We start from the raw sequence: 61,171 nt of genomic DNA, 5'->3' as shown, positions 1-61,171 counted from the left end.
ATTTAATAATAAATATGATATAAAGAAAATAGGCCAGTTTTGTTTTCCATGAATCACTCAGAAAGACTCACAAATTCAGGTGCAAAACTGCAAGTGATTTTTAAAAATAAATTAACTAAATGATCATTTCGGATTAAAAATTAATCAAATAATGACCTGCATGTTAGCGTTACTTGATATCAGTCTCGAAATGAAATGAAATGAAATATACAAAACTGCAGGTGATTTTTAAAAATAAATCATATTGAGAACATGAGCTAGTTCATGAATCACTCAAAGACTCAGGCATTATTGGTTTGAATCAGCCTGTTGAATCTTCAAATAAATAAATTCTGAGCGAACATTTCTGAATAATCATAACTCACTTAACAAACTGCATGTTATCATTCCTTCAAGTGATCTCCATCTTGAAATGAATCAAGTGTAGTTAAATATAGAAATATGCAGCAGCAATTTATAAACAAAAAAAATCTTTTTTAAAAAGAAACATTAAACAAACATAAATACATGTTCATATCATTACTTTCAGTGATGTCTGTCTCAAAATGTTTAGAGAAGATATTCATAAAAAATCTTTTTTTTGTGCATAATATTGTCTGGGAATTAGGGCTGTCACTAACGATTATTTTCGTAATCAGACGATTATTATGACAATTAATCGAGTAATCAGATCATTTATTGGCGGTAATAAAAACCTTAGCGAACCATAGACTTTAAAACATCTTACAATACATATATAATAGCAATGAGTTGATAATCAAATAAAATATCTAAAGGAAGTAATCATATGGTTTTATTGAACAAAACAGTTTAAATACATGATGAAATAAAACAAATCTAATCATAAATTATGAACATTATGTACTATATCAAATGCCTGCAGAGGCACCAACAGCCTGATTTTACACTTTACAGCACAATCTAATACTGGTTTAATATTGACTTAACTTTTAATTCAAATGTCCCCAATCTTTAATATTTGGCCACTTCTTTATGACAGAAACACTACAGCCGCTGTAATTTCTTGAACAAGGATGTGTGGTCATCAAACTCGGAGCGAGGGTTTAAACTTTCATTTTGAAGTCGCAATGAACAGTTCGCATATTTAGAAAGATAACGATGTATTCTCCTGTGTTTATAAATGATTTAACTTATAAATCTGACAGAATGGTGCACATTGTTCCCAGATGAACATATCACAGCATATGCAGAGATTGTGCATATAAATGATAACTGTTTGTGCGGAGCAGCGTTTACTGTGAACATACCTTCACGCATCAAAATAAAGCATTTTAAACCTCTGAAGTCGATTAACGCGTATACGCGTTTTGGGGTATTTTCTCCTGATAACCCCGAAAAGAACTTAAATTAAACAATCGTACAGATAAGAGCAATACATCAATCGAATCTGTAAAGGGTCTACTTTTTTTTGTATACAGATAATAACAACAAAACTTTGTGCACTTAATAAAATAAAGATAACAAACCAGGAAGTGCTGTCTGCAGCCTTTGTCTGCGCTGATCTTATTTACAAAAACGCGTCGTTAAAATGACTGTAACCCTACTCAACACAGAGACACGAGAGAGATATCTATAGAAAGCCTGACATGTCTACTTTTAAACTAAACAAGTGCTGCCGAAAACAAATATTCTGTGATAAAGTAATCCATATGAAAACAACGCGATGTCCGTTTTTCACGTCTCCCTTTGACCACGCCCCCGCGCCGAGCGCGCTTTGAGATTCAAATGTTTCACTGAAGCGCGCGGCTTTGAATACGCCCACACAACAGAAGACAGACGCAGCATGCGACTGTTCTTCAAGTTTTTATTATTTTTACTGTTTGCTTCGCGATGAGAGGAATAAGACATCATTCACCCCAAAAAGATGGGATGTGGTGAGGATTTGAGATTTGGATTTCCTCAGAAAAAAGAATGAAGCACTTTATTCAGCAGAGATCTAATACTGAGTAAGTCTCTTTTTATTTATTATATACTGTACTAGTTTCACATAACGTGTAAACATTTTACTAGTTAGACTTTTTCCAAATATAATTCCTGACTAAATGTACAATCAGTGAAATATTTGAAGTTTCAATAACAATACACACTATATATACATTCAACAGCTTGATGTAAAATAATATGTACCAAATAAATGTAACTGTAACAAATGGATAAAAACAATGCTGTGACACATTACAGGAGATTTTTAGGGGAAAATGTTTAACTGTCATTAAAATAATGTTCAGACACATTACAGGAGATTTTTAGGGGAAAATGTTTAACTGTCATTAAAATATTGTTTTTTTGTAGAAAATAAGTTGTTAAAAGGATTCTGATTGACTGGAGTAATGATGCAAAAAATTCAGTTTGAAAGTCAGCTTGATTGTTCCTAATAAGCTGTTTAACTGCACTCAAAGTGAATATTAAATTATGTTGTGGGATAATTAAATATATTCTAAATAAACTACAAACATAAAATTATATAGATTTATTTTGTCCTCACATTCTTTCTTGTAACTCATCCCTCTCAGTGACACAGCTGACTGAATGGCATCATTATGCAGCTCATTATGCAGGTCTTGTCTTCTCAGGTGTGAATTCATGATAGTTGACGCCTACTCGCATATGACTTTTACCAACAAAAAAGTGTCTTAGAAAATTAAATCAATATATTGTTTTCTGTAAGTGAGTAAACAAGATGATTTTCACATCATTTAGAAAAATTCTAGGCTACAAGCGTCCAGTTCTCCAAAATTCCTGGGAACCAATGTTCTGTATGTGTTTTATTGCCTTATTTAAAGTGATTTAACATTTTTAGTTTTTCACTAACCACGCATAACATTTTTTTTTTCTCAAAAACCACAATCATGTACATCCATGCTGCTCACATATTATTATAGCCTAGTTTGTGCTGATTACAGTGGAGATTAGACTTTAGCCATTTAGATATTTATAAGAAACTGAAAAAAGCACAAATGTCAGGGCATGACAAAACTTCTCCAGGCCCCAAAAATACCCTTAGACTCCAGAGGGTTAAATCCGCAGCACATATATTTAGACTATTTAACTGAATCGCAGCCTTCATAAATTCACAATAGTACTATGCTTTATTATGATTTTTTTTTTTTTTCATGCAGCCTCAGAAAATGGTCTAATAATGCTTTTCATGGATTCTCATCCATGGAATGTGCCACTTCCAATATTTTGCATACTGCAATCGAGGATTATTTATAATCAAGTGTTCGTATTTAATCAAGGAATCATGACAGCCCCACTGGGAATATTTTAGCCGCATCGGAATTGGTGTGAACAGGTTTTAGGAACAATGTAAATTAATCCAAATAAATGTGCTGTGGAACGATGCAGTGGAATATGAGGTAATCCGGCGTAACTCACCATGCTCCATTATGCAGCTGGCTGGTTTGGGTCCCTTGGGTTCGAGCAGGTGAAAGGCAAATTCTGGCTTCAGCCCGTTGGGCAGCCCTGTGCCCTTGCTCCCAGCAGCATGACCTTCGTCAGGAGATCCCGCTCCAGCACGGCAGCCTTCCTCCTCATCGAGGGCTCCGTGACCTGCCGTGACCTCCAGTGAAGGCTGCAGCTGAGCGGCCGGTTGCTGCTGTTTCTCTCCGTTACCACCTGGATGACCTTCCTGGAGCTGTTCCGGACATGGGCTTAGCGTCTCATCCTGGGATTGTCCTGTTTGGATGGGACTGGACTCGGTGTGAGAACAGAACGTCTGGTCCTTCTCGCTTACATTTAGCGTCTCTTGCGCTCGGTTTGTGTTTGTATTTACAGTCAACTGTTGCTTTAAGTGAGTCTGATTTATGTGGACAGCGTCCTTCTGGTTTTCAAATGGCGTCGCAGGTTCCTGTGAAGTTTGAGACTCCTTCAGGTTCTCCTGCTTATCCGCAAGTGACGATACGGACGTGTTGAGCGGTTCAACAGGTGCTGGTGTTGTTTCTGCACGTGATGTTAACGTGCTGAGCTCAGATGCTGTCGGTTTCTGCTCAGGCAGTTGTGAAGGTGCTTTTATATTAGTCTGTGTGCATGTTTGGCTCTCTGCCGCCCATTCGCTGACGCCTTTCGCCAATACAGTCGTCTGCTGCTGCTCCGGAGGGCTTTCCACACGTGTTACCATAAAGATTTTGTGTCCTCTGCCGGGACTAGACACTGAAAAGCAGCGGCTAGGAGATGGTGGGGGTCTTGGGACAGTGCTAGCGTCGGTCACTGGAGATCCTGGTAGAGGAGACATCGAGGGCACGGCCTTACAGGCGTTTATTGCAGGAATCTCTATGGGAGATGTGGTGTTCGCAGTAGCTTTCGGCTCCTCTGCTGCCTCCTCATCCTCTGTGTCCGAGTCCGAGTCGTCTTGTAGTGTCGGTTTCTGTTCGTTGACCTCTTGGCTCTCAGATGCACTGCCCTCATCGGTTGCGTCTCCCTGACCGGCGGAGTTTTCTTCCTCGCTTCTCTCAGCAGATGCATCTTCATCCTCTTGAGTTTGGTCCTCCATGGCGATTTCGGCTATTGAAACCGACTGCCTCATCTTCTGCTCCGTCTCTTCCTTCTCCTTGGCCAGGATGAAGTTCCTCTTGCAGCCGTTCTGAATGTCTGCCAGCAGGGCGCGCTGTGTCTCAATGAAACACTTCAGCTGTGAGAGCAGCGAGAGAAAAAGGATGCAGAATAGTTATGCAATAAAAAGGTCATTGATGCATCTGTGGTATATAATTAAGTGAAATTCAAAGCTGTATTTTCAGCATCATTACTCCAGTCTTCAGTGTCACATGATCTTCAGAAATCATAATAATATGATGATTTGATGCTCAAAAAACATTTCTGATTATTATCAATGTTGAACACAGTTGTGCTGCTTCATATTTTTGTGGAAACCGTGATAAACATAGAACATTTAATTTGAATATATTTGCACTGATATAACAAACAGCAATATATACCTGTATATCTGTATATGAAGAATGCAATATAGTTTTAGAGAACTCTAATAAATGAACAGAACTTACTACCTACAATCTAACACTGTTTTAGCTTTAAACACAGGAAGATCTACTTCTATTAAGTTAAATCTTTTCTCCTTCCCATTGAACGAACACTCACCGTCTCTTTCTTGGGCTCTCGGTCCAGGTCGAGTCGGAGCAGCGATGTGTTGACTTTAAAGGCGAGCGAGAGAGCCATGAGGCCTCCGGTCTTGATTTCATTCTCCCGCATGTCCAGCCGGAGGAGCCTCGGACTCTCAGCGATGAATTCAGCGATAGCCACCGCTCCTATCACACGAACAAACACACCGACACGCTTAACATAAGCCCAGCCCAACATTCAACATCAAATTCATCATGTTTACATGTACAGTAACTTCACGTTTCGTTCCAGATCTCACCTTCGCAGGAGAGTTTGGTGGAGACCAGACCCAGCCTGAGGATGGACCGGTTTGCTATGAGTCCGTCTTTCAGTTTGTGCACTCCTTCGTTCCCCACTGCGTTATGGCCCAGGTTCAGAGTTTCCAAGCTCTGCGTGTACGGCTACAGAAACAGAGCAAAAGAGAGGGATCAGAAAAAGCAGAGAGAGGCGGAAGAAGAAACTGAAAGTGCATTAATTAAAAGACAAGCAGTGTGTTTATGATTATTCTGCAAAGAGATCTGACCGTCTTTTTCTGTAAATACAAGCGCAGACAATGCTTTAAAACCACAGCAGCACAGACTAAACTACTAAACTAAGCCTGAAACAATTATATGCATAAAAAGTCAATTATTTTCTGTCAAAAATTGGTTGTAAATGGACAATATGGAAAATTACCAGAATAGTTAAACAATGCTCCAAATAATCATCAGATTAGTCTTTTGTTAAAAAAAAAATATTGTTAGATACAGCCCTATTATGACCTAGATTTTTATAGTTAACTGTCATTAAAATGTAATTATCAATTAATTGATTACAACAACATTACTTTAATACGACGTATAGTTAATACAAATTTTTTTGTCTTTAATAAATGATCAGTTTATTTTCAAGCATTTAGCATCCTTGTTACATGTTGCATAATTACTTTAGTAATAACAGTAAATTATGCATAATTGCGTGCAACTAACCCTAATGTCATTAATTAATATTACTTAGTACTTAATCGCATAATTACACTGTAACAGCGACACCTTAAAATTAAGTGTATCCCCTGTTTCTTTCAGGTTTACACACTTGTTACAAACAAAATGCATTGCTCTTGGTTTGTAAAAGCCCTTGTGTGTGTGTGTGTGTACCAAAGCGGCGGCCAGGTATCCCATGCCATTGTGTGTGAGCTGGTTGTTCCAGAGCACCAGCGTCACCAAACCCTTCCTCTGCTCCTTCAGACCCTCACATATATACGCCAACCCTGAGGGAACGAGCAAACACAGCGGGTTGAACGACGAGTTCAAACACTACTGAAGCAGGAGACCAATAACAGCAAGAGCTCTCACCGGAGTCCAGTATGTGATTGTGTCTCAGGTCCAGATTCTGGATGTTGTAGTTGAACTTCAGCAGATTCCCCAACTGGGCCGAGTCCTGCAGACCGTTGAGCTTGTTTTCGGCCAAATACAGCTCTCTGAGGTTCATGTTCATCTTTAGTGCTGTGGCTGAACACAAACAAACAGCCTTTTAATCGCTGCATTCACATTTCATTTTAGAAAATTGATAACTTTACTTTGAGTCGCCCATTATAATGAACAACACTAACATCAGCATGTGGCGTGTTAATGACTTTACTCGAGGCGCCCACTCGTAATTAATTCACTCCGAACTACTTAATAAATTCCGCTCTGGATATAGTTTACACTTAACATCAGACACACATGTACTAACCCAACGAGTATTGAGCCCGATTAAGGGATGCTTTTGGAGAAGTCAGAGAGCGGAGGTACAGTATCATCACGATCTGTGTCTGGATGGAGAGAGATTTGTACTGATACCCAGCAAACGTTCTGACCTTACCTGCAGTATGCTTCTAGTTTGAGCATTTCTTTAGGAATTGTTCTACGAGTGCTCTTTGTGGGTTTTGAGTGTTTATTTGTTTCTTTAGTTGTGTAGGGAAAGAGAACAACACAAAACAGAAAAAATAACAAATTATTGTATTTAGTATTTTCAAAGCAAAACTACAAATATCAAAAAATAATTTGCCCCCCAGCGATGTTTATAACAAAGCTGCAGATGTCAAAAACTCTATGTCTAAATGGTAAGACTTTATTTTAAGGTGTCCTTGTTACACGTTACATGTACCTACAGTCGTAGCCAAAAATATTGGACCCCTTGGTAAATATGATCAAAAAAAGGCTATGAAAATTCATCTGCATTGATAATCCTTTTGGTATTTTATTTTAAAAATTCACAAAAATATATCCTTTCATTGGATAATAAGAATTTAAAACGGAGGGGAAATATCATTATGAAATGAATGTTTTTCTCAAATACTCGTTGGTCACAATTATTGGCACCCCTATAAATTCTTATGAGTACAATATCTCTGAAGTATATTCCAATTCATATTCCACAATTTTGAGCACTCCCAGCATGATTATAAACATGAAATCATCCAGCTCTGGCTTCCTGTTTCACAGAAATATAAAGAGGAGGGGAAACAAAGCCCAAATTCCCTTAATCATTCATCACAATGAGAAAAACCAAAGAATATATTTCTGATGTGCAGCAAAAGATAAATTGAGCTTCACAAATTGGTGAAGTGGCTTTAAGAAAAAAGAGCTAGAGCAGTGTGAAAACTCCCATTTCCACACCATCAGGGCAATAATTAAGAGTTTCCAACCAACAGAAAATGTTACAAAACTGCCTGGAAGAGGACGTGTGTCTGTCCTAATGTGCGGTGAGAAGGAGAGTTTGAGTAGCTAAAGACTATCCAAGGGTCACAGCTGGAGAACTGCAGAAAATAGTTGAGTCTCTGGTTCAGAAAACCTTTAAAAAATAGTCAAACAGAACCTACATCAACACATGATGTTTGGGAGGGTTACAAGAAAAACTCCAGCATATTCAGTTATCAGCCATGACTGGAACTTTAAATGGGAATGGCTTCTATGATCAGATGAAACTAAAAAATGAGCTTTTTAGCAGCAAACACTCAAGATGGGTACCCCATGTGTACAATGAAATATACTGCTGTATTTTTGATGTTGTGGGTCTATATTTCTGCTGGAGGTCCTGGACATCTTGTTTAGACACATGGCATCATGGATTCTATCAAACACCAACAGATAAAAAAATCAGTAAGTGACTGACTCTGTTAGAAATCGTATAATGGACCATGTTTGGATCTTCCAACCGTACATTAACCCAAACACAAACCTCAGAAACAACACAGAAATGGGTCACTGAGCTCAAAACCAAGCTTCTGCTATAGCCATTCCAGTCCTCTGACCTGAACCCTACAGAAACTGAGAGGAGTGAACTGAAGAGGAGAAGCATACCAAGGATACCAACTGGAGTGATTCTGGATATGAAGGAATGGTCTCTGATCTCTTGTCAGGTGTTCTCTAACCTCATCAGGCATTATAGGAGAACATTTAGACCTGTTAAACTGGCAAATAAAGGTTTCAAAAAGTATTGAATAAAAGGGGGCTATTAATTGTGGCCAATGTGTATTAGAGAAAAACATTTATTTCATAATGATATTTCCCCTCATTTTAAATTCTTATTATCCAATGAAAGGATACATTTTTGTGAATTTTTAAATAAAAGACCGAAAGGATTAACAATGCAGGTGAATTTTCACAGCCTTTTTTGATCATATTTACCAAGGGGGCCAATATTTTTGGTCACGACTGTACTATTATGATAACAATAAATTATGTATAATTACATGCAAGTAACTCTAACTATATAGTAAGTACGTATGTGACCCTGGACCACAAAACCAGTCATAAGGGTCAATTTTTTTAAACATACATCATCAGAAAGCTGTAAAAATAGGCTTTGCATTGATGTATGGTTTGTTAGGAGGACAATATTGGTCCGAGATACAACTATTTGAAAATCTGGAATCATCTTTAAAGTTGTCCAAATGAAGTTCTTAGCAATGCATATTACTAAATCAAAAATTTAAGTTTTGATATATTTACAGTAGGAAATATACAAAATATCTCCATGGAACATGATCTTTACTTAATATCCTAATGATTTTTGGTATAAAAGAAAAATCAATAATTTTGACCCATACAATGTATTTTTGGCTATTGCTACAAATATCCCCCAGCGACTTAAGACTGCTTTTGTGCTCCAGGGTCACATATAGAAGTTAATTAATATCACTCAGTACTTAAATGTATTACACCGTAACAAGGACACCTTAAAATAAAGGGTAAGCGTTTAAATTTATTTCAAAGTCAGAGTACGTCTTATTCCTTCTTAAAGAGGCTGTTTGGTGCAGTTTACCCATAAATGTTAATTAATGCATTAACTCTCAAACATGTACTAACATGTAGTTAAAGCTGCCGTCATTCATGCCTGACTCCAGTCGTAGTTAAGAATAGCTCTTCATTAGTTAACACCATTAATAATCATTAGTATATGACGAATTAAGCATTACTTTAGCTATTAGTGCATGATTATTCAAGTACCCTTATAGTAAAGCGTTACCCAAATATGCCACAGTCTAGTGTCATTTGAAGCATAAAAATCACAGCGAAAATGTGGACATTTGTACAATTATATTAAAAACTTTACAATGCCAATCAGAAGACAGAAGGCATGGAGCAGATAAACACGTTTATCAGCAAAATTGATAATGCTGATCATTTAAAGCCCTTAGAAATTTGTGGATTAAATATGATACAGCAGGTTTCAAAGGTTTAATGTCCAGAGTTTTTTTGTATTTTTTTCTTTCATTACCCAGCAGCATCAGCGGTCTTGCCTTATACATTTGCATTCACCATCTACACTACCGTCAGGCTGCCGCTAATGCGCAGCGCTCTGGCCACGAACGGAGCCGAATGGTCCAGCAGCGGAGAGTTACGGGCGTCCAGGTACTGCAGAGAGCTCGTCTGGAGCCACACAGACGCACGAGGAGTCAAGATGAGGAGATCAACTCTTCATTAAAGTGTGAACCGAGCGTAACTCAAGCCTCACCTTCCTCATCATGTGTGCGGCGGCCTGCCAGCCGCGTGTGCCGATGTGCCTGTTGCTGGAGATGTTGAGATGAGTGGCGGATTCATAGTACTCTATCATATCGAACAAAGCTGATGCTCCCTGAGAAGCAGAAAGAAACATGCTCTTTATTCTGCACAGCATTTCAGAATTAATAGCAGTCTGTTGTGTGCGAAAGAGATGCACAACACAAACAAAATTCAAACAACACCAGTTAAAAACACAAAACCCTACAAAAACTATACAAACACTGAACATATGTAAAATATATATTTTAAAAAATAAAACTTTACAAATATTATATAATCATGGTACATATGTAAAATATATATTTTATAAATCAATTAATTATGATAAAATATAATTCTTTTTTTTTTTCAAGGTAACATGTCTATATGGTAATATTCAAATACATGTGAGAGAATGATGAGTTTCATCCTGGATGACGCTCCAGACTGTCCCATGTGATGTGAGAATTAGTCTGCATGTCTATACATGAGCACACGTCTACGTATATACTGTATGTGTCTCAAGAGAAAACATGGTTTTGTTTCCAGCATCTGTACACTAGAGATTAACACTATCCTTTAACATCCTTAAGCCTTCTGATAAGGAGCAGCATGAGTCAGAGAAGAGAGAGACAAGATCGATCTCAGAGAGAGACGAGACGAGACTGACATCCGAGAGGATGAGCGGAGAGCGAGGTGGAGAGAGAGAGAGAGGAGACAGAGAGCAGATGACCAGAGAGGAGAGAGACGAGAGAGGAGAGAGGGAGAAGAGAGAAGAGAGAGAGAGAGAGATGACGAGAGAGAGAGAGCAGAGAGACAGAGACCGAGACAGGAGAGAGAGAGAGAGAGAGATCAACAGAGAGAGAGAGAGAGAGAGAGAGAGACGACAGAAGAGAGAGTTCAGGAGAGACGAGTGAGAGAGAGGAGAGAGGCAGAGTAGAGAGAGAGAGAGAGGAGAGAGGGAGAGAGAGAGCAGAGACACAGAGGGGAGAGAGGGAGAGGAGAGAGAGGAGACAGAGAGCTGAGAGAGGAGAGAGAGACACAGAGGGTCGGAGAGAGACCAGAGAGAGAGAGCAAAGAGGAGAAAAAGAGAGAGAGAGAGAGAGAGGGAGGGGAGGATAGTAGGTGAGAGCGAGATCGTAGAGCGGGAAGGGGGAGGCAGAGAGAGGAGACGAGAGAGGAGGGGAGAAGGAGAGAGCTGAGAGAAAAAGGAGAGAAGAAAGGCTGAGAGAGAGAGAGAGAGAGAGCGATAAGAGAGAGAGAGAGAGGAGACGAGAGAGAGAGAGTGAGAGAGAGAGCAGTCTAATGCTGTGATGGTGAAAGTGAGTTGAGCGCGAGAGAGAGAGAAATGGAAGAAAATACTACACAATCTGTGATTTTGTACTACAATCAAACAAACAGAAAAATGACAAACTTAAACATCACACAGATATTTTATATAACTTGATAGAGCATGTGGAAACAAAAACCTACTAAAATATTAAATATTTTACATGAAAAATACATAACTGTTTACCTTAAAACAAATTCAATAATAAATGAACAATTTTCAGCAACATGAATGTGTGCATGTAAAAATAATATATGTATGTATATATATATATTAGGGCTGTCAATTGATTAAATTTTTTTAACCTAATTAACGGCACATCAGATTTGGCTGAGAAATTACCCACAAAAGATCAATTAAAAACGATAATTGTGTTACAAGAGAAAAGCATGAAATAGATATTACATAAAGTACCTTTAAAAAAAAAATTGTTTCTTTTTTATTTTCTTTTTTCATTTTTGGGTGAACTATCCCTTCAATTAGTTTTTTTTTTTTTTTTACACAAAGTAATTATAATTATATTTATTTTAATTAATGTTAGATCTTTTTTTTTGCAAAAACAGACAATATTGTGTATAAAATATAACAATGTTAACTTCTTATTTACTGAACTGTTGTGTAAAATCACATTTGTACACGTGCTATTCGGGACAAAAACAACAATCATGTGATATTGCTCTCGTTGCTCGTGTGATCTCGCTTATCATATGATATAAACATGAGACAAAATTCATACAGCAGCATTTTTTGGCCCAACATCTTGAATTTTAGGGGCACATAATAACTGCATTTATGGACTACATAGTTGTTGCCCTGCATCATGTTTGTCAACTATATGAAATATAAGATGACGTACAGGTGTGGGACGAAACGAATGCGTTAACTGCGTTAAAATACTGCAATCATGTTATTTTTCCATAACTAATTAATTAAGTTAATACGTTAAACTGACTGCCCTAATATATCTGTATCTTGATAGGGCTGTCACGATTATGAAATTTGGCTGACGATTAATTGTCTAAAAATAGTCACCGTTATTGTGATCAATTGTCTGTTTTAGGGCTTTGGTGGTTATCACGATTAATTGTCTGTCATACACAGAAGCTGTATATCGAAATCCTCCGACGGTTTTCTTTGCAAATTCTCAGTTTGTACTTCTAATTCGTGAACGCCGTTTTGTTTTGTTCCCTCTCCGCATTCGTCAGTAATCTACGTACTACAACATCCGCCGGAAAAGGCTTCCACGTATGACAGATAACGGAAGTGAGAGAAAAGTGTTTATTACATTTAAAATATGGATATTTTTCTTAAAAAAAAAACACATGCATTCACTACAGAAGGCCTTTATTCACCCCCCGGAGCCGTGTGAGGCACGTTTATTATGAATGCACGCGCTTTATTTGACGACTTGTGGACTGTTCAGCTGTGTTACACTGACTGCAATGATAGAGCTCGGACTAGCCAGGACAATTTTTAATATTACTCTGACTGGATTCGTCTGAAAGAAGAAAGTCATATACACCTAGGATGCTTCGAAGGTAAGTTAAAAACAGTCTAATTTTCATTTTTGGGTGAACTAACCCTTTAAATAATGCTAAACATTTTGTACTATTCTGCACGCTTTTGTGCTTGTGACAGACTGACCCACATTCACACTCTGAGTGAGGACAGAAGTGAAACTCAGCTGTGTTTGATTGGACAGAGCTCTGCTGAGGAGCAGCGTATGGTGTAGAGCTCCAACACACACACACACAGACACACACACACACACACAAGCTCTCACAGAGGAGGGGGAACTGCCCCAATGTTTCTGGAGGAGCCAAAAACAAGAACAAATACAATGCAGTTCATAAAGAGGGTTTAAATGTAAAGAAGATTAGGAGCAGCAGGAGTGCAACAAATACTTATAGACACAGAAAAACAACTAAGATGCTGATTTCAGCACTGCGGCTGGGGGACACAAACCTGCCGTGGCCAGTAACACTGAAAGGAGTAACTGATCCCAGCACAGTAGTTATGTGCATTAAAAATAAAATAAATCGAAAATAAAATACAATAAATTTAAAAATAAATATAAATAAATGAAATAAACAAAAAGAAATATAATAGCATAACATAAATAACAAATAGTGATGGTAAGAATGTTTACATCTTTTATAAAAAAAAAAAACAAATACAAAATTAATTACATTAAAATAAATGCAACATGAATGTGTGCATGTAAAAATTATATATGTATATATAAATTAGGGCTGTCAATTGATATATATATTTTTTAATCTAATTAATTACATAACGTGGTGATTAACCTAATTATCTGCACATCAGATTTGGCTGAGAAATTACCCACAAAAGATCATTTAAAAACGATAATTGTGTGAAAAGCATGAAATAGATATTACATAAAGTACCTTTAGAAAGAATTTGTTTCTTTTTTATTTTCTTTTTTTTATTTTTGGGTGAACAATCCCTTTAATTAGATTTTTTTTTTTTACCAAGTAATTATTATGATTATATTTGTTTTAATTAATATTAGATCAGACAATAAAAACAGACAATATTGTGCTTAAAATATAACACTATTAACTTTTTATTTACTGAACTTTTGTGTAAAATCACATTTGTTAATGAAAATAAATTGAAATAAATATAAATAAATTAAACATATATACATAAACAACGATGGTTAGAATATATGTATACTGGGGCTGGAAAAAAAAAATTGATTAATCTTTTTTTTTTTTAATGACATCGATGCGATATTGATTCTCAAAAGCCGCGAATCGATCTTTTCCGGTATTTATTTCAGCAAACATTTAAAAGAACTTCTGATTAATGTGAATCTTATCATTAGTCTTCTCCACTAGATGTCACCCTCTTATTTACCTTGCACAACGTTACAACAGAAAGATACTGTTGACAAGAACCAAGAACAAAGCAATATGCGTGATCTGCAATGCTCAGGTAAAATTCTATAGTAACACTAAAAATCTGCGGAAACATTTGACATCACGCGTAAAAATGTATCAGCGCCCTGCGTGAGGGGATATGTTGAACAGTGATATAAACTTCCTTCCTTGATTTGCGTTGTTCACTAGCTTGTAGAGGTGAAACTGTTCGTAGTGGATCATTTGCACTTGTTTCTAAGTCTTGCTGATTTAAACATTCAAGGGTTTTAAACCAGTCACGTGCATTCGGAGCTGCGCGCACTCATTCAAAGCGCACACAGAGAGCTGTGTTTCAGACAATGCGCGTACACAGAATTGATTCATCTTTCGCATATACTTGCATCTGAATGAAAACGTGCATACAAATTTATCTAAAAATAACTATCTCGGCACGTATTCTCATAAATACAGTCGGTTATGTCTTATTGTAGTGAAAAAGTAAAGCCAAAAGCCTTAATTTGTTTTAAAAGAAATCATTTTTATTTGATTTGTTTGGGTATTTTTAAGTCTAATTGTATTGACATCTGTGCATTCGGTCAAAGAAGGGGTAGCAGCCTGGATAAATAATCAAAGGACCTGCTCATTTATCAATTTGTGGCATTAATTTGTTCAAAAGAAAAATTTGAAATCAGCACCGTGAGAAGTATCGCATCGTATCGTGAGTTGATGAATCGTTACAATCCCTGTGGTATCAAAGAAGTATGTGTTAAATAATAAAGCATTTTTTTGGATCTGAAAATTATCTGATCTGTTACTCAAGGACATGATAATGCATTATCATTTGAGCTTGGGTTTTGTCCCATTAACCCTATCTCATGACTTGTCAAAAAAAAAAGCAAAATGATGTTTTTTAACCGCTGATTTGTTCTGCAGTGAAGCTCAGCCAGTCTTTTTATTTATATTTTTCTTTGGCTACCAAAATCTGAAGAATGTCTGCTCGAATTTTAAAATGCGATTGGTTTCCTTGGTTATTGTTTGTATTTTATTAAATTATTTCCCTAAATTTCAATCAAGAAAATGCCATTTCTGAAAACAGTGAGTTCCGTTCCCCTCGGAAACACATTCATATAAAATTAATTGTTTGGATTTTCTTCCTATATTTCGCTCATCTTGAACAGTGCTCTTGTTCTGCCTGCTATTTTTTCCTCTTTGTGTCCGTCTTCAGCATCTCTGGCCGTTTACAGACTAATTATAATAATAACAACGTAATATTTCCACACAAATGGCCATTGTGTGCAAGCACGGAACAGAAGATAGTCTGAAAAAAAAAAAAAAAAAGCCCAGTCGATTGGTGCATCTGTACTCCATTAATTAAAAAAACAACACATAAAAACAAATGCAAAAGATAAAATGTCACTTGCCAGGACGGGTATTTTGACATACTTTTGTTTTGTATGCATTTGCCCGTTCAGGTGGTCCGCGCATGTCAGAGACAATCGTGACGACGCTGCAGTGTCCAGATCGGGCAAGTGACAAATCCGTCTACGGTCCCGAACGAACCAAAATCACAAAATAAAATGACGACACTACACTGCACCGACCCGATCCAGCAAGTGACAAATCCGTCTACGGTCCCGAACGACCTTCACGCTGGCCCCGGGCCATTGGGCAGTCCTTATTGTTGAGCCCTGGTATATCATTTATTTATTTCAAAAGAGAGAAAAAAATCCAGTTTTTCATGACACTCCCTTAAGTTGTGTGTTTATGCATATGGAAGATGCTGAGATCCGCCCAATTTATGACTTATGGCAAGATTATTGCATTAAATCAATCAGAGCTAGCACAGGCCAGGAGTGACCTTAACTAACCCATTAGAAACAGACTGAATGAATATCTCCAGAGCTCCTGGTGTCTGTGTTTACAGCACACATGTAGTCCACACACAGAGACACATGCCTCCACCAAACACACTAAACACATGACGAGTATTTGCATTGAGTCACAAAATCAGAGCGCAGCACTCGCCATAACACAAGCTCAGGCGGTCTTAAAGATGGAAAGTGAAAGACCAAGAATGATGAACGAGGTAAAAAAGAGCAGCACTCACATCCTCGTCTAAGTTTGTCTGCTCCAGATCCACCACTTTAAACTGCACCCTCTTAAAGATCTCCTCCAGAGACTCACATGATCTATAGTCAAGCTTCTCTCCTAAAGACGGAAACACAGAGAGATAAACACAGAGATATTAGATTTAACGTTTGCACTGATACAGCTCTTTATTTGGTAAACGCACAGATCAAAGTCAAACACATAGTGATGATTTTCCTGCTGCTTTCTAATTTACAGTTAACTTGAATCCTCTGAAGGAGAGATCAGCTCGTCTGTGGACACACACCCATTAACTACACAAACCAAACAAGAACACAAACCGGTTTTAACAGGCTGAACTGAACCTGCGTGTGGGTGTGTGCGCATGAGAGTGAATGAAACGGTGAAACTCAATGCATTCCCATGACTTAACTGTCCAGAACTCATTAAATGTATATAATACACATAAAACTAAAAATGTTGTGGTTGGTACAATTTAAAACATACTTTTATTTTGAAAAACATTATTACAATTTAAAACAGCAGTTTACTATGTGAATATATAGTGAAATGTAATTTATTTCTGTGATGTGCAGCTGTATTTTCAGCATCATTACTCCAGTCTTCAGTGTCACATGATCTTCAGAAATCATTCTAATATGCTGCTCAAGAAACATTTCTGATTATTATCAATGTTGAAAACAGTTGTGCTGCTTCATATTTTGTGGAAACTGTGATACAGTTTATTTTTCAGCATTCTTTGATGAATAGAGAGTTCAAAAGAACAGCATCTGTTAGAAAAATAAATCTCTTGTAACATTATTAAAAGCTTTTCTGACGCTTTTGATTAATTACATGCATCCTTACTGAATAATAAAAATTAGTTTTTGAATGCTGGATCATAAAAAATATTTTAAGGAATATTTTTATGATTTCATTAAATGTCTATGACCATTCCAAGACTGGAAATATACAGTTTTGAAACCCCCTGAGCTTTCAATGGCCGTGCAAACACTGAACTTTGTGACAAGGAGATTTTCAGCTCACCTTTGAGTTCTAGGCACTCGTTTCGCTGTGTCAGGTCTTTTAAGTCCTATGGAAAAAAATTAAGAGAGAGTTAACTATTAAGAGATGAATATTACCGGAGAGGTAGGTCATCAATATAACCCTAACTAACAAAGTGTGTGTGCAATGACAAGTGGTTACAAAATTGTAAAACTACACCTACCAACATAAAACTCAATAAATACACTGTGTGTGTGTGTGTGTGTTGTAACATGTCTCCTGATTACCCCACACACTGAAACAAATGGACTAAGAGCTGAAAATATGCCAGTATAAATGCTGAATTCATAGCTTTGAAGGCTGTGTAAACACTATGAGGTCTGTGCTGTGAAACACCGTTCTCTGATCAGCAAAGAGTCGCAAGCATTCAGAGTCAGCAACCTGACGTTTAACGCTGCCATGAGCTTTTCTAATGTGACTTCAATGAGCCTTGTGTTTCTGCTGTTACACAAGCCACCCGCGGCCGTCTTTACTCACCAATACACACGCCCTCTCTCTGCGGAGGCGCCGTGATCTGAAAACACCGACATATAGTGCTGTACAAGTAAGCTGGAGCTCAGTTTGAGGTATTCTGCTTAAATGAAAGTTCATCCCGCCAGTGTGTGTTCTGTCATGGATCTCGACTGTTTTGTGTGCGGACTGTAACATTACTTACGCAGCAATAAGTCTTTCTGACGTTGTTTTAAAAGAGAAACGTTAATGCAAATTGGAATTACTTTTAGGAATTTCTCCGTTATGATATTTGAGAGTATGTTTTTGTTACACCAGTGTATCTCTCAAGTCTTTGGTGTTTATTTAGCCTCTAACTGATATTCTGTTATAAATCTGTACACTAACATTAGATGAGGTGAAATAAACCATGCATACAAGTCGATATTCTATTGATTTGTGCTTATTGGTGAAGAAAAAAAAAAGCCCAAATGACAACAATCACCGCAATTAAAATTGAGCAAAATAATATATATTTTTCATAATTTTAACCATTATACATTAAAACGAAAATGTCAAAAATGTGTAAGTTTCCACTGACTAAAACTAGACTGAAATTCTCAACATTTCGTTGAATAAAACTTGACAAACTAAAACATGATAAGTTTACTAAATATGATAAAAACTAAAAGTTAAATAAAACATCTGCACGAAAAAAAAAAAAAAACAGCAGACTGAATGAAAATGCAAATTCCCTCTCTGACAGCAGGTGGCGCTTATGGAACAGCTGCAATACAGCGTTTCCTTGGTTACACTACTTTAATATTCATTAAAATGAGGTGAGATGAAAAGAAAATACCTTCTAAACTTGTCTGAAGACAGTCAGTACATCTCAACCGATTTGAATCGTCACATATTTCTATTAATTTTCAACAGGCTCTGTGTGCATCGTTACATCCCTAATTATCTTCACCAAATATTGGCTTGAATTTTTTCCATCGATTTGTTTTCTTTCAGTTAGCACAGGTTTTGCATTTCTTTTTGGAACCGACGGATCATAGGTTTCATTGATCTGAGCTTCTGCACTGCAGTTTTTGAGTGAACATTAACAAAATTATCCACAAATTATGCGTTTTTTTTTTTTTACTTAAAAACTGAGGTGCATGCGCTCAGATCAATGAGGCCTTTGATCAATCAGCTCCAAAAAGAAAACAAAACCTGTGTTGATTGAAAGAAAATGAGTTTGAAGAAAAAAAAAAAAGAAAAAAAAAATGAAATATGCCATTTGTTTTCAAATATACTTTGTTGTACATATTTTAAAGACAACATAGATTTACGTTCAGTAGGTTTTTAGTGGGTCTTTCTGTCACATGAGGGACAGGTAACAATAGTGAAAATATATCTATGGACAGAAATAAAGTCTTCACAAGTCCTCAGAAACATCTGTGCCTTTTTCTATTACCATAACATTTTGTTCGTTGTTACATTTTAATGCTTTTAACAGGCTTACATAAAATCTAAAACTTTAGTTGGTTGCTTTGTGTGTCAATGAAGCGTCTTGACTGATTATCAGTAAAACTGCACTCAACATTTATCTTCTTAACTTCTTAAGACTTTCAAAGATTCTGGTATACCCAAAACTAAAAAAAAAAAATCAGTCAAATCAGTACAATAATATGCAAAGTTTTAAAAATTACCTAATTACTGAGAAATTATCTCCAGAAATATAACGAACCCAAAAACGCAATATAATCGGTGCAAAGTAAACAGACATAAAAGGAGCATTAATCTTCTTCATTCTGCATTTGGTTGCCTTGTAGCTTACATGTGCAGTGACAATAAAGTCAAATCTAATCTAAAGTAGCTCTCTCTCTCTGTCCTCTTTTTCAGCAAATTTATTTTACAGTCCTGTTTGTGAAGTCATTTTTCCAAGGGTGACTAGGCAATTAGAAGAGAGGAGCCCAAGCGCAGACTGAGATGGTGGAAAAACACATACGTACAGACGCACACAGTAATGACCGGCTATTCTCTGCCCTGGGGACTCCCGGTGGAAATTTACCATCATGCCCTTGGAAGGGTTTAACAGACTGATGCCTTTCTGCACAACTACAGGTGACACATACCGCACAAAAACACATTACATGCACGGCGCACACAAAAAAAAACACTACACTTGCAGAGAAAATTAAAGGAGTGGAAAAGCAACAGAAAAAAAACACAAAATAACCGGACGTAAACAGAGGAAGAGAGCGGCAACAAGAGCTGCATCATGAGCTATTTTGTGAGGGATTGTGGGTGTTAGCTGGCATCTCTGAGCAAACATCAGGCCATGATAACATGATTTCTCTCCATCCGTCTGTTTTCAGTGACTCAGCTATAGAAGCAGATGGGAGAAACTCTCTCTCTCTCTCTGTCTCTCTCTCTCTCTCTCTCTCTCACACCTGCCGAGTTTCACCTGAAATCTTTCATGCATTTTTGATTCGGAATAAAATGAAAATTCATCTTGTCTGTTTTCTAACCCTCATAATGTATAGGTCTGTTTGAATCCATGACGAGATGCTTAATTTCTCAAACTGCATAGTTTTTGTACGGGAACCAAATTTTGGAAAAGAGTCATGACTATCAAAACACATCCATCCATCCATCCATCGAAAATTGTTACACCTTTTGCATTCAGGTCCATTTTGAGCCAGGTATTATCTGATGCACTACACAAGATGTTATGGAGTCTTCATCTCACATACACCTCTTGGACTGTAGATAAATATGCACACCCATTGATGAACAATTGCAGCATGAAATTATCAAAATGTATCAACTTTTTCACCTCAATGTGAAAGTTACACAAGTAAAATTATCATGGCAACCAAAGGAATTAAATCAACTGACTAAAATTTGAGTTGATACCAGTAATTCTCAGAATGTATGTTTTTATAAATTCAATATAACTACAAATTCAAATGAAAGTTGTCACGAATCTTTAAAAAAAAAAAAAAAAAAAAAAAAAAAAAAAAAAAAAAAAAAAAAAAAAAAAAAAAAAAAGACCCTTAGAAAATCATAACACTAGTTATTAGAACACATAGTTGCTATATTTGTTATTAGGGCTGCTCGATTAATTGATGGAGATTTACTGCTGATCACAGATCCGTGCTTCACTGATAAGATGCGCACGACAATCACAGCTTCTGTCTAATCGTGATTTAATTTCAATTAATTGCACAGCCCTATATGTTACAGGAAGTCATGTAGTTAAATGTTTACTAACAGAAAACAGGCACGCTCATGTTGAGCTCTAACCAAACCAATAAAATACTATATGCAAATCCCAGAGTCAAATTTGGGATGTGTGTGTGTGTGTGTGTGTCATCAGGACAGGAAGCCGTGATCGTTTGTTGGCTCAGAACGGTATGTTTACAGCGCTGTCTATAAGAGGCTTTCAGTAACCGAGGCGTGTCTTCGCTGAAAAAACTAAACTAAAGTATTTTTAAAAAAAAATGAATCAATGAAACAATTAAATTAAAAAAAAGTTTAAAACATAATTAAATATATTAAATAATCAACACTTAAATATATAAACATTTAAATATCACATAATTATTATTCTATATTCATTTATATATTTCCACAGCAATTTGTTGTTGAAATATAAACAAAAACTTGCTTTCATGACACATTAAGACAATACATTAACATAAAAACAAAAAAAGTAAGAATCTAATGAATATGTAATACAATGCATATATTTAACAAAATGCTCCTCTAAAGTTAATTTCTTCTAGCTGACTAAGGAGTTTATAAACAGTGAAAGGCTTTCCTGAGATTTCGCTTGAACACTGTCACACTGAAGAGCATCAAAATACAATTATTGCCTGAATTTAGTTATAAAATTGACAGAATTTGAGAGCCCAGCAAGTGCAAATCTTATTGTGCAAAGCTTCTAAGTTTTGTGCACAAGTTTTGAAACCAGTATAAACACAGTTTATCAAAATAAAGATTGATTTAAATCTAGAAATCAAGTCTTGACAGAGCTGACATGTTCACCTGCTGTAGTTAACAGTCAAAACACGCCATCGGAGAAACGCTAATTAATGATTTCAGCCCTCCAAAACAGTCTCATTTTAATTTTCAGCTGAATATTTTTGTTGCATCACTAGTCTTGAATCAAGGACTGAAGAATCTCCATGATGTTTCTGCAGAAGTGAGAGAATAAATGGATAAATGTGTGTTACCTGGATCTGTTTGAGCACTTTAGGGATCGGTTTGCAGTTGAGCTTCTGGCATGCTTGTCTGTAGGCATTCAGAATCTCCTCCACCGTCACATTCTGGGCTGCAGAGACAAAACCACACAAACACAAGGTCAAAGGTCATGCGGAAATATACTACACAGCATATGCAACAGCTGATCGGATGGAAGCGGCTCTCTAGGGCATGAAATTAAAGTCCGGCTCATCTCATTATGTTTGGAGCAGCAATTGCTCCTACGATGCCTTAAAATACTGCCTTCGTAGGGAGGTTCTGTGAGAGAGCACATGTGTAGCATCTGGACAAGGAAGAGTTTGAACAATGTAAGCGAGTGAAACCGATCGGTCTCTGGGGAGACTGAGAGAGGTCTGTGTACACTGCGATTTGAGTATCACATGAACACACACACACACACACACACACGCACACACACACACGCACGCAAAGAATCAAGCGGTCTAGATCTTCTAAGCGCTGTCCACAGTCATATGACCACATTCAGACTTACTGTTCTGAGAAGAGGCACACACACAAACAAACACGCACACGCACACACACACACACACAAACACACAGTGTGGGATGGTTTAAGGCTAAACTAAAATACCAGGCTCTACAAGTGTGAGCATTTCACTCACATGTCCACTGCGGTGATACCACAGACAGTGTTATTTGTTATGCAAACATATTAACCATAACATAATAACAGGCGACTGAAATCTCAAAGCAATGGTGGCACCAAAAGCAATTCAGAATGAATGCACGGTGACCGTTTAAGTGCAAAAAAGCATTGTTAACATAACTATATCTCAGAGAAAATTATACAATTAAAATAAAAAAATAATTCTGGCATGCTTAATATTAATACATAAAAAAAAAAAACACATGCAACAAAAAAATAATTATTAATAGTAGTAACAATAACCACTTCTAAAACAAAAAACACATGCACCATGAAAATTAGAAGAAGTAGTAACAATTACCACTTAAATACATATTGAATTAAATCAGTATAATAATACTTTTATAAATATATTAACAATATATACCAATATAATAATAATAATAATAATAATAATAATAATAATAATAATAATATAAAATGTATTATTGTTCTTAAAATCTGTGAAAAAATATTTCTCAAAGCAATTATCTGTCTATTTCCTTCCTGTGCATTAATTTCACATTGTAAGTAACAATCATAACAGACTTGAAAAGATAATTCTGGGTCATTTTCACCCGAAGGTTTAAGTAAACCTGCTGTGCATGCTGTTGATTGATTACCAATACTTTCAATATGACAATAATTTCACCCCGTCCCTCTTTGAGTTTAAACAGACGGGAAGCATGTTTACTGTAAACACAATCACAGTGCAAGCTTTGCAGGCCTGAGGTTTCACAAAGAAATGTGTTTCGGTGCATCAAGCATCCTTCAGTATTTGCACTGAATTTCTTCTTCATTCTTCATCAACTTTTTCTGCATGAAATGCATGAGTATCTGCTTGTGCATCATCATTTCAGTAAGTGGAGCTGCACGTAAACATCTTCCACGTCTCTTCTGCTCATCTTTGCAGATATTTTAATTCACTATGCACCAACTTCTAGATGAATTCGAGAATAAAGCTGTGCTATGTTTACATCAGTGTGGTTGTAATGACGGTCAGGATATTAGCATATCTTAAATGTTTAATTATTGCAATGGGCAAATGTGGATTCTGCTTGTTTATATCACACATGTGGTATATGGTCATTAGGTTAAAGAAAACTTGAAGAATTCCTCGCTTCTGATAAAAAGTAAAAGTTTGCACCGTGAACCGCTGACTAGAGATGATGTGCTGGGTTGATGACTCTAATGATAAGTCTGTCCACACTTGCTATCATTGAATAAGCTGCAGACTAATCATGACCACCATCACTAACACGGGCCGTAAATATAAACCAATACATGACGATTCAGCTGAGAGTGCATCATGAGTCTCTCTCTGCTCCTCCGGCAGTCTAATTAAACTAAAGTCTGCTCTAAAAGATTTCCAATGGCTCCTTCTCTATGAGCGGAGATCTGGAACGCATTCTGGCGCTTCAACAAAACTTCTTTAATCCAGTCTTCATCTGTAGTATTCAATATGCAAGCCATACCAAAGCAAAGCCCAATAATTAAAACACAATGTTGTACAAAGCAGTTGGATGCATTCCAGAAGTTTATACGATTAAAATGCATTCGTATTCACATGAATTTAATCACTTTTCACTTCAATGAAACTGTGACCATCATTTATTGTTCATGCACAAATTTGCTGTAACCTTAACCATTAACAGCAGTGGTTAAAGTTTACCATTTTCCAAAAAAAAAAAAAAAAAAAAAAAAAACACAAAACAGCATTTTGTGCACCGTCAACCAGTCACAACACATTCAACACAAAAACTGCAGGAAACCGAGGCCTTTCGCGCGCACGCAGTACAACTAACCTCAGAGATTATCACAGGAAATAATCATCACTAGTGAACATTGCTCTTAGTGAAAGTGGTTAATATTTAACAGTTCACTCAGATGGTTTTATCAGCAATGCAATGAGCATGTGTTAGTTCAGAGGAAGCCAAGGGGACCGTCATAGTCCTGTGTATTACATGGCTACAAACGAATAAATAAATTAAAGGAGCTGGATTAATTTAATGATGTGAGAAGACTGTGGAGTTATGCTGGGAATCAGTTATCTGGGGACAGTTCAGTTAGGAGTTTTGTGCTCATTACAGCCAAACATTTCAGCCCCAGAAGACTTCGAATGACCAATTATAATCACAATGAGCCAAGAGGCGGCATGTGTCGCATGTACACTGTTTAGTAGAGAGTTTGAAGTGTGTGATTTCTGCACCATTCATTTCACTGAAAAATGATTGTTTTCAAACTGGTTTGTCAAACACTCCTGTTGTCTTCTATTATAAGTGCAAACAGAAAGTCTGACTCAATCTCACACCACTGGTTAAGCCAATTATAGATCTGCATCTGAATCATAATAATACAATAAAATAAAAATCACCTTACAAAGAAAATTGTCATGAAAAGCATGAACTTCAAGTCTAACAAATTCCTTTCTTTATCAAAATTCCCCTCACCATTAAACAAACAACTAAGCACCCTTACTCTCATTTATACAAATTCCACAATTTTATATTTACCTGCTGCATCTTTGTTTGGATCGTGCTTAAAATGCAGCGGTTGCCTCTAACTGTAAATGGAAAGAGCACACACAAAGCCTTAGTTTGTTTATAAGAAGAGATTACTTTTATTTGAGATATTTATTTATTTGATTTGGGATTAAAAAAAAATCTATTTAGTTTTGTTTTTTTGACATATTTTACTTACACAAAGAAATATACAGCATTTTGTCTGAGAAGTAATAAAATGACACATTTTCATTTATTTGTCTTAAATCTAATCAAATTAAAAAAAATGTAAAAACATGTGAAAACTGTATCATGAAATCAGTATCGTGAATTATATCACATTGTGAACTGAGTGAATAATTACATCCCTAGTCATGCAGGAAATCTATTTTATTTTTTCCCAAATTCTGTTAAATTTTTCTCAAATTTAAGCTTTTCTTGATTCCTTTTTTTTTCACTATTTTTTTCTGGATTCCTCAACTTAAATCAAAAAATAACAATTCTATAAAAAAATAACAATCCCAAAAAACATAAATAAAAAAACTTTTTGATTCAATCATAATAATTTCGTAATTTATTAATATTTTTACAATAATGACATTCTGACGTTTTGCACATTAATATTCACAGAGAGTTTATATAAAAAGCCCTACTTCTGATTTATTGATCAAAAAAAAAAAAAAAAAATAGCCCTAAATATGACAAACAATACAGTAAATTATATATTTTATCCACTAAAAACATGATTCTGTCCTCAAACACCTAAATCACAGACACATAAAACTATATCACAGATAACACAACAACAAAAAACAAATCCACTAAAAACCATTAAAAAAAGGTGTAGAAGATGCTGACCATCCGTTTGCAGTCAACGTGTGTGTGTTTTATGGCCATGAGCGTGCTCCATGTGCTCGTGTACAGCATGTCCTTAGAAAAGCATTAGGTTTTTAGTCTCAGCGTGGGTAAACATTCCCAGAGAAAGACAGACTTTCCAAAATGGGAAAGCAGTACCAAACACTCCTTAATACTTCCACATGCACACAGATAAATGCCATCTCTTTTCACATGTTGACAGCTGAAGCCTTCAGCAGGGTCACAGAAGGCAGAGCAGCTGGCACTGAGTGTTAGATAAAATCATAAAGTCCATGCCATGAAGAGAAGGATCCTGGCATCACAGGAGTGAGGAGACCCAGTGAGAAACGGTCCATCAGCAAACAGCCTTTGGGGAAACCTGTGGTCTGCATTCCTCTGAATGGCGTCTTTCCAAAAGCACCGGTGGAGAACACTTACTGATGTGTGCTGCTGAGCTGGCCAGACGTCTAAACTAAAGACTGCTCCTTCAGATTAAACTCATTACACTTCAATCAACGCACAGAGAGTGGCACTGCAGTACACAATCCTAGAAGAACATAAACAATTCACACAAATGGAAAATTCCAAACCTGTATGACTTTCTCACACAACATAAAGGCCAAGAAAATATTCACGGGGGGGTTATTTCTCAAAATATCTTCTTCTATGAGCACAAAAAGCATGTCCTGGAGCCAGCGGTTAACACTAAGTACAGAATATCAATTGCTAGTGTAAATGAACACTTTCCTGTGAAACACATCCCTGAAAATCTGAGGAAGAGTCTACTCACCTGCCCCGAGGCCTCTGGATAATTACTGCATAATATAATTATGATTGTAGAAGATTAATAAGTGAGGAAACAAAGCCATCTGATCAGGGTCAACATCTTAAACATTTGAGAGATCAAGACGGCATATTGCACAAGTTTATAAAAGTGTATCCTTCAGGCGGAAAGGTAATTAGGTCTCAGTTTAAACAGATTCTAGGAGTGCGATTGCTCAAACGTCAAACCGGAAAGTACAGCAAGACCTGGTCTTCCTCAGAGCACAGATAATGACAGCTCCTTTAAACTGTGCACTGCCATTTGATAAGGATATACATGTATGTAAACAAAAGCTAAAATTTGGCAATTAGCGCGAGGTGCTGTCAGCAGACAGAATCGAGCCCCTCGGGGTACAGACGCGAACGCTCGCACGCTTGAGCAAGACTACATGCTGTCCTCCTCCTTCAAACAAGCCCAGACATCACCACATTCATCTTCTCTCCGCTCAAGGCATGAGACAAAATGTACCACACAACCAAGTGTTCATAATCAGTGTTTCTAGATACATATATACGGGCACTTTTGGCACTACTGACACACTAACAATCCCCAACAATGGTGTGTTTTCTTCACTCTCAGTCTCAAGCAAGTGCTTCACGGACACAGTTATGTCCCTCATAAACAAGAACCATAACTTCTGCCAAATCTTTATTAGGAGCAAAACTGCTGATTGAGAAATGATGCAACTGAGAGAAATAATTTTCACATAGTAAATATTAAAACTGTATATTTACTATACGTTTAGTTCTAAACAAACTGTTCTAAACCTAATAGTTTTATCATGTTATTTCATCAATAAAAGGTTGTTTATTATATTTTCAAAAAAAAAAAAAGATGAGGGCTCTCAACCAGGAGGCCTCAAAATGAAAGGAAATTATTATTAAATAAACTGTATCACACAGACACAAAAACACATACACACACAAAAAAGATAGGACTATTTCTTAGTATGATTCATCCACTAAACCAGTTACTTTACCTTTAAAAAGAAAAAAGAAAAACAGCATGGTTCCCATGGTCTTGGATATATGAGGTAGCCTAACTTCAAAGGTATGATTTCTAGACCTGAAAAAGTCATGTAAATTAATAAAATCTTAAAAATTCCATGGACATTTTTTATAAGGAATGTGCATTTTTTTTTCTAATTCTGCCAAGCATTATAATGTAGGTAGAAACTGAAAGTAAAAATATTAATCTCAAACAACTGCAAAGTAGAAAAGATTGGTCTAGGACAAGAATAAATAAATAAAAGCCATTAAAAACAAACAAACAAAAAAATGGTAAAAATGTCCCAAACATGTTATAAGGTGACCATAAAAAAAAAAAAAAAAAAAAAAAAATTAAAAAAAAGGATGAAATCTGTTTAACCCTACGACATAAAAGTGGCTAAAGTTGAACAAAAATGTTGCCACTGTTATAAAACTCCAATGTTTCAGACTAAGCAAAAAACTGCTCCCAAAACTGAAGGACCTCAGACCAAATGAAACTGTGACATGAATTACAATCTCCTCTGTAAGCCTCCCAATGACTCACAGACCAACTAAGAGCAGAAATAAAATAAAGCAATATTCTATTCCTCTTACCTCTCTGAAATCATTGCTATTACTGTAAGGTTGCAGTGACAACAAAAGTCAGGCTTTTACAGTGAGGAAGGCCAATCACTTGAGCTGCTAAAAGTATGAGATTTGTTGATATTCGTGATGAGGAAAAGCTTGATCAGCCACATTATTTGTTTGAGAAAAACCAAACCAACCTGTGTGCTTAGCCTGCTAGCTGGCCTGAAATTATAAAGCGTAATAGAAATAACTAAATAACACAACTAAAGCTAGACAGATGCATAAAACATTCAAATGGTATACATATACATATACAGTTCCAAAAAGAACATATTTTCTTAGTATTTTCTTAATGGAGAGCCATTCCACAAAGAATATTTTAAATATTAAAAGAACATAGCTTGTAGAACATTTTCATAGTCTTTTTCTACTATAAAGAACATTTTATGCAATAGTTGGGTCTATGGATGTTAAAGGTTCTTCATGGAAACATCAATGCCACTTAAGAGCCTTCAGTTTCTTATGTTGTGAGGGAGGCTAAGGGGACTTTACACAACATCATTTCCAACTAAAAATAGAAAACTTTTTACGTGTTTCACTTTCAGCCATTTATTTAGATGACAATGACATTTTGGGGACCTGAAAATATAAACTTTTAAAAATGGGTTTCAAAGTACAAGTTATTGAAAACAATATCGATGGTCTGGCATGCATAATACAGCATTTTTAGTCATTATCGTGGATGTGAATGGGGATCATTTTGACAAAAATTTCCACCAAATACAAAACAAACTCAAACAACCCATTTTTAGTACATTGTTGTCATTTAAACGTACCCTAAGCTTTCCAAAGTTTCACCAAAAGTTTTCCAAAGTTGACCAAAGCAATCAACACTGGTTCAGGTGGAGCGGCGTTTACTACACAGAGCCGTAGTCCACCGACAAGCTACACAAAATCGCTTTCAAAATCGACAAAGAATCGCCTGCGATTTTAAAAATCGATTTTGTGTAGACTCAGTGAATTACGGCTATGTGTAGTAAATGCCAACCAGTGTTGCCAAGTCTGCGGTTGTTTTCCATGTTCGCGGGTTGAAGTGACCCCAATACCAATAACGTGATATTTAGCCCCTAAAATGAGAATTTTACCAAGGCAACCCTGCCAAAAAACTTATATTTTAACCCCGGGATGCAATTTTTATCGGGGAACCTCCTAGAAACGTGATTGGGCTAGTTTTGGACTAATTTTGAGAAGCAACTGGGCAGGATTTGTTGTGAAAACCTGGCAACCCTGATCTGAACGCACGTGCTGGAGATATACTACTAATCACCAGGAGCACCTTTACTGAGGAGATGCGCATGAAAATCGATTATAAAAAGACTCTATAAAAACCCCTAACACCACCCTAAAACACACCCTCGCTAAGACACATCAAAAAGTACCTGAATGAAACCACCAGCAGAGTTAAAAAGCCTCTTGAATATCTTGTTGCATGACGTTAAAACACAATAGGAGCGATGCAGCATTTTAAATTCCTTTCACATTAAAGACAGGATAGGTGATTTAGTTTAAAAACATTTTTTGATATTCTGGTTGAAAGTCAGCAACCACTAAGTGAAGTGCGCTAAATGCATTTATATGCAGTTATATCATCAGTGGAAGACGCAGGACCATAAATGTTCACACAATCATTTATCATTAGCTTTCAGATCTAAGAGGGTGGGATCTTTTGCTTTCAGAGCTAGCTTGCTACTGCTAGCCTCTCAGTAACTGCCTACCCTACCTTTAAATAAAGACAAAAGTATATATATCAAATAGGTTAAAGGGAAAAAATGAAATGGTAAAATGTCAAAATTGGTACAATCGCTGGTCACAGGTTCGTTATGTGGCACGTCGCTTTCTGTCTGATTTAGAGTCAGACATGAGAGACATCTGTCCTAAAGAAGTCTCAGGAATGTCTAGAAACACCCAAGGATGTAAACTGATGAATAGATTGACAAAATTATTAGCTATGTAAATTTTGCTAAGAAACAATATTTTGTCACATAAATTTATCATTAAAATAGAAAAAAGTCGGCACACCTGGGCTCCAAAAATACAAGAATTGAATAGCAGACTATACAACATTGATCACATTACACAAATGGCTTTTTTCATCAGACAACTAAAAGTTCTAACCCACATGCCTTTATACAACAGGTGATTGATCACCTTACACAAATGGCTTTTTTTCTTTGGTTTATTTATTTTTATTTTATTTGTATTTCTTTTCTTTTTTATTTTTTTGTTGCATGCACGCTCGGAACATCACCTATGTGCCCAGGTGTGCCGACTTTTTTCTATTTTCATGATCAATTCTTGTCAAGCATCCTGTTGGAGAGTATTTCCAGGGATGTGCATGCTTTTGTTTTGATTTTGTCACATAAATTGAAGCAATGAAATCCTGTGGCAATGTCAAAAATAAATTTGCAAAGAGCTGGAAATTATACAGCGGTTACTCCACAAATTCATAAACATACACCTATAGGAATGGGATAAGATGCAGATCAAGGGCCCTTTCTTCGTACGTCGCTAACTCAGTTAGCTGGATTTGACTGTTGACGATTTGGCATGATCTTGGATCATTTGGTTCTTCGAAGCTCATCCTGGACTTGCTGTCATGGCAACAGGTCCATAAACTTAAACTTCAAAACTGCTTCAAAGATAAAATCACATGAATTGCTAATTACAACACTGAAATAAGTCAACCCTGTACAAATACTAGAAATCGTGAATATAAATAATTGGGAATCATGTAAAAAAAATTAAAAAAAAATAAACGTGGCATTGGTGAGCATAAGAGACAAAAGCCTTAAAAAAAAAAACTGATTAATTTTATTGTAACGGATTAGTTTTATCTGAAATTGTGATGCAATTTATCTATTAAATGCATAGATGTGAATTATATCCTTCATATTTCAAAATGTTATAAGTAGGTAATCACTGCAGCGCAAACACAACCGAATAACAAAGAACACACAGTTTGGTTTCTAATCTGATGCACTGGCTCATGAAGTCAGTGTAGGTGACACACAAACACTGTAGTGTTTCCCTGAGACCAAAACTCTGAGGAAATGGTGTAGAAAACCAAGCTACAAAAGTGGGAAGTTCAGCCTCAGAATATGAGGAAATTATAGAGCGTACAGTACAGGCAGGTGACTTAAACTACTTCCTCATTCCTGAATAACAACAGAACAATGTGTGACTGTGAAATAAGACCCAGCCAACACCTGTGACATAAAAGCTTCCCTCCTAATCACAGTTAATGACAAAAGAGCATTAGAAAGCAAGTTATAGACATGAAAAACTGCATTTGAGGGGAAAAAAAAAAATGCACAGGTAACTATGTGACAATTATGAGTCTGCTGTATGTCTTCAACCACATATGGGATGTGGTTGAAGTGTTAAATGTTAAAGTCACATTCAGATGAGGGTTTAAGCACAATAGTAATTCAACTATTGCAATTATATTTGCAAAGACAGTCCTGCTGAAGCGTCCTAGCACACTGTGCCCTGCTCAAAGGCACAATGGTGGAGGAACAGGACTGGGATCACTTGAACTCCAGGGACAACAAGTTTGGAAATGACCCAGCAATCTTTGTGCTAGCTATTTAGAAACTTAAACATAAGGCTATTAGCACAAATGCGACCCTGGACCACAAAACCAGTCATAAGGGTCATTTTAAAAAAAAATTGAGATTTAAATATCATCTGAAAGCTGAATAAATAAGCTTTCCATTGATGTAATCTTTGTTAGGATATGAAAATATTTGGCAGAGATTCAACTATTTGAAAATCTGGAATCTGAGGGTGCAAAAAAATCTAAATACTCAGAAAATACTCCAATTCCAAGCTCCCTTTTCCACGATGAGGATTATATGAATACTACGTAAACTGCTGATACCAAATTAGATACTACTTTTATATAAGTAAACATTACTAATGATCTATCAAACATCATACATAGACACAACTTCACAATAAGGTTACATTTGTTAAACTTAGTTAATGAATTAGGTATCAAACTAAGCAATTTTTTAACAATAACATAAATCTGCATTATTATTCATTGTCAATTTATGTTCGTTCGTAATACATTATAGGACATTTAAGCAACTTTAACCAAGATTTTAAAAAATACTGTAAAACTATTGTTTATTGTTCACAATACTTAATGCATTAATTAACATTATCATATATTATTGTATATTATACTACAGATCTGTTGAATGCTTAAATCTGATTGGTTGACGAATGTTCTAAGGTGTGCAGTTATTTTCAGGGCTGAAGTAGTTCCAGGCAGGTCTTGACCGCATTGCATGTCCGTATCACTTCGCCAAATGATTTCAGTTATTTCAAAGGCCCTTACAGCCTACAACAGCAAAAGAACCAAAACCCCAATGACATTGGCCAAGCAAAGAAATATAGTAAACAATACAATAAAAAAAGAAATTATTTCCATATTTTTGCCACAAACTTTAATTTTATGTACAGCAAGCACATATTCTCTTTCTCCCGTTCTCTCTCCCTTACAGATGCACACTCACAGAAATGTGTTGTCAGCACGGCTCTGACGATTTTATCAGTAAAATAGTTTAGCAACTTAAAAGCTACATGACTTTTTTTTTTTCACTAGCGAGGTAATAATGGCACTGTTGTTGGAACAGATGAACTTACAGTTTTGCTATTACTTAGAGACGCTGCTATTCCTGAACACTGCTGAGATACACATACAGACTCAGAGAGGTAATTCACACACTCTCTCTCTCTCTCTCATATCTAGAGCCTGACCGATATATCATTTTGCTGATTTTATCGGCCGATATGAGCCTGTTGCCGATATATCGTTATCAGCGAATATGCCACCAATATGATTTTTTTTTTAACAGAACATATACCGCGGATAAAATGTATGAAATGGTGTAAATACATAGTTTGTCCAGCAGAGCAACATGGATGAAATGCATTAAGTCTATGGAAAACCAACTTTGAACGGCCATATCTCCTTAACGGCGCAGCAAATTTGCATCAAAGCAGGAGCCCTCTCGAACGCCACCCTCCATGCGTCGGTAGCCCCCCGGGATCGCTAGATTGTTCGGCATCGGGCCGCAAATTTAACAACCCGTAACTTCTGAACACCGGGAGCTATCGACACGGGGATGGTCTCATTCGAAAGAGGGTCTCTAGACGTACACTCGAGTCTGCATTCACGAGAGTTTCTTGAGCTGAAGGGATCCCCTGAATTTGGTGAAGAAAATTTCTATCAGATTAAGGAGAGAATATTAACTATTAAAAAAAAATTTAAACAAATTTAACAATCTGATCTGATTAGTTCGGGAGCCAGACAAGCTCAGTCTTGTCAAATATAACCATTTTACCCAGAATAGCTCTTTAAGCCACCGGTTACAAAAATAATCATATAAATATATAAATAATAAATTGAATGAAATGTCCACACAAAATAAGTTCAGGTTTATAGTTTCAAAGTTGTATTTAAGAAAAAATCAAACAGAGAAAAACTCTGCATTCTGTTTTAAGTTCAAATGCAACCTCAGATTCACAGAGATATTTTCACCAATCAATATGGAATCAAACTTAGTACTTTGGTTCACATTCATATTTTCAACAATCCACCAAAGTTCAAAAATGGCAAAAAACTAAATCTTTGTGGTTAAGTTCCAATATAGTCTTTCCACTGATTTTGTAGTCCAACAATGACAAGGAAATAAAACTTGAAAGAAAACGGAAGGTGCCTCTGAGGTAGCAGTTTCACTGATGCATGTAAACCTCAGCAGATACCACACTCCTTGAGATCCCTCTCACACTTGTTAGCATAGTTAGTTTCGTCTGTGTGTGAAGACAGTAGTGCAAAACCATGAATGAATGTTCCGAAGTGAAATAAACTTCAACGGAATAAAATTGAATGGAATTAAATTGAATTAAAGTTGAATAAACTTTAACTTTACTGTTCAGTGTATGTTAGACTCACTTTGGATAATAAAGTTTTGTTAAATTGTTAAATTCCCTGCCTCCATTACATATCTTTGTCACATCATTATAAGTGTCTGATCACCACATTTGAGTGATCATTGCAAAAAAATGTGTTTATGCATATATGTGTTCTGTTTATGTATATACTGTATTCTATATATAGTACCAGTCAAATGTTTGGACACACACATGGGAAAGTGTCCAAACTTTAGATGGGTACTGTACTATAATATACACAAAGCATATAGACCGATATATCAATATCGTCTTTTTTTCTCCCTAATATCGGTATCCGGCCCAAAAAACCTATATCATTTGGGCTCTACTCATAACTGCATTAATAACTGCATTAGTCTGCTATCAATGGCTCGATCCTCCATTGCTAGCTCTAAAATTATGCTTTGGCTAGATCTGTTAGAAATTAACCCTACACGCAACGACGCAAGAACATTATAAGGACAAAAACCTGATGAAAGTCTTGAAATACATCATCTGAACAATATTTGAGGTGTGGTAATCATAGTAGCAGAATAATTGACTCTGGCCCGTTGAATTATTAGAAAATAATGCACACCCGAAGTTTATTATTTTCTAATAATTCAACAGCTTGTCGTCAAGTATTCCTTATTGTTATAGTAGTGTTCCCAATGTATTTTTAAACTGTTATAAACTTTGATGTAATGTATTTATATTTGAATGTAAATTAAAGTATCATTTTTTAAAGGTGACTAAATTGTGTTTAAGTAAACTGGAAATAATAGCTGCATAATTTACGTTAAAACTAGGCTAAACTGTGTAAAATAACACATTTTTTAAACACTGAGTTTTCTAGGTGCCTTTATAATGTGACAATGCTAAGTAAACAAACAGCATCTGTCAGACAAAACACTGGGTTTATTGTGTCTTGCTCTCAACAGCGTCATTGTTTCACTTTTTGAAGTGACAGACGACACCTTGACCAGTGCAATATACGCAAAGGAGAATCCCTGTGTAAATGGAGACACACCTCGAAAACCTTTGGCCTAGAAAGCAAAGCACATGCTGTTATATTTTTGCTGGCTCAAAAACATCTCACACATTGCAGCCACTCAAGCAGAACAACGTGTGGTACTGGATCACTGTGCTTTCCAAGAGATTAACTGGTACTCGGTCTACGAGATGCTGATGTCTCAGAATGTGCCTTACGCAACACCGTCTGGAAGAGTTCGAGAGGTTTCTCCATATCTGTGAGACAGCTGCCCGAGGCTCAGACGGACAGCAGCAGATCTCTGCAGTTGTTATGGAGCCGCTGAATGACCCTGGATGACGTACGGATCAAATGTCTTTTGGATCACGGGAGGCTTTCAGGAAAAGGCCTGAATCACTCCGAGCATTAACAGGTAACAGAAGCCACGTTCAGAACTCCGCAGTAGGAGTGTGCGATAAGATGATTATTAATCATGGACAAAAATGCTTTTTCTGAAAGCGTACACCTGAAGCACGCACACTTAAAAAAAGTGCCTGATTATTACTGGACAACCCTCTATGGACACCTTGGCAATTGAATCGCCATTGGCTAGTTAAATTTTTAGTTTACTCGCCAGACTGATATACAGTACCATATATGCATGTGTGTGTGTGTGTTATAGGGCTGCACGATTAATCGAACGCAATTAATCGCGATTGTCATGCACATTTTGTCAGTAAAGCCAGTTCTATGATTAGGAGTAAATCTCCATCACCTGCTTTCAGATGGAGCAGCATTTACTACACAGAGCCGTAGTTCTCTGATAAGCTATTCAAAATCGCGTTCATAATCGCAAACGATATAATCGTAGGATTATGAAATCGACAAAATCGTTTGTGATAATGACAGCTGTTTGCGTATCTTCTCAGTGAGCTACGGCTCTGTGTAGTAAATGCTGCTCCATCCGAGAGCACGTGAAAATACCACATTTAATAACATTTTGACTCCAAACTCACTTCATAACGTCAGTCGAGTGTTTGAAACTAAAATTCTTCTGTGAGATAATGTGGCTACTTAGAAAAATTAAGGCACACAATATTTCATTGTGTTCTAAGCGGTGATAATGGCTATGTCGTTTAGCATTTCATTATAGATATACTTTATTATAATGAAAATTATAATAATAACTCTGAGAATTGCCTTTGCGATGTTCGATTAATTGTGCAGCCCTAGTGTGTAATGCATTTTAGTCAGTTTAACAACTTAGGACTGGTGGTGCTTTTTTTTGGTCATTCCGTGTTTCTGTAAAAAATGAGGAAAAACTAATGATAATACTTATAAGATAATAATAATAATAATACCACTTAGAATTCTACTAATAAGAACAGTATAACATACTAAGGTTTCACGAGCTGCTGGGTGCATGAAAATTAATCAGGTTTTGTGCGTTCGCTCGAACTGATTGGCTGAAATCAAAACAGGATGATAATAGGTGAGCGTCAGCCAATGAGATTGACATTTGTGCATTAGTTCCGCCCACTACCGGAAAACCCGGCAGTTCTTAAAAGCTGTAAAAATCCAAAGGAACTCAGTTATTTTAATTGGAAAATACAACATAGCTTATCATTTACATGTAGTGTGTTAATTCAGCATGTAACTCAATACCCTCTCTCTACCTCTCTTATCAACTGAGAAACACCACAAAACGCCTGATAGAGCGCCGTTACACTAGAGTTCACGGTACGTCAAATACAGGTGCGCTGCACATCCATTCAGATGAACTGAGAAACAGCACAAATCGCTTGACAGAGAATGAAACTGTGAAGCGCTCAGTCAGTGTGTTCGACGAGTAAAAATATATCTGTGCTAAACTTATACTTGGCGTCCAACTCTCACACTGGCGAGTAAAATCTGAGAATTCATTAGCCAGCGGCTAATATCAGACATCATTTAGTCGCCCAGAGTGAAGATTTAGTCGCAATGTAGAGGGTTGACTGGACTAAGTTATCCTTTGTGTCTGACTGCACTAATACTGTCAAAAACACAAGATTTACATATAAACACAGCTGCTCATGTCTAAAGTGGAAGTATACAATTGAAAGAAAAATGGATATTGCCTGAATATTAAATGCGTGCAGCTCTTAAAGTGACAGCTGCCCAATAACATGCTGCCGCTCAAACCTGTATTAATTTCTTTTTTGGGTGAACGATCTCTTCAAAACAAAAAAAACAAAAAAACACACACAAATCTCAACCAAAGAACTTTAATAAAGAAACCTAAAACAGTCACCATATAGTGAAGTATAGTGTTTTATTTTTATATTTGTTAATTCAATCTCTTGAATGCTGCTGCTAAACACACCTACTGTACGTGAAAAATAAAGCACTGTTTGTTTTATTTGTATATTAATGTCTTTGTTCTTATTTTTAATAACAAAGATAAAATAATGACAAAGATTTTTATCTTCACCCACCTTGGCCTAAATATCTGCCATTCTTTTTTATTTTATATTTTCGTCAACTTATAAGGCTTTGTTTTTAAAACAGGGAAATAAGTTTGCCTGCACTGCTCAGATGACTTGCAAAATAGTGAAACCAAGATGATAAAATCTGGTGATATGATATTTCTGCCACGTCAGTACCCTACTCAGCAGGGACCGAACAGTTGAGCACAATTACACACAGCTTTTAAGCAAACCGCAGGAGATGAGCTCTGAGTTTGGGATGTGACTCGATCTTTGAGGGTTTAAAAGTGATGCAAGCACTGTACAGCTCTTACCGTGTCTCCAAGGGTCCTTCGGCTCAACCGCACCCGAGACGATGTCTTCGTCTGATGGAAAGGTCACCCTTTTGGACCGGTGCTTACTCCCAGCTCCACTGTCTGGTGTTGTAGGCGTTGACACGGTTTCCTCACGATGCTCTTCCGGAGGTTGCTGTGAATGCAGTTCTATGACAGTTTCTGATGTTAGAGAGTTCTCACAGCTAGAGGCACTTTCCTCACTTTGAGTCTGGGCCGCTGGCTCGCACTCCAAAACACCATTTTCATCCAGACTTAAATCCACACCGATATCCGTCTCACCATCATCATCACCGTCTCCAACAGAGCACCTGCTCGCCGGGGGCTCCTCAGACGTGCTTGTATTCTGCTGCAGATCGCCGGCAGAGCCGTTAACGGAGTCGGCGGACACCACAACAGAGCCGTTGTTTTTACTATGCACTGCTTTGAGCTCAGAGGAACCATCCTCCTTGGGCCGGACGTCTTTTAACCGGGTCAGGACGGAGCAAACCCGTTCCCCCTGACCTCCATCCGCCGGCAGGAGACCGTCACGGGGAAGGATCTCGTCCGCGGGGCGTGATGTAGTGTTCTCAGACACATTGCACAAATCTACAGCTTGCTCCTCGCAATTCATTTTCTCATCTCCAGAGAGCTGGAGCACACGCCACCAACACAAGCCCCTCACTCACCTACAAAACATCAAATCTCTCAAACCCAGTTCAGTATTTCCTCAACAAGCGCATCGCACACTAACACCTCACATCATAGCTGCACCTCTCTTCATTCATACGTCGCTGGTATTGTTTTAAAGGGTTGCATAAGGCATTTCACTCTGTCCTATGTCTTGGTTCTTTTCTTTAGCAATCCTAACAAAGCCGTAAACACCTACAACATCTTCCAAAGTCAATCTGAATGGGTTTAATCCGCATTAAAAGAGAATCTCTCACATCATGTGGACAGCATTGTGCTCTTCAGGTCCACTATTAATACTGTTGCTTTGCTCTCATCGTGTTCAAGAATAAGTTAAGCACTGACAGGTGTATCTGAATCTGAAACATTAGACTATAAACACCAGGCGTGGGGTGATGATGATGATGATGATGATGAAGATGAGGCTTCCTCCACCGGCCTGCTCTCCTACAGCAAGACGACTGAAGTACTAAAACTGACTCTTTAAGCCCATCAACTAAAGTGCCACAGCGTGTTTAAGGCTCCGGTCATGTTTTTAAGCGAGGAATCCCGCACTGTCACTTTCCGTGTCGCAGTGAACACAAATAAAAACAGGCGTCACACTCCGGCGCGGGCTGCCATGCACGAGAACCGCCACAAACCGCCTCGTCTGCTGCGTGTAAACACTCTACTCTTGCCGCCTCGTGTGAACGACGTTTAACAGATCGCCAAAACGCACTGGCAGCGATGGAAAAGAGAAAGATCGTGGCCCCGGTGTAGCTCCGGTCCGGACCGTGCGTGCGTGCGTGCGTCTGTTGACTGCTCGCAGATACGTCATCGCCCCGGGATGGACACGCCATGAGGTTTCAGCGGCCGCACTTTCGGCGCTTCAACGCGAGCGCTTGTTTATAACGAAGTGTACGCAGTAAAATCACAAAGTTGCTTGCGTGTTGTGTTTCTGTGGCAGATTTTCGTTCGCAGCACTTGTATTCGCAATTTAACTAGATTGGCATTTACAGTCAATCATTAAAAAATAAATAAAATAAATAAACGAATCAGTTGATATTTGAATTTTGACAAACAGCTGTCACGTTGGATGCGTGTTTATAGAGAAAAAAATATATTGCAGATTTATATATTCAGTTATTTTAAATTCTATATTACCCATGGGTTATGTTTTTCTTTTTTACCCTGGTTCATGTATATTGTTTGTATTATATCTCTTGTTGTTGTAATCTGTTTTGAGCTCTGTATTTATATATGTTCAATAAAAAATAAAATAAACAAAGAAGAATAAAAGGGATTTTTTTTAAGTCTATTAGATAAATAGTCACTTTGCAAACCAACTGTTTCATATTTTATAAATAACGTCGAATAATAGAACAAAAATAAAAGATTTGAGAGCAACTAGGTTTGGCATTGAGACTTATTTAAAATAATTTTGTGGTGTTAATAATGAACATACAAGCTTTTAATATAATCTACAAAATGTGAGAGGCTTGTTTTATATGCTTCAAGATGTTAAGATGATGTAGAAAATGTATGAATTAAATGTTTACATTTTTCAGTCTCACGCAGAATGTGTAGCTCAAGTTAGAAGTTACCTGAACTGGCTGAATTTTAATTCTCTGTGTGGTAATATCACAGTACTGTAAAATACACAACAAATGGCAGGGATGGTAATATCACAGTACTTTAAAATACACAACAAATGGCTTTTTTAAATACCTTAATATTTATAAGAATATCAGGTATTATCGTGCAACATGTCCAAACATCCTTGTCAGCTACAGTGTGCTCCTCACCTTGCATCTTAAATCTAAATCTTTATGAAATAGTTTTATAAATCCTTGCTCTCTTCAGCGAAAAAAAAAATGTTTTTTTTTTTTTTTTTTCCTGTACATGATTTTTGATGCTTTAAAGTAGACCTGAACATGAGTTTGTGTTCACTACACACTCAGTTCATCCATCTCAACACTAGAGGTCAGCGACACCTCAATTCTAATCTGATTTCTAATCTAATTCTGATCTCTACATGCCCATAAAAATAACAATACTGATGCCAAATAAACATTATTCCGAAGCAGGAATATATGTGAATGCTTTGCTGTACCTGTTTAGCACTTTACCTCTGTATAATTTTCACAATAGATAAAATGAGGGAGATCCATCCATCCATCCATCCATCCATCCATCTATCTGTCTATCTATCTATATAACAAGCCTTCACACTCAAACCACTTTGCTCTATTGTATACCTCTATTACAGTTCTGAAGTTACTAACCAAACCATTTGAACGTTCAGGCTGTAATTATCCGGGCCTGTGTAATGTGTGATGTGACCCTTCATCTGTGCAGAAGACAGAAACAATTAGCAGAACACTTCTGCATCCCGGGACTGCAGCTGTAACGCGGTTTAATTCAGCGAAGACGAGAAACAGAGACCTCCCACAGGTGGCTGAAAGTAAATATTTTAACATCAAATTGGAGGCACTCGCTTAGCTTGTTTTTCAGTGTGATTTTTCTGGGCTTCCTCTGCAGTTATTAATGGCTACTTGTGCCACTGCCAATGATCCGGTTTGAGGAAAACCAACTGCATCCTCTGCACCTTTTCTTTACCCGACCGCGAAAAGAAACTGAGAGCAAATGTGGGAAAATGTGAAGACTGAAATCTCTCGATGTGGCACAACCGTGTTTCGGTTCATGTCTGACAGACCCTTGAAGATGACTCTTCCTCTGTCAGGTGTGGACATGCCTTATTTGACGCCACAGGAAACCGCAGATCTGTTTGAACTTCCTGTAAGGTTGCCATGGCTGTGCTTTTTAAGGGTCCCTCAGCATTTGATTTATTTTGCACATTGCACAAATTGAAAACGGATCCAACAATGATTCTTGTCGCAGGGGAGGCTGCCGTCTTTGTCAGTACATTACTCATGCACTCTTCTCCAGAGATCCATTCAGCTGACATCAGCTTTAAGATTTCTGCAATTTATCTGTGCAAGCCATAAGAAAGCCATTGGTCTTGTGGAGGTTTTAGACTCAAAGAGTCAAAGTTCACAAAATGTGTTTGAATATCAAAGGCGCTGGGAGCATCGGGAAAATTTTTAAGTGTTTATCCCATCCATCTCTTTGTGGACTGAAAACAGGACATCACAGGAGACGACTCAGTCTTGATGTTTGTGTTGGCATTCCTCGAAGAGCGCGGTGGATTTCGGGGTGTGTCTTGAAATGATTTCCACCTGTTTCTGTCCACCATCTATCAGGTGTGTGTGTGTGTGTGTGTGTGTGTGTGTGTGTGTGTGTGCGTGTGTGTGCGTGTGTGTGTGTGTGTGTGTGTGTGTGTGTGTGTGTGTGTGTGTGTGTGTGTGTGTGTGTGTGTGGGAGGCAGGTGCACGGGAGCGGGAGGGGTTACTGTTGGGCTTTCAGGGAGGCCCGGATCTCCCCCAGCCAGCTGTAAATCCACAAATGTGGCGAGTTGGAGGATTTTACTGTTACTCTATCTCAGGTCGGTTTCCCCCGTGCTTTGCTTTATGGAGATGTCAGGCAGAAGCCGGGGGAGAAGGCATTGGTTCCTAGGGAAAGAATTAATCTTCTAAATAAACCAAATCCGAGAGTTAATCGCTAATGCTTTTCACACACTTAGGGAGTGAGATTGAGGCTTCGGTCAATGAAGTGCTAAGAAACAACTTCTTTCTTAAAGGACAGCTGAGTTAAGACTGCCTTCTTTCAGCTGTACTACATGGACTTTATTAAAAATATTCATGGTGTTTTGAAAAATTGTTAAAACAAGTCATTTATTTGTGAGACACACCTTGCTATTTTAAAACACATGTTATAAAATATATTTCATACCAGCTATCAGTTCAACTTTCACCCTGAACATACAATATATAATACTACCATTGAAAAGTTTGGGGTTAGTTTATTTATTTATTTTTTTGGAAAGAAATTAAAGTAATAGCTCACCCAAAAATGAAAATTTCCAAGATGTAGATGAGTGTGTTTCTTCATCAGATTTGGAGAAATGTAGCATTGCATCAGTGTCTCAGCAATGGATGCTCTGCAGTGAATGGGTGCCATCAGAATGAGAGTCCAAACAGCTGATAAAAACATCACAATAATCCACACCACTCCAGTCCATCAGTTAACATCTGGAGAGGACAAAAGATGAAACAAATACAGCATTAACTTTAACTTTAGATCATTTTTTCCGGCTAAAATCAATAATCTACAGACTTTTATCAATAATGCTGCTTTCTCCAGTGAAAAAGATATCTGGTCTGAATCAGGAGAGTAATCTGCACAGATCAAGCACTGTTTACAAGCCAAAACAGATGTGAGAGCTCAAGAGGAGATGGCATTTTTCACTAGAGGAAGCATTATTATGGATTGTGGACTCATATTTTAGCCGGAAGCAATGGTTTAAAGTTACTTGTTTCTTATAAATGCACAACATTTGGCTTTCCAGATGTTAACTGATGAACCGGAGTGCTGTGGATTATTGTGACGTTTATATCAGCTGGACTCTCATTCTGACGGCACCCATTCACTGCAGAGCATCTATTGATGAGACACTGATGCAATACTACATTTCTCCAAATCTGATGAAGAAACAAACTCATCCTAATCTTGGACGAGCAGATTTTCATTTTTGGTGTGAATTATTCCTTTATTTTAATACTTTTATGAAGCAAGGATGCATTAAATAGACATTTTAAAGACATTTTTATTTTGATGCAAAATGTTTCTATTTGAAATAAATGCCATTTTTTAAACTTTCCATTCATCAGAGAATCAGGAAAGTAAATTTACATCTTACTTAAAGAACATTATCTAAATCTCTCTTCATCCAGCTGAACTACATGGACTTTATTTAAATGTGTTCATGTTTGTTTACTTCAGATTGAATGTATGCGGTTGCTGAGATGTTCTGAATGGCTGTTGGTGTGTTTCTGTGTAATTGCAAGATTGTTGCTTGGTGGTTTCTTACTGGACCATGTCAAAACAACCCATTCCCAAGTCTCACAGATCCCTTCTTAAATGTAAATCTCTGGATTTTTTTTTCTTTTCTCCTGCTTTAAGTCTGGCCACTTAGAAAAGTAATCTTGTCAACAAGCTGCATGATTTAAGGTATCAAGTCAACCATAAATTTTTCCTAGACTGCATTATTGGTTGTTTCAAAGATTGTTTTCAACTTGAAAACCAGATACAAGAGTTCAAAGCCAAAGTCTTTGGTTTCATAAGCTGTAATATTCAGTATGATTAATTGTATCATAACCCGACTGAATGCTCATCCTTACTGGCAACTGTCATGAAATCACGCCTCTGATAGTATATATATGAGGTACAACGAGTCTGAATGGCTCTCATCTTTCATCTCATCTCTTTTCATTCAGCTTTTTTTATGGAGATGAATGTCCACGTTTATTTCTCTTCCTATGAAACTAAGTACAGTGTGTATTGGACCACACGCTTGCAAGAGAGCGAGAGCAACATAAAGGTTAAGTTTCATGTTTTCCAGTCCCTAAGGACACTCTTTATAAACAGGCAAACATTTTGGGCTTGTGTGTAATGAGTGCATATACACGTGTATTTACACAGATGGTACATATTTAGAGAACCTCACATGAACACACACATGGGCTAAATGCAAAGTGTCAGTCTATAAATAAATTCTAGGCTGAATTCCTATGATTTGTTTAAGCGTAAGGAGAAATATTCATAAACACCTTCATTAGGGGTCAGTTGTGGGACAATATTAAATTTGGGGTCAATATGACACTTTACAACGAGGTTCCATTTGTTTACTATATTTAATGCATAAACTAACAATGAACAATGTATTCGTTACAGAATGTATTAATTTTTGTTAACATTAGTTAATAAAAATACAACTGTTGTTGTATTTTTACAAAAATGTATTCCACAAAAATATGAAGCATCTCACCTGTTTTCAACTGATAATCAGCATATTACAATGATTTCTGAAGATCATGTGACGCTGAAGACTAGAGTAATGATGCTGAAAATACAGCTTTGATCACAAGCATAAATTACATTTTAAAATGTATTATAATAGAAAACTGCTATTATAAATGATAATAATATTTCACAATATAACTGCTTTACAGCAGTATTATATAAATAAATGCAGCCTTGGTGAGCATGAGAGATTTATTTTAAAAACATTATAATATCTTACCGACACCAAACTTTTCAACGTTAGTTTACATGTATAATATTATTAGTATTTTTAAAAAATCCATAAAATTTATTTTTTAAATATAATTAAAAAGCATACACCAAAGGTGTATTCATGGTGTAAAGAAAATATGTGATGACTCTTTTACTTGGTTACACCACCTGACATTTTCAGAGCCTCTGAAACAAAATAGAAAGTGCTGCACATTTTTTTAATAATGTATGAAACCTGAAGATTACATTTCAAGAACTTGGCGCTTGCATTTAAACCATTTTTTTTTTCAAGATTTCTCCTCCTCATCAACTCAAGACATCCTTATTTGTCACTGACCCATATATAAACACACAAGTCTATTTGTAAAGCGATACCCACGCTGCATTTTGGAGACGTGTTTATACATCAGTGTAAATTCAGAGTTCAGTCAACACAGACATTAATCAGATCAATCTTTCGACACACGCACACGGAAATACAAACATGCATCCTGTCACTTATCCCATCAGTTGCGCATTCTGGCCGCGCGCCTGCTGCCATTTATTAAGGAGCTAAAGGACTCCGATGGCAGACAAGCGTTAAACCGCAATTTGCTCTCACCTTTCTCTCTCTGTGTTTACCTCTGTGTCTCTCTTTCTCTTCCTCCCGGTTTCCCTCAAGCATTTCTCGGGCCGCGAGACAAAACGGGGTGAAGGAAGAAAGGATAGGCCAGTCTGTTGGCTGATAACTTCCACATGTCTGTAAGGTTTTTGAATCACAAACGCACCTCTTCTCCTTAAAGCCTGACGAAAGCAACAGAGGACATATAAAAGCCATGGACCTATTTGATCTGTGACCGAGCACCTGCGAGTGGGGACCGTCCTCAGTCAGCGTGATTTCTCTTTCTTTTCCATGTCATTAGAGAACAGGTGGCCTGATTTCCCTCCTCTTCTTTTCATATGGCCATCTGCGTGACCTTCTTTCCTCTCCAACATGTGATTTAAATGCTCTTTTATCTCTTCTTACGTCCCAACTCTCTGACCTGAAAGACACTCACTCACGATTCAGTACGTGAATGCAAACACTTCTGGATATGCAGGCTCGATTTTGTGCGTCACTAGCTACATTTACCACAATTGGACTGAAAATACTTTATAGACCTGGTGATAGAGCTGAAATAATCTGATCAACAAGACAAAAATTAAGCATGCAAACACAAACTTACTCGAAACTTTCAGTTGGGATTTAAAAGCATTCAAAATGTGCATCGAATTGCAACATTTGGGTTCATACAGTATAAACAGAACTTGAAATCTGAAATCGGATTGCATTCTTTCTGATTGATAAAATAATGCATGTAAATTCATAATTGGACTGTTTTCTTCTATTGTCTCACTTTCAGGTCAGCTGCAGTCACAGTGGAGCAATAAATTAAATATAAAATCACTAATAAAATTTATTTAAACACGCATTACCAAAAAAAAAATAAAAAATTAACAACCACTAAAAAAATATAACACTAACAACCAATAAAAACCTGCTACCAAACTAATATTATTCTGTTATACCTGAGTTTCAAAGTTGGACATGCCATGAAGTTTAAACATGCCAAAAGAGAGAACTATTTCTGTAGTTCCCCACAACCTCTACACTGCTTTCTCTTGGTGTTGCAGTCATGTATATTTACATGCATAACCATTTGATGCATACTGAATGTATTTTACACAATGAAAACAGCATTTATTTGACCGAAATTGACAATATTAACACTTGAATGTGTATACGTTTCATAAAAAAGCAACATTTTGAACAAAAAGCTGAAAAAATAATAAAATAAAATGTCACTATACAATACATCTGGATTGGTTTCAAAACAATGATCAAAACATAGATGGAGTAGATCTCTTCCATCTACGCCCCCAAAGCTTCACAGTCCTAATACACTTACTGGGTTGACATTTCATTTGGTAACAATTTTGATTTAAAAGCTGTTTATTGTTTGATGATCGCATTGTTTTGTATATGCATCTGCTTGCATGTGCTATTGCTTCTTTCTGCTTCTTCTCCACCGTGTTTTGATCTGGAGATGCAGTACTCTTTTAGAAGATGTGTAATAGCGCCCCCTACTATGTAATAGCATCGTCTCATATATCATAATTCCGTCAATGATGGGGAAAGAGTTAATAAGAATTCCCCAAGAAATGGGCAGGAATGGACTTGCTGTCCTTACGTTTCATAAAAAAGCAACATTTTGAATATAAAAAAAAATTCACTATACATCTGGACCGGTTTCAAAACAAACATAGATGGAGTAGATCTCTTCCATCTACGCCCCCAAAGCTTCACAGTCCTAATACACTTCCTGGGTTGACATTTCATTTGGTAAAGGAAAGAGTTAATGTGGGGAAAGAGTTAATAAGAATTCCCCAAGAAATGGGCAGGAATGGACTTGCTGTCCTCAAAGATTACCAACATCAAAACACCTAAACTTGTAATTATGACATTTTGGATAGCATTAGTCAAACATTTGGCTGCATGTGAAGAATGCTTCTCTTCTCTTTCATCTAGACACGCTGTGATGCTCTTTGTGATCTCTCGAGGTCCGGAGGTTTCACCTTTTTAACTGCTTTTTCACCCCGCGACACCCTCCCTGCTTCTTTTAAATATTCATTTCTGTATTGAATGTGTTTGGGAGAGCTTCCTGCACCAGTCTCTCTGGTTTCCCTGGGAAAGATCTGTAGGAAGCGGATGGAGTTGCTGTGTGTCCTGGCGCCGGAGTGCATCCAGAGAGTCGTTTAGAGACCGACAGCGGGGCGGGTGTCTGCATCACCCGTTAGTCTGCCCCTCTCCAGCACATCACTCTCATTACCGTCATTACTCCTGCTCTTGACTCAAGTAGCTGTGCTTGTTCAGGACCTCGTCCATAGGCTCTGTTGTTTGCTTTGACATCTGAGGAAGAAAGTGGGGTCCTGGAGGGAGGCTTGGTTTTGCTGTTCAAACCTCTTTCTCTCACTGGTAATATGTCAGATTTGTCAAACTAATAGCACCTGTAATAAGTCTGAATTACTACTTGCATATGCTGCTCTAGTCTATAGGCCTACTTGTGAAACATTAAGGCCTTATAATTCTCTCTGCGAGATAATAAATAATTCCATTCACATGTCAATACAAAATCATAAGACAAATTAATCTGTCACCACAAAAACAAAGGAGAAAATGAGCAATTACTTTTACATTTCCATAGACCATCATAAAACCATTATTTTATTTTTTTTTGCCTCATTACTCTTTACTGTCATGATAGTTAAACATATTCCCTCTCAAATTTTCATTACTTTAAGGCATACTGGGGAAATATTTTTTTTTTCATTCTCATTATTGTTAATAAAGCAGTCCTGTACTGTGTTGCTGTAAAATACTTCAATACGATATTTCTTATGAATCAGCATAAAAATAAAGTACAGCAAATTATACTATGCTGTATAAATACTTTATTTATTTATTTATTTATTTTTTTGCATTTTTACATAAAATAAAATGGTTAAAATATGCTTAATTGTCATTAAATTAATGGCACAGTACATATAATATAACATATAATTTTTTTTGTTTGGTTTCAAGGTGAAATTGTATTATTTTGGCGCAATAATTTTGTTTGTATTGTTTTTATATGATCATATTTCATCAACTATTCAAAAGTCATATTGCATCAAAAGTACATTTTGCAATAAATACAATAAAAACTATAATAAACAGATCGAAAACTGAATCAAACTAAAAATTGTGATATAGAAAAGAAGACTCGGATCTGTGAATCATTTTGGGAATCTATTCATTTACATGAACCGTCCAAACAAACCGATTCACTAGAATGAATCGGATTTTCCTGTGCTAAAATCATGGCTAAAACAGTAAGACTCAGGTGAACTGATTCACTAGACTCAATCGAATTTTCAACACGAATCGGTTCACTAATGAATCAAACGTTCCGATGCTGCGTGTTTGATTATTACTCCCTCAACGGTAAGATTGCATGCTCATTGTGTATCATTAAAACAGCGATTCAGTGTTTTATCGTGCTATACCGATACTGTTTTGGAAAAAGTAGTTTGTTACTGGAAAATCTATGCAAACTTGTAAACAGTTTAACCACAGTCAAACTTCTTGTAAGTAGCGTCACATTTTCACAGTAAGCCTAATTATACTGTTTCTGCAGCCATAGCAGCAACAAACTACGGTGATTCAATACGATGACAGATTGTTGACCTCTTCTGAGGCCTGAACCCAGAGCAGCCTTTTCTCATTTTGTTTCAGGTTTACACATGTGCTGCTTAACAAAATTCAGACTTGGGCAACTTGACTGCAATTATAATGCTACAGTTTATGAACCTGAGGGCAGTCCAGTCCAAATAAAGCACATAATGGACTCCGGCTCTTCCAGTGGGATAGTCAGAGTATAACTCAGGCCGTGACAGGGGACAAAAGCAGTGTTTCTGTTTATTTGCATTTTGGACACAATGTGCACGGCAGCATAATTGCAGAGGATCCTCTCAGAGGTGGTCCGACTCGATTTGAGATGAAGATAAGGCTGATTTTAGTGGGTTGGTGATATTTGCTAAAGCTCTGCTGTTTACCGTAGTAATTAAGCTGTTTCTGAGCAGTGGGTCTCAAAGTACAGGCCTCATGTCATTGTTTGACAATAACATTCAGAAAGACTCGAGTCCGCTGATAGCGTGAGAACTTGAGATATACGTATGTGTGTGTGTGTGAGCGAAACAGTGGACATGTGTTGTTGTGAGTGTGTTTGTGTGTGGGATGGTGAGCTGGGTTGGGCCAGTACAGGAAGTATTACGACTTAGCACGTTTGGTTTTCTCATTCTGGCAATGAACGGCGTGTCATTTATCTTATTGTACCATAACCAGGGCCAGAAGCAGAAGTCAACTTACAGATTTCTTGTGAGACTTCAAGCCTTCCATGCGAATGTGCCAGGTTGTCTGAATCAAAAGATTATTGATCTGTGGCGGTTTGCTGACTTGAGAAATCCAGGTTATGTAGAACCTCATGGTCTGATAAGCCAACACTGAAGAAAAAAACAAGTTTTTCTTTTGCAATTTTTTGCACTAAGCACATGTGTGTATTTGGTGTAACAGAATATGTTGACATGCTTTAATGTTCAAATATATATATATGTATATATATATATATATATATATATATATTTGCTGCCTGTTCAATTTCTGTTCCTCACTCAAACCAATTGTATGTCTTGTAAACACCTGGAATATAGTGTACAAATCATTTGGACTACTATAATGGTAATTTTATAATGATTTATCATTTGGAGCCCAAGTTTCCGCTCACTGTCATATGAAAAAGAGCAGCTAGGATAGTCTTCAAAATTGCCCTTTTATGCCATATGTGTTTAGAGCAACATGAGGATGACTAAATTACATTTTTGTCTGAACCGTCCCTTTAATATGGCAGCATTTGCATTGGATTTGACATTATTTACCACTTGCCATTGAACTATTACATGAACTATTCAAGGTGATGTAATTTCATTTCTGATAGAGCAAGGTAGGTCTATTTTATTCTTTTCGGTATTTTGTTTTTATGCAGCTGTTAAACTTGATACATTGGCACCAGTTCCCTCTCTTGTGACACAAAACACATCCACCTAGTAAAATTAAAACTCCATAATAACCTTTTATGACCGACACCGCTGACCTGCTCCAATGTCAGCACAGTTAAACCATGTGATACTTATTGCTTTTTATTTTGAACCAATGCCACGTCCCAACCTGGGGAGGCTCTTTATAAAGTTCATTTGATGCATGGCTGGCGCATTATATCACTTGAGATCCACTGAGTACATTTTTACAGCCGTGAATTGAGAAATATCCAGTTATAAAAGTGACCTACTGTGGTGTATTAATGGAAGTTTATAATACATATTACCTAGGCTCATTGAAAATACATGCTTCTACTTACATTCTGCAAAACTCAAAACTAAAACCGTACCTAATGTCACCAAAATTACGTATTTCCAATGAGCTTTGGTTCATGTTGCCATTGTATAAATAACTGTTATTTTTGCTCATCCTATGGGTTATGGTTTCTTTATCCTTTGGAATTTGTAAACAGATGCATGGAAGAAAATGTTAAAATCTGTTTTTATTTCTGTGACGGTGAATATGGTTATTATCCAATGCTGATTTCAATGCGAGAATGATTGTTTTATTGAGCTCGACTCTCATTACTATCATTAAACAGTGAAGTTTGATAAAAGTTGGTCCCACACTGGGAGGTCTGTGTTTTTGTGGCCTGTGTTTGTTTCTTGCTTCTCACAAGTTGAGTTGTTTTGAGTGGTTTGCATGCAGGTTCTGTGCCGAGCACAACTCAATCTACTGTGTATTTGTAAAGAAATCAAGTGGGAGAAAAGATGCATCCCACATATGTTTTCCGCTGAGAACGTGATTTTTGTGACTTCGCAAATGTTCACCATCATGTTTTGCTACCCAAACATTTTTCACCATTATTCTGTGCTATAATTATTTGAACGTAGCCACTTTTTTGGAAATAATTCACCTGAGCTGCTCTCATCTCTAAAGTGCTGCTGTGCAAACTAGAATACGGTGAGGAAATAATAAGTTTGAAAATATATTGATGTTGGACATCATTACTGGAAATAGCTGTGGAAGGAAGTGAGTGAAGCATATTACTGTACTGTCAGAAGACATCTGAATATTTTTTTCCCATTATGTTCTAATACAGTATGTTTTAATAAGAAGAACAATGTTAAATCAAAACATTGCCCCAGATGACACCTTTTGTTAAGAGAAAAAGCTACATTTTACTAAGTAAAAACTGTGTTTTATCAAGTTTTAAGTCACTTACCTTGTTCATTTTGTGTCTTTTAGATTATTCCTGTTTGGTTGCAACTTGTCATGGTTAACATTTAGTCCATTTCACACTGTTAGGAAGCTCAATGTACATGAAAGTCATGTACCATATGTATTTGCAATGTAAAAAAATAACATTATTACAATATAATGGTCATCAACGCAAAATAGTGTAGTTACGGTATCCACCAGCAGGGAATAAATGACACGCAATACGCCCATGCAGCAATTCACAGGTCTTAATGTTGCTAATCACTGAATTTTAAATAGCTTGTCTACAAAGGCACAACAAGCGAGATATATTTGGTGGCAAAAGAGGTTCTGAAATGAGGAATTTGCCAGTGTCAGATTCTGTAAACAGAGGAGCTGATTTGGTTTTGCGTGGGCTTCACAGATCAGCACCTCTCTTTGGGAAGAATAATGGAGCCTACTGGGTGTTGTGAGGATGTATATCATCCCTGAGGTGCTTTTCTTACTTGCTTATTAGTCAATGGTCTGTTTCACGCAGGAAAGGTAGGCTTAATGGTGATTATGAGAATGGACTCATAAACCCCTGTCCAAGCTGACGTCTCCCTCTGGACTGGGTGTGTGTATGTTGTTGTATTGTATATGTGTGTGGGATAATGTTGTCTTTCACACTGCTGGAATAGTTTTTAGCAGTGGGAGGAAAAGGCATTTAAAGAGTAACGCACATTTCCATGTCCCTTCGCTGATTTTCCTGGAGGAGCATCATAGGACTGCACATTATCACTTCTTTAAAATTCCTCTTGGACTTGGCAGCCACTCTTGGGATGAAGATGGGAAATTCAACAATAACAGCTCACTGGACTTGTACTTTTAAAGTATCCGAGGCTAAATCTACAGCTTCAAAGGCTTAAATTATGTTTGTCCTCTTGGTTTAATATGTCATGATATTACACCTTTTGGGCCTTAGAGTGATTTGACATCCAAAACTCAAGATTTAAAAGCCACCGTGGTCATCTTTCTGGTAAATCAGCGTAGACGTGAGTTGAGCAGTGTGAATACAAATGTTTTATGTGTAAAAAAAAAAAAAGTTTATATTCTTTGTCAGATTTTAGAGATGTTGCCAAACCTTTGAAACATCCTTTGAAACGAACGTGGCCATAGACGTTAGAAACTTCTGAATGTGTTTTACGATTCAGAGCGGTCGACGACGGATGGAGAGACTGGGGAAATAAACAGGCTCAATGAGAGGAAAACAGATCAGAGCCGGGAAAGGGGCTGAAGAATTGCGAGATGGAGGGGTAATCTTTCGGGAAGCGGGAGTTTGGGCTGGACAAATTCACAGATGTTTTAAAGTGCTAATCTAATCTCTCTGCCAGGCCTCTTCTTCTTAACTCCTTCCTCCTCCTCTTGTCTTTCTCGTGGCTTTTCTGGAAAGGATGGAATACACTTTAATGCTTCTCAGGAGCATCATGTACTGTGCAAGGTAATCGGTCGCAGTCATTCATCTGCCTGTTAGCGGCCATGTTTTCGAGGAGACAGACATGTGCAAATGTAATGAGGGCATTTTTTCTTGGAAAGGATGGAGAATAGGGAAAAAAAAAACTTGTAGAAAACCCAGTGCTGACTAAAAACAAGTGGAGAGCAGAGAGGAGGTGAGGGGGGAAAGGGAAGGATGAGGTTTTTAGGTAATGTCACCCTTGGTGACCATCTATCATATTCAATGAACTCTCATTTTTTTCTCAGGTAGTCATTTTATTCATTGAACAGCTATCATTTACTCACTCAATGTTTTGCTTTCTTTCAAAACCATAATTTCATAGTTATGGACGTGATAAAATACCAAAGAGGATCACATTGCATACCTGCTGTAAAAAAAATAAAAACCCCACATATATCCCAAATCATAAACTACTTTAGTGGAAAAACTGACTCTTGACTTGCTCTGGCCTACAGCTCTTCCTTTTCCCGTTTTCAGCCCTTCTTTTCCACTGGCTGGGAATGCAGAGTCTTTGTAATACAGTAGCCACATTGAAATATTGTGACAGCTCCCCCCAGATGCATAGGAAGTGCGTGTTCAGGGAACAATTCTTATTGCACTGAATGTTTTACTGAAATCAAATACTGCTTGTTGTTTAACCTTAACTGGAGACCACCCAGCCAGAAGGGGATAGGCTATTACTCACACTGATTGTTAATTTAGTATGAACAAAATAATTAAATTATTGTTCTGGCTTAATTAAACTTTTATCTTAAAATGGCCATAAATCATGATCTAGCTATAAAGTGTCAACTGAATTGCATGCTGATTTTCTGACTGCGAGTTTCAGTCCACACCTGTCCACTCCCACAGAGCGGTACACACAGTCCTTGTTTTTTAAGCCCTGTTACTGCAATCATGCATTTTATTTTTGGCATAAACCAAACAAACTGTCAAGTGGACACAGAGCTGTTTATTTGTTTCTATATAATGTCAAAAAGATCAGTGACATATGTAGTAATCCTTATTATAGGTTACATTTATTTTCTTTAAGAACCATAAATTAAATATAAAATTATATGGGTGGCTGCAATGCATATTTAAATTGAATGCTCAAAGTCATCATTATCATCAAAGAGCAGGGAGAGGTGGTGCTTTGAATATTGTCTTGAATAATGTGGAGCCTTGAAGTTAAAAAGGTTGAGAACAACTGGTCTATTAAATGATTTGTCTGCCACAATGATGTAATGTCTTTGAATTATCTTCATTTTTTTTCAGAAAATAATTATAGGTGATTAATTGCACATAATTCAATCAATTAATACATTTGATTAACAGTCCCTGTTATTATATAAGATTAAATGGCTTATTTGCGGACATTTCAGCTGGTTAATTTAGTTAAAGCATAAACTCATTAGTCTCTTTTTATTTGGCATGTCATGAAAACTGGCGTAAAATAGATATACTCTTTTGCTGTTGACAGATAGTGCTACAGTCTAATGAGAAGACCTGCTGTGCCGCCGGAGTACTCTCTGTTTCTGTTTACCGGCCTGATGTACTGGGCACTGTTGCTATTGACCCTCGCTCCTGTCTAGTCCATGTAGCACTTTGTATGTGAAAGCCATAAAACACGTTCTATGATGATTCCATCCTGGCAACAAGCCTCCCACCTTTCCTGGCTGCCGCTCCTTTGTGGGCTTCATCTGAGGAGTAAACAGCCGAACAGCTGTCTTAACTTCTCTTCCTTCCGTTTTTTCATTTCCAACTCTCTCTCTCTTCCCCCCTCTTCCCTTTCTTCATTCTTCACTTTTCTTGTCCTCTCATGTTGGCTAACAAACTCTCAGTCATGCTGTGTTTCAGTATCCCTGCATGCTATATTAAAGGGGCCATATTATTCATGGCTATAGTATTTTATTTTTTCCCTGAAGTCCTCTTGTAATGATATTCAAGGTTTTAGACAGAAAACCTGAACCAAATTATGATTTTTCACCCTCTGTCTGGCTCTAAACTAACCAGCGCTGACCGTCAATGCCACTGTTTCTAAAGTATTTTCTACTTAGGCTTACAATGCTTTTAGGAAACTGTATCATTAAGATTTATATATGTCTGTGTTTATGCAGTCGATGTTTAAGATTGATAACCATGTTTACTAATGCTGTAGGTGGGACTCGAACTGCAACTTTCTAAAATTGGTTGACTCCAGATTCCAGAATAGTCCCAAACAGGAGAGACTCTTAGCTGTGTTCCAAATGACGTACTATACTCTATGCACTCATACACTATGTACTCAACCATGTAGTGTATGAATTATATAAGGTTATTTTGTCATTCATAATCATATAGCCCCTCCCCCTTCGTTACGTAATTAAAGCTGCGACAGTTGAGTGCATGAAGTGTCCAAGATTCCACACTTAATTTTTTTCGGTTATTTAAGTGCATCATCCGGGTGGTTAAAGTGCACTTCTTCTTTTTGGAATTTTCAGTGTGAACACTAGCCTATACACTTTTTATACTACAAAACGTTATAGAATAGTGCATAAGTACGCGATTTGGGACGCGCCTTCTCTCTGTCATGCACTCTTAGAAATAAAGATACTAAATCTTCAGAAGCTTTCAGAAGGTACACCTTTGTACCTTTGATTGGCTAACCTCCAGAGTAGAGTCAGTGAGTCAAGTGCTCCTGAATTCTAAATAGCTGATATATTCATATGTGGCCAGTCACATCACATAATGACAAGGTTTTGACATTATACCCATGTCAATTTCTAACTAAGCAGCATAGTTTCCGTAAATAGTCTGGGTGAACTATTGAAGAAGCTTAGCAATGTGTTGTTGTGTAGACAGCGAAACCGTAGATTTTGGCTTGTGACGTCGGAGCCTACTGCAAACTTTTTCAGGCTTCTGGTTGGCCAACATGGCTTTACGGCTGAGATTATATCGACACCTTTTGGCTTGGCATGCTCTTGACAGCGCTTCATAGCATGCTTTTTCATTTTTATGTGGACAGAGATTTTTTTAAAAACGGAAGAAAGAAAAACTCAGTTTATAAAAATACCCGTGTATGTGTGGACATGGCCTTAGTTACTGCAATTCATCTTGGTTGCTTTTTTATTGCTTCTCCACAGAGAGTTCCTGAGAGGCTACAGGAGCATTGAGGACTTGTACATGAGATGTAGACAGGCAGACACAACAACTGAGTCAACACAGGCTGAGCCTAGAGTACCTATAAAAGTTGAGCTCACATCTACCTGAGCCAACCTCCTGCTCTAATGTTTTGCTGATATATCTCCCATAGCATCCACTCAAAGCAGGACACTGGCCGAGCTAAATGTAGTCTGGCAGATGGACCTTAGAGAGAGGGAGAGAGAAGAAAAAAGGGAGGAGGAGCAATGAATGTGAATTCCAGCCGAGCGGGGATAGCATCCGCATCGCGAGACACCTGTAAAAACATCATTTTTCATCTTGGGCTGTGGGGGAAGGAGCAGACTGAAAATGGAAGAAAGAAAGAGAAGATTGACTTTTGGTTGGTCCATGTGTGTATGTGTGTGTGTGTGTGTGATTACCTCTGCTACCACTAAGTCCTTGTCCAGGTTCTTGCTTCAAGTTTCCACTATCCACAAAGCCATACTCTGCCCAGGAAGCAAATATAGAGACCCAAACTGCTTGTTTGGTTCTGGGCTAGCAGGTTTACCAGATTACCATGATGGTTGAGACTTCCTGACCAAGAAATCCTTGCAAGCTTGTTCAGATACCTGGTGGGGGCACCAGTGTCCCATGACGGGTATCAGTGACTACCAAATGTTTGCCAAAGTTATCCAATAGTGCTTCCAGAGGGCCATCTTCCTGCAGGGTTTAGTTCCAACCTGAAAATTTCTAGTGATCCTCAAGACCTTGATTAGCTGGTCAGGTATGTTTAATTAAGATCGTAGCCAAACTCGGCAGCCAAGACAGTGTTTCCCAACTCTGCTCCTGCAGGCACACCAACTGAGCACATTTTCAAACTCTTTCTAATCATACCCAATTCAGCTTAAGCCGGGCTCACACTACAGGATTGAAAGACTAGCTGCTAACTACACAACACAATGCTAACGAGGTGCACACACTACAAAACATTCAGTGAAGAGGCGTTCCCGGCCATCAGCGAAAATACTTGTGAGAAATTACAGAGATTATAGGCCATTTCTTCAAGTATAGATGATCAACTGGCCCTTCAATTGGTCTGTGCCGTTATTTTATCTGAAAGAAAGAATAAATCACGACAAAAGAGAATATGTCAGAAGCAATGGCATGGAAGATGTGGACTGTCAGTTGTTGTCAGAGTTGGAGGTAATTAAACCGTACACTGAAACGTGGTATTATATACACAAAATATATGCATTTGTTAAATTTGTTTCTAGTTCGTTGATTTGATGAATTTTTGGCTCTTCGTTTCTGTTCATAAAGATGCATGATACGAGTATTTATGCCATCTGCACTGTGATTGGCTGGATTAGTTCCACTTGTCACTGTGTCGTTCACATTACGAGATCACATGGTGATAATATCAAACAGGTTTGAAAATATTGTAGCATCTGTGATAGCTCGAGACAGGTTCGGATCATGTTGCTGACATGCTCATACTTAACGAGCTTCCATGACTGCAACGAGCACAGATTTGGTCACGATCCGGGGGTTTTGTCGCAGACTGCAGAAATCTGTCCGCGACAGCAAAATCCAGCCAAAAATCCCATTGTGTGAGCCCGGCTTTATCAGCTTGTTCATAGATACTCCAAGACCAAAAATAGAAAAGTCAGATAAAGGAGACATCCAAACTGTTGGTTTGGAACAGGGTTGGGAAACACTGGTTTAAGGTACAACATCTTAACACACCACCTATATTGTCACTAATCTAGATTTCGATTCTCCTCACAGTTTGATTCTGTCAATTATTCTACAGATCAAAGCCTCATGATCTGTCTTCCTTGTGGGTTTTGAACCATCTAACCAACTTACCTTTCCAGGTAGGAATATCCCTGTTTTATACAAGTTAAACACAATTGAGAGTTTTTGTGGCTACCTCTGTGGTCACTACTGAAAATAATTTTGACCAAACTTTTAGTCTCTTCCTTTTAGGTTTGAATTTCGAATGTTGGTAATGGATCATTTGAAAGACACTCTTCTTTTTAGTCTTGCTAAGTATAGATTCAGAGTAGAAAGCCACTACTTCAGCTCGATGAACCGCCCTGTGTACGTTCAGTCCTGCTCCTGGAGGGCCACTGTCCTGCAGAGTTTGGCTCCAACTAACTGAAGACCTTGATTAGCTGGTTCAGGTGTGTTAAACTCTGCAGGTAAGTGGTCCTCCAGGAGCAGGATTGGACACCCCTGCCATAAATGAACACATAGAAGAAAAAATGCAGTGTTCATTCCAATTCTTCTTATGATAAAGAAAAATATATTACATCAGTATGAGCCAGATGTAAGACAGAGTAACATTAACATTAGAGTACTTAGAGTTATGTAGACCTTTGGTGTCATTTGAAATGTGGTAATTAACTAAATTAAATTGCTAAATGACAGAGCTATGAATCCTGTCAGCTAAAATGGTTGGCAATAAATGTAGTCTACCCTATATTTGAAAAAGTAAAGAGGACAACCTTTGATGAAATAAATGGGAACATCGCCTCTGCAAAAGGTTGAAAATGAGCACCTCACACCTATTAATTCTGTTCATAACCTTTAAATGTATACCCAGGCCAATTGTGGTTTTGACATGTTGCAGACTACTTGCAGATTATGAGTGGAAAGGTTGGACTAAATAGAAGAAAAAAAATGTCTGGTGGTTTTTCAACTTGTCGGTCATGAGGGGACCCAGTGGACACCTTGCTGATTGACCATAGATGTCTCATAGAATGTCTAGAGACCTTTTCACATCTTTAAAATAGGAACAACGAACACCCTCACACAGTCTTGTGTCTGGAATTTCTTGATGAAAATGTGCGTCATTTTAGGGTAGGATATTTTTGAGGCCAGAATGTTTGTTGGTAGTTCATTCTGTGTTGTCACATCTCACGTAACTGTTGGTGTGAATGAACTTCCCATTATTGAATAATATTTTTAAAGGTGCATTTAGTAGTTCGTTTCGCTAGCATTAGCATCACTGTTCTTTGTGAACTTTAAGTACCAATTCCACAATGGTTTTTGACTGCACTGCCATCTGTCAATGTGAATAAGCAACTTGGGCATCACTACTTACAGTAGGATCAAATTATCAAATGATGAAATGATTGCCGTACCAATATTTGCGCTCGTTTTTGTCCTCTTCTGTCTTTAAACCTTTTCTGCTTTTTTGTCCATACAAGTACTAATCCTCCCATTTTCTCCACATGTAAAGCACAATGATAAGTATGTTCCTTTGTGTAATATTCACTTTTTAAAGATTCTCTTTGATAATTAGTGAAACAACACAGGTCGCTTCATTTCATTTAGAGAGTTACCTGCAGCATACACAATTAAAATGCTTTTTATAGAAAACTATTGAGTCTTCATCTCATGTGTGTGTACACCATTCAGATCAGTGGTTCTCAAACTTTTTTAAGCCATGTACCACGTCAGAAAATATTTGACTCTCTGAGTACCACCATAATGACCAACATTAAAATACAGGAGTGCTATGCACAGTAAAAGAAAAACAAACAAACAAACAAGTAAAACAGGCAGTTTTATTCCTAATAAGAATCAATATTATTGTCAGCCACTTTAAACATTGTAAATACAGAATTTGAACATTAACATTGCACTGTGCTTACATCCTGGTAAATGGAAAAACTTATATAATTGTTAAATTAAAATATATTGTACTATATTGTACCTAATACTTAAATAAAAACTGTACTGTACTTAAATGTTAAAAACTTAAATGTATTTAAATAAACATTAAATTAAAATTTATCATTCTTAACGTTTATGTACAATACAGTTTTTATTTAACTTAAAATAAAAAAAATAAAAAAAAATTAACACAGACTGTATGTGTAGCTGCAAGTAACATTTAGGTCAAGTGTCAACCAAAGCCAGCTGAAAACGGCCAGCTGTGAGTGCTTGTGAGCGCTTGAGAGTGCAGCAGGTTTTTTTTGTTTTGTTTTTTTTTCACAGTTGAGATGCTGTGGTTACTATGATACAGAATATCTGCTGAAGCAATATGGCAGACACATCAGAATAAATTGTTTCTCCAAGCATTATTTTTCACAACAATATTATGGTAGTCTGTCAGTTCCACCTGGTAAACACATAAATACTCAGTAATAATACTCAGACAAGCAATATTAACTTCTACTGAATGCACTTTTAAACTGAACTGAACATTGTATCACTTCATATCCTATGGTGTTCTTTTCAAACAGTATTACTTTGATTGCAGAATTGGAGTGTTGCTCAATAACATTGTCTAGACGAGTGAAGATTTCAAGCACAACTGTTTGAATACTCGCAACTTCATTCTCTTTGCCCTGGCTTATGCTGAGGCCTCGTCACTGCTGCCGATCTGTGTCTGTGGGTTCCTAAGTAATCAGCAGCGGTTGTTTACCGTAAACATGAAAAGGAAGATCACATAGTCATAGAGTGCTAATTTTAAGGGGACTAATTGGCCGATTATAAATTGGGTGTCAAAGAT

The 61,171-nt window shown here is 37.2% G+C and overlaps 1 protein-coding gene across 1 annotated transcript; it reads right to left on the bottom strand.

The window, feature by feature from the left end:
* Positions 1-3,100: 3,100 nt before the first annotated feature.
* LOC109110322 (protein phosphatase 1 regulatory subunit 37-like) lies at positions 3,101-39,850 on the bottom strand. The gene is given in 12 exon segments (XM_042774761.1): positions 3,101-4,651; positions 5,116-5,282; positions 5,396-5,537; positions 6,273-6,385; positions 6,471-6,626; positions 9,883-9,901; positions 9,903-10,034; positions 10,120-10,239; positions 16,471-16,571; positions 17,499-17,544; positions 22,175-22,272; positions 38,336-39,850. Coding segments are annotated over 12 exon segments (3,057 nt in total). The 5' UTR covers positions 38,967-39,850; the 3' UTR covers positions 3,101-3,319.
* Positions 39,851-61,171: the final 21,321 nt, after the last annotated feature.

Source organism: Cyprinus carpio, chromosome A18, assembly GCF_018340385.1.
Source record: "Cyprinus carpio isolate SPL01 chromosome A18, ASM1834038v1, whole genome shotgun sequence".
Taxonomy (NCBI): domain Eukaryota; kingdom Metazoa; phylum Chordata; class Actinopteri; order Cypriniformes; family Cyprinidae; genus Cyprinus; species Cyprinus carpio.
The sequence above is the reverse complement of the archived record's forward strand: the minus strand, read 5'-3'. Positions and strand labels throughout refer to the sequence as shown.